The 57,944-nt window shown below is 38.9% G+C and overlaps 6 protein-coding genes across 6 annotated transcripts; all 6 read left to right on the forward strand.

The window, feature by feature from the left end:
- Positions 1-9,656: 9,656 nt before the first annotated feature.
- On the forward strand, positions 9,657-10,220 carry LOC105717107 (keratin-associated protein 1-4-like). The gene has a single exon (XM_012452085.2). The coding sequence runs from the start codon at positions 9,657-9,659 to the stop codon at positions 10,218-10,220; it is 564 nt and encodes a 187-aa protein (XP_012307508.2).
- A 7,549-nt stretch (positions 10,221-17,769) lies between these two features.
- On the forward strand, positions 17,770-18,119 carry LOC105717089 (keratin-associated protein 1-4). The gene is given in 2 exon segments (XM_012452067.2): positions 17,770-17,875; positions 17,878-18,119. Coding segments are annotated over 2 exon segments (348 nt in total).
- Positions 18,120-20,365: 2,246 nt separating this feature from the next.
- LOC105720611 (keratin-associated protein 1-3-like) lies at positions 20,366-22,958 on the forward strand. Its single transcript, XM_064369431.1, is given in 2 exon segments — positions 20,366-20,920; positions 22,677-22,958. Coding segments are annotated over 2 exon segments (837 nt in total).
- A 13,123-nt stretch (positions 22,959-36,081) lies between these two features.
- Positions 36,082-36,686, forward strand: LOC105717106 (keratin-associated protein 3-1). Its single transcript, XM_012452084.2, has one exon. It carries the CDS (start codon positions 36,135-36,137, stop codon positions 36,429-36,431), a length of 297 nt encoding a protein of 98 aa, XP_012307507.1. The 5' UTR covers positions 36,082-36,134; the 3' UTR covers positions 36,432-36,686.
- Positions 36,687-46,181: 9,495 nt separating this feature from the next.
- On the forward strand, positions 46,182-46,908 carry LOC105717105 (keratin-associated protein 3-3). The gene has a single exon (XM_012452083.3). It carries the CDS (start codon positions 46,239-46,241, stop codon positions 46,536-46,538), a length of 300 nt encoding a protein of 99 aa, XP_012307506.1. The 5' UTR covers positions 46,182-46,238; the 3' UTR covers positions 46,539-46,908.
- A 4,188-nt stretch (positions 46,909-51,096) lies between these two features.
- On the forward strand, positions 51,097-51,833 carry LOC105717088 (keratin-associated protein 3-3). Its single transcript, XM_012452066.3, has one exon. The coding sequence runs from the start codon at positions 51,164-51,166 to the stop codon at positions 51,461-51,463; it is 300 nt and encodes a 99-aa protein (XP_012307489.2). The 5' UTR covers positions 51,097-51,163; the 3' UTR covers positions 51,464-51,833.
- The last annotated feature ends 6,111 nt before the right edge of the window (positions 51,834-57,944 follow it).

Below are 57,944 nucleotides of genomic sequence, written 5' to 3' on the forward strand. Positions count from 1 at the left end.
AAATGTGCTGCTTGCCTACCATATGTAAGTCACAGGCTACATGGTATAAAATAGAAATTAAAATTGAATTAAAAATGTTCCCCTCCCCAAAAAACTTCTAGAGACATAAGTCAAATTCACCTACAACTCATCTAAAAAGTAGAATATGAAAAAATAAAAGTACAATGTACTATGTGGTGTCAACACAGAAATCACTAATGGTTGGAGAAAATAAGAAAGATTTTAAAAAGAAGTTAACATTTTATAGGGGTTAGCATTGTGGTGCCCAGATCAGAGGGATGGCATTCTCAGTAATAGAAATAGTATGAGCAAACGTACGGAGGGAGGGGACCACAGGGTTGTTCAGAGTACAGTTTGGCTGGGGGCACTGGATATATAGAGAGTGACCATGAAAGAAAGATTTGGAAAATTTGTATGCTTTGAATACCAGCCAAGCGAGTATACCATTAATGCAATAAGCACTAAGGAGCTGTTGAAAGTTTTGGGGAAGGAGAATGGCATAACAAGTGCTAGGCATTGGGACAATTCTCATGACAGCTCCTTATAAAGACAGAGGTCAAAGGCCAGAGAAATAAGTCCCACAGAACTATGCAGAAACTAATCAGGAAGACATTGCCTTGATCCAAGTGATGTACAATAAGAGCTCAACTAAGACGTTACCAATGGAATAACGAAGACACAAAGAGTATGGCAGACATAGAAACCCAGAAAGTATATTAACTTAGTTGAAAGTGGGAAACAAAAAACAATTAGGAAGCAAATGTGACTTATTGCAATTATAAGTCTCTAGTCCAGACACTTAAAAGAACTTTAACATATTTATACTTATTTATTGTGTATTTAAAAATCACTATTCCATAGTGTAATCTGTTTACCACATAATATTTCTATTCTTGAGCTTTTAGAAAAAAAGACAAAGACAAAGAGCTTTACTAACATTAATTGATTCTGGAAAGCAGCATGGTATAAAATAAAAAGAACTGGTTTAGGAATGAGTGATAGGAGTTTTATACCCAGCTCTTCTGATTGTGTGCCATGTGAAAGGAACAAGTCACTTAACCTCTTCAAATTGTAGCCATCCCCAGACTCAAGAGTATTCTAACATCAACCAATGTTAAGTGAGAACGAAAAGTGCTCCATACCACACAAGCAATGTTTCCGTTTAGAACTTTGAGAGGAAATGGTTCTATACAAAACTCTTTTCCTTAATTAATCCCTCCTGTTGCTACTACATTGATTTTTACACTAGAGCAAGATATGAGACAAACAGATGGGGCCTTGCTTTCTGTATAAGCCTTTAGTGCTCTGGGCATAGTAGAAGTTAATAAATATGTGCTATTTATAATAAGAATGATGTCAGTTTCTACACCTATAAAATTAAGTGGTGGAACAAGATAGCTTACTGTGCTTTTGATCTCCAATATTCAGTGATTACATATAACCATTTTCAACTTCACACCTACAGTCACAGTTACCACATGACATGAACATCTTTACTGAAGCTGGCATGAATCACATTTTAATATAACCCCATTCCTGTACATACGAATACCACCACCTCATAAAAAGCTAACTATGTGTTTCTGTTCATGATTGGAAGGGAGAAATAAACCTACCCCAAGTAGAAATAATATGTTTTTTGACCAGCCTTTTTTCATTTACCTCATGTAACCCTAAACTCCCAGTGGAAAATCACATTGTTTCTTCTGCCAATGACCAAGAATTGTTTTAACTTTTATTTTGCTGAAATTTATCTTAATTTCTTTGCATGTATTATACTACACCTCTTGAAGTATATTCGGTCACCCATTTTCTAACCTGCCTTATAAAGCAGATAAAAGTATTTTCTAACTCTTGCTTTTTCTTTGATTGATTCCCCTTCTTAAATTCAGTTGTCATGCTCTTTGGTCTAATACCTTTTCACAGGACACATGGTTTAGTAACATAAAATGACATAAATTAAAAGTAAATTCTGCCTTTGAGAAATTATATGCCAGATAATTCATATACTAGTGATTTTTGTCTTTCATAGAGAAGTGTAAATTTTATTAAAATATTTTGCAACTTTTTTCCAATTATTGAATATGAATTTTAGCCTCTCTTTTAAGAGACACTGGAATGAAACAGGTTTTGTTTTATATATCCTCCTGAGTGATCAATGTTTCCTCAAATACGAATGTGAAGTTTAGGAGATATCACAGAAATTGGAAAGATTCCATTTCAAAAGAAATCTATGAATTTCTATGAATGTAGAGTTTATCAGAGTTTCTATCTACATAATAAGATTATATAGGCAGAGTATAATCTTATTAGTCTAAAAAATATAAAGACAGTCTTACATGAAGGACTATCATGATTAACAATTCTTTTCTGGAGACTTGAGGTTTGGTGAATATGAGCCCCGAAATCACATCATCTTATGGGTGAGAGTCACCTTGTCAGGTGATACACCCACAAGTGCAAAACTGAAGCTGAAGCTCAAGTGGAAATTATACCATTGTTTGGAAACAAAATGTTAACATTTTTACCAAGGACAAACACATTTGGTGAGCATTAGCTGAGCAATAAGGAAAAATCAATTTAGATATATTTAAAACAATTCAGCATTTGAACAATCAGAGGGCCCTAGAAAGGCTGGTTTAAAGAGTAACAAGATAAAAATGCTGCTCGCCACAAACAGAGGAATTGGCCAAGGCTTATAAAAAGCCCAAGGTGAAATAGGCAGCCATAACTCAGAAACTCCTCCAAGCAACCCAACCTTCAGACCAACTCCCAACACCATGGCCTGCTGTCAGAACACCTGCTGCGGATTTCCCAGCTCCTCCACCGGTGCGATCTGCGACTCCAGCTGCTGCCAGCCAAGCTGCTGCCAGACCAGCTCCTGCGGAACCGGCTGTGGCATTGGTGGTAGCATTGGCTGTGGCCAGGAGGGCGGCTGTGGAGCTGTGAGCACCCGTATCAGGTGGTGCCGCCCAGACTGCCGTGCGGAGGGCACCTGCCTGCCTGCCTGCTGTGTGGCGAGCTGCACGCCCCCATCCTGCTGCCAGCTGCACCATGCCCAGGCCTCCTGCTGCCGCCCATCCTACTGTGGGCAGTCCTGCTGCCGCCCAGTATGCTGCTGTTGCTCTGAGCCCACTTGTTGAAAACCTCCTTCTGATGGGAATCCTGTTAAGATGGCACTTTAAAACTAACCAAATTAGAATCCTAACAAACTCCTGAACTCCAGTCCTATAACTGGGTTTGCAACCTCTCATCACACAGCCATGTAAATTCCCTAGGATGTAAATGCATTTACAAGGGAAGACTGAAAGTCTTTCCTAAACCTGGATGTCAGTCAAAGTCCTACAATGTGAAAAGAGTTGCATAACATTTTACTATAAATATCATCGGAAATATTTCAATGGTTGTTCTGACTTAGATTTAATAAAATTTTTTATCTGTTCAATGCTGAAGTCGTTGTTAGAACTTTCTTGGCTTTGGAATTTGTTAAAGATATTGGGGCACTGGGATTTTTCAAAAATATCAACATGGCATGGCACTACGGTTTTTTGGTATTTTTGCTCTTTTAATGATGATCTTTAAAAGTAATTTTCCTTTGTTTTACCATCAAATGGTCCAATATTTTTGCAACCAAGGCATATGATTAAAGGAACATGACAACACTTAGGAACTGTTTCCTAAGGTCCTCACATGTGCAAGGTGGTGGGCTGGGTATTCCAACTGATTTTATAGAAAGGAATTTCATGTCATTCAGCTTCATGAGGTTTTGTCAAATCTACTCATCCATTCATTCATACAGGAGGCCGTGTACAATTATTTCTATCAACTAAGATATACAAAAGCATAACAAAAATTGCGAAAGATCACAAACAAAATTATAGAGTAATAGCACATAACAAATACATACATTTTCATTCAAGGTCCTGGGTTCATAACTCCCATAGCCTTTGTTATGATGTTAGGGCACTTTAGACTTCAGAAGCAGGCGTCAGAAAACAGACTCTGTGTCGCTGTCTCTGTCTCTCTCTCTCACACACACTTTCTCCTCCCCTCTTTTTACCTGCTCCTTTTACTCTTCAAGGCAAGAGTCTTCTTTCACTGTTTTTGGCACTGTCCATCAAGATATTCTCCTACCTACCTTGTCTGATCGTAGGTCATAAAATTCCCCATTTCAGAAGACGTTCTGCCCCATGTCCTGGAGGAAGGAAAGCTGCACAGAGAGACCAAGAAGGATCTGAACAGACAAGCTTTACTGGGTTTCACCACTCACTCTACTAGCATTAGATCATACCCTTTCTGTCCAATCACGTTTCTAATGGTTGTCTGTCATGCCTATCCACTGAAGTCTCCATAAAATGTCAAAAAAAAAAAAAAAAAAAAAACCCGCAAAGTTTGAGGAGCTTCCAGATAGCTGAATATGTGTGGAGGGTCTTGGAAGATGCTGCGCCCAGAAAGGGTATGAAAGCTCCTCACCCCTTCCCCCATACCTCACCCTATGCATCATTTCCTCTGTACCTTTTGTAATTTCTTTATTATAAACCAATAAGCTAAGTGTTTCCCTGAGTTCTGGGAGCTGCTCTAGCACATTAATCAAACTTAAGGAGGGTGTCATGGAATTCCCAATTTACGACTGGTCGGTCAGAAGCACAGGCAAAACAACCTGGAGCCTGTGCTTGGCACTGGAAGTAGGGGGCAGTCTTACGGGACTGAGCCCTCACCCTGTGAAACCTGACGCTATTGCCATGTAGATAGCGTTAGAATAGATCTGGAGTGGGGAACACGCAGCTGGTATCTGCTGCAGAATTTATTTCCTTGCATATTGATGGGGAGAAATACCCACACATTTGGCGACAGAAGTTTTCTGTGTTGATTGTTGTTGAGTGAGAGAATAGAAAAAACATTTGACTGTGGTTTTTTCCTACCCAATAGCATAAGATGTAAAAGTTATTTTTACATGAAGCATAATAGCCTAAGATGTAAAAGCTATTTTTTATATTTTATGCTATTGGGTAGCAAAACAAAAAGCTAAAGACTCCTGAGTTCTAGTCCCAGTGTTGTAACTAACTATCCATGAATCCTTGAAGAAGTCCCTTCACTTGCCTGGATACCTATTTCTAACTTGGAAAATGAGAGAACTGAGTCATTACTGACAATATCCTTCCAGGCATAAGAGAGTAGATAATTTCCTAAACAGGTGACACATTGACTAGTAATTGCTTTAGATGCTCAAAGAGGAAAAAATATAGAGTGATCAAATATTGTCATATGGATTATCACCATCTTGCAAGTTTATAAAGCCACATTGGAATATTAAAGGAATTGAGATGCCTTGCAATAAAGAAAGCTCTATTACCAGTGGCTGGGCTTAGTGGCTCACAGCTATCATCCCAGCACTTTCGGAGGCTGAAGCGGGTGGATCACCTGAGGTCATGAGTTTGAGACCAGCATGGCAAACAGGGCAACTCCATCTCTACTAAAAATACAAAAATTAGCCAGGTGTCATGGCAGGCACCTGGGGTCTTAGCTACTCGGGAGGCTGAGGCAGGAGAATCGCCTGAATCCAGGAGGTGGAGGTTTCAGTGAAACAAGATCGCACCACTGCATTATACCTTGGGCGACAGAGTGAGAGTCTGTCTCAAAAAGAAAAAAAAAGAAAGAAAGAAAAAAACTCTATAACCATCACTCCCAAACTAACTTAGCTGGAAAACTCTCTATTTTTATATTAACTGTTAACATCCTGTAACACCAATACTCAAAATATACTTTGAAAAATGATGAAAGGGATATCAACTGATAATTTTATAATACCTGTGCAATCTTCTTGTGTATTGTGAAGCAGAAAGTAAATTTTCACTGCAAGGATGAATTTAAATGAGTGTGGCTATATATTATCACCATTCTTATTCTAATTTTCAGAGAGAGCTCTAGAATGAAGCAAGCATTAAATAAAAGACATATAGTGAGGCTTTCATTCCAAGGTATAAAATCTTTGGTCATCAAATCAAAGTGGTGAGCCAGTGACTGGGGATAGAGAGGTATGGGAAGTGATTGCCTAAAGGTTATGTGGGGTTCTTCTGGAACGGAAAAGTTCATTATTATTATGATTATTACTGTATAATTACACTTCAGGTTCTGGGGCACATGTGCAGAACGTGCAGGTTTGTTACATAGCTATACACGTGCCATGGTGGTTTACTGCATCCCATCAACTCATCGTCTATGTTAGGATTTCTCCTAATGTTATCCCTCCCCTAGCCCCCATCCTCCGACAGGCCCCAGTGTGTGATGTTTCCCTCCCTATGTCCATGTGTTCTCATTGTTCAACTCCCACTTATGAGTGAGAAAGTGCAGTGTTTGGTTTTCTGTTCTTCTGTCAGCTTGCTGAGAATGATGGTTTCTGGCTTTATCCATGTCCCTGCAAAGGACATTCTTTTTTATGGCTGCATAGTATTCCATGGTGTATATGTGCCACATTTTCTTTATCCAGTCTATCTTTGATGGCCACTTGGGTTGGTTCCAAGTCTTTGCTATTGTGAACAGTGCCACAATAAACCTACATGTGCATGTGTCTTTATAGTAGAATGATTTATAATCCTTTGGGTATATACCCAGTAATGGGATTGCTGGGTCAAATGGCATTTCTGGTTCTAGATCCTTGAGGAACCACCACACTGTCTTCCACAATGGTTGAACTAATTTACACTCCAAAAGTAGAGAGAGACGATGTGGCACAGCATTACGAATACACTAAATGTCACTCCATTTTTAAAATGGTTAATTACAGATTATGTGAATTTCACCTCAATTTTAAAAAATTAAAGAACAGAACCTCTACTAGCACAACTTTACAAGAATTAGGAAAAGGCATCACTTTGGGGTAGATACAAACAGAGGAGTGCACAGCTTGTTGAGCCTCCAGCTTGATAGAAAAAATAATGTTCTCCTTCCTCTGAGTAGACAAAGCCGCAGAGCCCCACATCAGGGCACAACCTGTACATCTATACTCGATGGCCCTACAATGTGTTCGACATTTTATTCCCCTCATTTAGAGCTCTGTCATCTCCCATCAGGATGAGAGGGTTTAGATTTGATGTACCTTTTAATTAAAAGGACTTTGGCTGAGCAGCACCCCCAGAAAAGCCTGGCTGGCATTCAGGAAGGAAGAGATAAATCATGTGATTTGGCTTAAGATAAACATTGGAGGTAAGAGGAAGTCCTTGAAGTTTATGTGTTGTCCATTCTAGATCACTAGGATGGAAGCCCAGAGCAGAAGCACAGAAGCCCTACATAGGAATGCTGTATTCATTTGACTGGTACATCAATATATTTTATTTCTCAAGAATCTAAGTAAGGCAGTCACAGCTGAATTAGAGAACTAGTAAAATGGAGTTGAAGATATTGGGAGAACCCCCAGAACTTGTAACTAGGAAATCAGAACCATGATATCTTAAAGAAAAATAATTTCAAACATTAGTATCTGTGTTAAACAAAAGTCCAATGTTTAAGAATAACAGACAAACATATTCTTTCTTCATATGGTACTGGAATGTTCTGGAGCCCATAACTTAAATGAAGTAATAACAGCCAGAGGGAATAACCATAGTAATAAGAAATGTGGTATGTACACACAACGGAATACTATTCACTCTACAAAAAGAAGAAAATTCTGTCACACATTACAACATGCCTAAGCTTGGAGGACATTAGGTAAAGTGAAATAAAATAAATTTCATTTTCTTGATTTACTTAGAGGAGGTAAGGGAATGTCGGATTAGTCTTCATTCTGTGGCATAGGAGTCAAATTCTCAAGTAAGTGTCATATCTTAAATTTTGCACTGAGGAAGATGTTGAAAACAGTGCCACAGTAAAAAAGCCCAGAAAGGGAGAACTGACATGCAACGCCACTGTCTCCAGCGCCCTTGTCAATAATGTATTTCAAGTTCTCAGATAGCTAAGCCTTTTGCAAAGGCAGGCACATCTTTTTAGTGTCAAGGATTCTTCTAAATTTAGATCTGAATTAAATAGCTCCTGAGATTGTTATCATGACACATCCACATATTTCAAGCATCCAACAGAAAACAAATTAGCTAATCAAAGAATCTGTGATGTAGCTTTGCTTAAGAAGAAGCAAGGAATTCACAAAGAATCGTCTTTTAAACCAAATTTGATGTGGGATTTGAAAATATGTCATAGTTTTGACTCAGAAAGAGTTATAATGTAAACTCAAAGCTGTCATTTCTAGAGGAGCAGAACCACTTGGTGCTCTGGTTCAAAACCCAAGAGTAGCATTGTAGCTTGTATTTCTCTGAACAGAGCCCATACTCCATGGAAGCCTGGCCACCTTTTATTGTATCTGAACAAAACCTTTATCTTCACCATCATCAGCTGTCTCATTCAAATTATATAAACTTTCCAGTTAACTGGATTAGTCTCTTACATCTACAATAAACTGCATACAGCAGATTGAACACACAGTAGTAAATCACATACTCCAGTATTGATAAGTTAAAAGTATAAATTTATGCAGTTAAAAAACATCTAAATCTATAGAACATTCTAAGATAAAAGATGAGACAAAGCTACAAGTCAAGTAGGTTAACTTTTTTAGCACTTGATATTTTCTTGAAGTGTCCTTATTATGCTGTCGAAAAAATAGTATCTCCAGGAATGTCTCTAGTAAACAGTGTTATTGCTTACCCTAAGCTCTGCCTTCCTTCCTTTTACTCTCAAAAAAGTCTGTAAGTAAGGAAGCCAAGTTTTACATCTTGCTTTCACCCTTGGAATTTCCTTAGAATGACTGCTTACATTTAAAAAAAGAAGAAAGAAGGAAAGAACAAAAGAAAGAAAGGAAGGAAGGAAAAAAAGAATTGACTATAGTTTTTAAAGAGTTTAGTCTGGAATCATACGGTGTGGATTCGAACTTCAGATTCACTAGATATTAATGTGAACTTGGGTAAGTTACTTGTGGCTCAGTTTTCTCACATGGATGATGGGAGTGGCAATGATACCTAGTCCATAGATTGCTGTGAAAATTCAGCAAACTGATACATGCAAAGTACTTAGAACCATTTAGGCACACAGTCAGTGATGGAAAAATGTTATCAATAACAATTAATGCAAATCTCCCAGACCCAAGAAAGCATCCCTTTCTGGCCAGCTGAATATAACCTTGCTTTACAGTCGAAGTGAAGATAAGGAAGGTAGAGAAGGAGCCGCAGTTAAAATTGGAGGGAATTAAACTGTCATGTGAGACCGAATAACCCAGTTGTAAGGGTCAACAATATTGAGTAATATTGACAATCCTTAAACGTGAGGCATCCTTCAGTTATTCCTTGACAAAGAGAAAATTTTAACAAACATGGGGAGTTAGGGATTATATTCCTAATTAATGCCAGTGACTACTTGACCATAGTAAAGAAGCCTAATTGCATACCAAATAAAATCAATTTTAAAGGCTTTCAGAAGGTTCAACAAATAACTCAGGGAAAGGTCAATTATCATTCAGAGACAAATTATCAAACACAAACAAGGAAGAGACTTCAGGAATTATGTAAACAGTAGCTGGCCAAGGTTTATAAAAGGCCCAGTGTGGCAGCCATCATCAAAACTCAAAAACCCTTCCAAGCAACCCAACCTTCAGACCAACTCCCGACAACATGGCCTGCTGTCAGAACACCTGCTGCGAATTTCCCAGCTGCTCCACCGGTGCAACCTGCGGCTCCAGCTGCTGCCAGCCAAGCTGCTGCCAGACCAGCTTCTGCGGATTTCCCAGCTGCTCCACCGGTGGGACCTGCGGCTCCAGCTGCTGCCAGCCAAGCTGCTGCCAGACCAGCTTCTGCGGATTTCCCAGCTGCTCCACCGGTGGGACCTGTGGCTCCAGCTGCTGCCAGCCAAGCTGCTGTCAGACCAGCTGCTGCCAGCCAAGCTGCTGCCAGACCTCCTGCGGAACCGGCTGTGGCATTGGTGGTAGCATCGGCTGTGGCCAGGAGGGCGGCTGTGGAGCTGTGAGCACCCGTATCAGGTGGTGCCGCCCAGACTGCCGCGTGGAGGGCACCTGCCTACCCCCCTGCTGTGTGGTGAGCTGCACGCCCCCATCCTGCTGCCAGCTGCACCATGCCCAGGCCTCCTGCTGCCGCCCATCCTACTGTGGACAGTCCTGCTGCCGCCCAGTCTGCTGCTGCTCCTGCTGTGAGCCCACCTGCTGTGAGCCCACCTGCTGAAAGCCAGGTTGCTGATTTTCAACTTGAAATTTCCACTTCCAGTTGAATTCATGAATTAATTATTTCTTCAAGCACTTGTGGACCACTAACAAATTCTTGAACTTTAATTTGGCTTTTGTTATGGGGGTTAACAAATATTTAGGCCTCAGAATTATCTGATTCCTTTGTGGTCTGGAAAAGACTTTGATCTTCTCTCTGAGGACACCAAAATACAAATTTGACGCAAGAAATGAAAAAGCCAGTTTACAAGCACCGAAGCCCATGCTCTGAGGCTCAGCATCACCAAGACCATAGAAGAGCTGTCTGTCCTTCTCAGGATGCTCACTTCCTCTATTCCACCACCCTGAATTGCACTCCGTATGAAAGAGAAATAATATAACAAGGTCTAATAAATTATAACTATTGGTGCAACAAACGTATCTCTTTTTTATTGAATGTACTCAGGATGTATAGTTCATAGAATGTCTTATGAAAAATTTTTAATCTGCTTTTGATATCCCTTCTCTTCTGAAACCACATTAGGAAATTTGGTACCCAGAGGTCCATTGGAGGTTAACACCTGTAAAAAGATACAGTAAAGGTAGTTACTTAGGGCCTCGGAAATGGCAAAGGCTCTGTTGCCACAACCTAACCTTACACAGTGCTTTCACACAGCCAGGAAGTTATAGAAATCAAAATCTCTGGCTGGGTGTGGTGGCTCACACCTGTAATCCCAGCACTTTGGGAGGCCGAGGTGGGCAGATCACAAAGTCAGGAGTTCGAGACCAGCTTGGCCAACATGGTGAAACCCCATCTCTACTAAAATACAAAAAAATAGCTGAGCACGGTGACACACGCATGTAATCCCAGCTACTCGGAAGGCTGAGGCAGGAGAACCAATTGAACCCAGGAGGAGGAGGTTGCAGTGAGCTGAGATCACCCCATTGCATTCCAGACTGGGCAACAGAGCAAGACTTCATCTTGAAAAAAGTAAAAAATAAAAAATATCTGAATCTAGAGCCAGAATATTACTTATTTTTCCTGTCTGTTTAGAGAAATGTTCTTTCAGGCATTTGTCAAATGATGGTAATGTATGCTAGTAAATCACACTCTTCCATTCACATGCAACCTTGTGAAGGAGCAGAAGAGAAATATAAGGTGGAAAAGCCTCTCTGAGGAAATATGCTCTCAATTAGATGGAAATTTTTACTCTAAATTTTCTCCCAGTTTCTAAACAGAAGTGAAGATAACAATAATTTTACTCTATTTTTAGAATAAGCATATATACTTTGGTTTAAAATGCTCACTTCAAAATAAACATATACTTACATATAAATATGTTTTTATATATAATGCACATACAGAATAAATTTATATACATTTAAACACAAGTATCAGAGAATGCTTTATGAATTTGAATAGTTTTAGAAAAAGGATTGGACTTAATTCGTGGTTCCTTGGATGTAGAACTAAGAGTATCAAAGGTACTTTTTAAAATTTAGGTTAAAATTACAATGCTTTATTCAATGGTTAGTGAGAATCAGAAAATTAGAAAGCATGAACAAAGAATAACATTTGCAAAGCAAAGAATCGATTTTCCCAACATATTATCTAGAGACCTAATCTAATCCAGAAAACTCCCTTGAACAACAGAACAGAAATGAAGACTTGTTCTGTTCTCTTGCCCTTTGATCCTAACTACAAATATCACTACCTAAGAAGCTCCTGCTAAAAGAAAAAATAAATAAAAAATGACAAGTAACTTAGGTAAAATGTAAATTTGGCTTTTCAAAATTACTGCACACTGCTAGTCATTCATTCCCTCTGTTATTAACAAGCATTTACTGAGCATCTATGTGCAAAATGGTGCATAAGGCACCACAAGGGATACCCAGATGAACTAGACATAGGCAGTTTATGCCTTTAAGGAATGGACAATCTAGTAGAGCCCTGAAAGGTGTCTGAGAGGTCATCTCATTTTACAGATAATTAAACCAATATTCAGATGAATTACATGACCTTTTTAAGGTCATACAGTCACTTAGTGGTAGAACCAGTTTGAGAAGCCCATTTAATTTAATTAATTTAATTCTCAGTTAAGAATTTGGTCCCATACATCAGGTAACCATTTAGATGATTAGCTAAAGCTGGACCCAGTTAAGCTTAAAATTCAATGATTGGTTTTAAATTAAAAAGCACAAAATAAAAATAATTGAGGTTTTATCAGTGAGGGATGGTTTAATAAATTGTGGTATGGTCATACTCTGGAATATTATAGAGCTATTAAAAATGAGTAATATGTATAGAATACACCTACAAATTGCATAATCTAGATGAAAGATGAAGATACTATATGAAAATAAAACTACAGACCTAAATCCCTGATGAATATTCATGTAAAATCCTTAAAAATACAAGCAAATAGAATTAAACAATACATTAAAAGGACCAAATGCTATAATCAAATGAAATTTTATGCTGGAATGCAAGGATGGTTCAACATACAAAAATCAATCATCAGTAGAATAAAGAGGAAAAAGCACATGCTCATCTCTATAGATACAGAAGAAGCATTTGACAAAATTCAAAACTCATGATTTTTTTAAAAAAGCCTAACAAACTAGGGATAGAAGCAAATGACCTCAACATAATTAAAGCCATATATGAAAAGCCCAGAGATAACATCATAATAACAGGTTTTTTTCTAAGATTAGGAACAAGGCAGACATGCCCACTTTTGCCCATTCTATGTATCATAGTATTAGGAATCCTAGCCAGAGCAACGAGGCAAGAAAAAGAAATAAAAGATATCCAAATTGGAAAAGAAATTATCTCCATTCACAGATAACTTGACTATGTATATACAAAATCTAAAGATTTTACACACACACATACACACACAGAGTTATAACTAATAAACAAATTCAGTAAAGTTACAGATACAAAACCAATGCACAAAAATCAGTTGCATTTCTATACACTAACCATGAAAAATCTATTAAAAAATTTTAAAAACAATTCCATTGACAATAACATCAAAAGAATGAAATACTTATAGCCAGGTGCAGTGGCTTATACCTGTAATTCTGGCACTTTGATAGGCTGAAGCAGGTGGATCACCTGAGGTTAGGAGTTTGAGATCAGCCTGGCCAACATAGTGAAACCCTGTCACTACTAAAAAGACAAAAATTAGCCAGGCATGGTGGTGGACACCTATAGTCCCAGTTACTGGCGAGGCTGAGGCACGAGAATTACTTGAACCCAGGAGGTGGAGGTTGCAGTGAGCTGAGATCACGTCACTGCACTCCAGCCTGGGTGACAGACTGAGATCCCATCTCAGGAAAAAAATAAAAGAATAAAATACTTAGGAACAAACTTAACCTTAGAGGCGAAAGACTTGTACACCAGAAACTAAAAAATGTTACTGAAATAAATTAAAGAAGATACAAATAAATGAAAAGGCATCCTGGGATCATGGATTGCAGGATTTAATATTGTTAAGATGTCAATACTATCCAGAGAATCTACAGATTTAATGTAATTTCTATAAAAATCCCAATGATGTTTTTCAGAAATAAAAAAAGTCCATCCTAAAATACATATGAAATCAGAAGGGGTCCTATATAGCCAAAACAATCTTAAAAATGAACAAAGTTGGTCCACATTTCCCTATTTCAAAATTTTCTGCAAAGTTACAGTAATCATAACAATGTGATAATGACATAAAGACAGACATGTAGAGCAATGGAAAAGAATAGAGAGCCCAGAAATAAACCCTCACATACATATACGGTTAAATGAGTTTGTTTATTTATCATTTATGTCTTTATTTGAATTGACAAAAATTATATGTATTTATTTTGTACAACACGTTGTTTTGAAACATGTCTATCTTATACAATGGCTAAATCAAGCTAATTAACATACGCATTACCTCACATAATGTTTTTTGTTGTGAAACACAAAATCTACTCTCTTAGCAATTTTCAGGAATATAATATATTGTTATTAACTATAGTCACTGTGTTGTACAATAGATTTCTTGAATTTATTCCTTTTATCTAACTGAAATTTTGTAATCCTTTGACCGATATCTCCTGAAAACACTCCACCACCACCCTAGTCCCTGGTAACTACCATTCTACTTTTTACTTATATGAGTTCAACTTTTTTATATTCTACATATAAGTGAGAAAATGCATTATTAGTCTTTTTCTTTGTCTGACTTATTTCACTTAGTATAATATTCTCAAGTTTCAACTGTGTTGCCCCAAATAGCAGAATTTCCTTATTTTATGACTAATGATATTCCAGTGTGTGAGTGTGTGTGAGTGTATCACATTTTCTTTATCCATTCATCCAATGATGGACATGGACACTTAGGTTGCTTCCATATCTTGGCTATTGGGAATAATGCTGCAATGAACATGGGAATGCAGATGTCTCCTCAAAATACTGATTTAGTTTCCTTTGGGTATATACACAGAAGTGGGATTGCTTGATTATATGATAGTTCTATTTTTAATTTTTTGAGGAATCTTCATATTGTTTTCCATAATGGCTGTACTAATTTACATTTCCACCTACAGTGTACCAGAGTTCTCTTCTCTCCACTTCCTCTCCAACACTTGTTATCTTTTTGCCTTTTTGATAATAACCATTATAACAGATGTGAGACAATATCTCATTGTGGTTTCAATTTGCATTATCTGATGATTTGTGATTTTGAGAACTTTTTCATATATCTGTTAGCCATTTGTAGATCTTCTTTTGAGAATGCCTATTCAGATTATTTGCCCATTTTTAAATTAGACTGTTTGTTTTCTTAGTACAGGAATTGAGTTGTTTGAGTTTCTTCTATATTTTGGATATCAACCCCTCATCAGATATGTGGTTTGTTAATATTTTCTCCCATTCTGTGGGTTGTCTCCTCACTCAGTATAGTATTTTATTGGCTATGGAGAAGCTTTTTTGTTTGATGTAATCCCATTTGTCTATTTTTGCTGATGCTTTCGGTTCATGTTCACAATATCATTGGCCAGACAAAAGTCATGGAGCTTTTCCTCTGTTTACTTCTAATAGTTTTATCATTTTGAGTCTTTCTTACATTTCAGTCTTTAATCCATTCTGAGTTGGTTTTTGTATATGATGTGAGATAATGGTCTAATTTCATTCTTCTGCATGTGAATGTGGTCAAATGATTTTCAACAAGGATGACAAGGCTATTTGCAAATGGTTAAGATGGTTAACGTAAATTGCTAACATAAATTTTATGGTATGTATATTTTACCACAATTAAAAGTTTGTAAGTACAAACATGTGTAAGAGACCCAAACTCTACTGAAATAGAAGATATATATGTATATATGCTGGTTTATATTTGCAGAAGCAGAGATAAAGGTGTTAAAGAATAGGCACCAAATTCTTAATGTTGATTACCTCCAGAGCATTAGTTTTGGAAGAGGTGTGTTCATCTTCAGGGAAGGGAAGGGATGTTAATTTTTCTTTATATGCCTCTGTCCTCTTTGACTTGTTACAATGTGTATCCATTACTAGCACATATGTTTAAGTTAATAAAGTCAGAAAACAATCTATAAGCAAAAGTCATTAAAGGTTTTAGTTAGCCATGGGTATATTGACTACTACTGAAGGCAAGAATGTTAGCTAGAGCTCTGAGGATTCTGTAACTTGCACAAATTGATCATAGAAAGGTATACTTTGTTTGAAAGTTGATACATCAGGTTATAGTTCATGTTTTGATGACACTACTATTAGTCTTTCCACGTCTAAACAAATTGTTTATAAAACCATGATCATGGTTAAGTGACCACTTAGGGAAAATGGTAAGTTAAGATAAATATTGCCTAAAGGTTATCAAAGGACAAGTATGACAAAGCATGCCAGGGCAACACTTGGTTCAAGGCTAGTCTCTCATGTGACTTGCGTAGACAGACACTTTTGTGATTGGCTTCCATGATGAGCCTTCACTTAGTCTAGAGGGCAAAGAAGAAACATAATGAGACTTAATTGAACAATGGACAAAGCAGGCAATTGAAATGTTGAAATGCTATTTACAACTTTCTTTCGTCTTTTTTTTTTGGAAAGAATGAAGTAAAACTCTCTTTATTTGCCTATGACATGATTCTATATGTAGAAAATTCTAAGGATCCAAATACAAATAACAAATCTATTTGAATGGGATATTTAGAAACTCTGTACTATCTTTACAATAATTCTACAAATCAAAAACCATTTTAAAACTAAAAGTTTATTTTAAAAAGAAAAAAGTAATTGAACTAATAAAGGGATTTACTATCCAAATAATAAAAGAGTTCAGCAAAATCACAGATGAACTTACAAAACTTACAAGATCAACTTACAAAAATCATCTTGTTTTTATATATACTTTAGGTTCTGAGATACATGTGCAGAACGTGCAGGTTTGTTACATAGCTATACACGTGCCATGGTGGTTTGCTGCACCCATCAACCCCTCATCTACATTAGGTATTTCTCCTAATGCTATCCCTCCCCTAGCTCCCTACTCCCCAACAGGCCCCAGTATGTGATGTTCTCCTCCCTGTGTCCATGTGTTCTCATTGTTCAACTCTTACTTGTGAGTGAGAACATGCAGTGTTTGGTTTTCTGTTCCTGTGTTAGTTTGCTGAGAATGATTGTTTCCAGCTTCATTCATGTTCCTGCAAAGGACATGAACTCATTCTCTTTTATGGCTGCATAGTATTCCATGGTGTATATGTGCCACATTTTCTTTAACCGGTCTATCATTGATGGGCATTTGGTTTTGCTCCAAGTCTTTGCTATTGTGAATAGTGCAGCAATAAACATATTGTGCATGTGTCTTTATAGTAGAATGATTTATAATCCTCTGGGTATATACCCAGTAATGGGATTGCTGGGTCAAATGGCATTTCTGGTTCTAGATCCCTGAGGAATCGCCACACTGTCTTCCACAATGGTTGAACTAATTTACACTCCCACCAACAGTGTAAAAGCATTCCTATTTCTCCACATCCTCTCCAGCATCTGTTGTTTCCTGACTGTTTAATAATTGCCATTCTACTGGTGTGAGGTGGGATCTCATTGTGGTTTTGGATTTGCATTTCTCTAATGAACAGTGATGATGAGTTTTTTTCATATGTTTGTTGACTGCATGAATGTCTTCTTTTGAGAAGTGTCTGTTCATATTCTTTGCCTACTTTTTGATGGGATCGTTTGTTTTTTTTCTTGTAAATTTGTTTAAGTTCCTTGTAGATTCTGGATGTTAGAACTTTGTTAGATGGATAGATGGAAAAAATTTTCTCCCGTTCTGTAGGTTGCCTGTTCACTCTGATGACAGTTTATTTTGCTGTGCAGAAGCTCTTTAGTTTAATTTATTACTTTCTAAACACTTCAGGTATTAGCCAGAGACTCACATTGAAATTGACATCAAGGAAAGATGTTAGGTAAATATGCAGCTCTAGGGAACATATGAAAGGACAGATATAGAAGGTGCAGCCCAAACTCAGAAACTTCTCTTCACAACACAGCTCTCAACCCAGTTCCTGACACCATGACCAGGTGTTCCACCAGTGAGACCTGTGGCTCCAGCTGCTACCAGCCAAATTGCTGTGAGACCAGCTGCTGCCAGGCCAGCTTCTGCCAGCCAAGTTGCTGCCAGACTGTGGCACTGGCTGTGGCCAGGAGGGTGGCTGTGGAGCTGTGAGCTCCCACACCAGGTGATGCCGCCCAGACTGTTGCATGGAGGTCACCTGTCTGCTCCCCTGCTGCCTGGAGAGCTACATGCCCCCATCCTGCTGCCAGTTGCACCACACCCAGGCCTCCCACTGCAGTCCATCCTACTGTGGACAGTCCTGCTGCCATCCAGCCTGCTGCTGCCACTGCCATGAGCCCACCTGCTAAAAGCCAGGTTGCTGATCGCTTAAGGATGAAATGGGAAGCACAGCAAAATTGTGCTGATTTCTGAAGAATTGTTCAATTTTACTTGGATGCTAAGTATCATGATGTTGCTAAGCTGTTCAGAGATCATGAAACTCCTAGCTAGCACACTGTAGATGTGCTGAATTTGCTCACTGAAACATGTATCAATTAGTGTTCTGGATAGCTTGCCTTGCTTGAGCAGAGGACCAGGATGGAATAGTTCATCATTTCAGTGACGTCTCTGCTCTTCCAACTCTCTCTTGATACCCATACATCTTCAGACCTGGTTTTTCCTTGAATATCACCGATTAATTCAAGTTATATATCTTAACGTGCAAAGCAAACTGAGTTATGTCCTTCTACCTTTAAGCGTGTCTTTCTATAGTTGGAATTCAAGAGTGGATTTGCATTTTATTAATAATACCAAGGCATACCCATAAAGTCTAAACCAGAAAGATTAAGTACAAAGTAAATTATGCTTGAATCCATCAGCTTAAAAATTCTCCATGAATTAAATAAATTTTTATAGTTATTCAAATACTTACATGCGTTAATCGATTGTGATTAGGTCTAGACCAATAAAGGCTGACCTGTAGCTAAAAGTTCAAGGTTGATCAAAGCTATTGATTTCTACCTAAATGTACTTCTACCATCTTTTGTCTCCTTCCATTTAATATACTAGATGTTCTCCTTCATTTATGCCCAACATCTAAAGAAATTGTACTGCCTTCTAAATACATTTTAAAATATCTACTAGATATTACGTATTTTACAAGAGTATTTCGGTTTAATTTCTATACCTTAGACTTTCACATTCTTCTCATTGATCCCTGAATTGCTCTCTAAGCTTCAACTCCCACTATTCACCTTCATTTGATGTAGGTATGCATAAGGTAGATCTCCAGTCTAAATGACAGTAGAACAAACAGCTATAAAACACCCACTGAGTTCTACCATTGCCATTTGTCAGACAGATGCATTAGAAATCTGAAACAGCTCTGTTATATTTTGTACTTTGCAACCCAACTTAAAAGATGTGCTCTTAAGAAGGTGACACAACCTAGAACAAAACAAAATAGCTTTTACCATTTAATTTTTAAATTCTTCATTAGGCATTAGAGTGCAATATACAAAATACAATAGGATGCAAATTCAGAACATACTAAGAAATACATTTTCCATATTATTTACAAGCTCCCAGAACTTACCTCTATCATTTAATTGGTAGCTATGATGGATTATACACAAGATTATGCAATTTCTGAGAGGAATAAAGTAGATGGCAGTACATTCTTCAAAGTATCATAACTCCCAGATGTTTTTTCCTTAGCCCAGTTCAACTACTTAAATTAAAAAAGAAAACACACATTTCTTAGTCTTTTTACAGCAAATAACAAGACTCTTTCATGAGAGGTACTACAGCTTGAAAGTTCTCTTTAATCATGTATGAGTGGTATTGACATCTGTGAATCATGCCTTTTACTCCACCTATTCAATAAACATTTATTGAATCAGATTCAATAAACATTTAAGGTTCTACCACAAGCTAGGCATTCTGCTGGATACCTTCCTATATACTGTGTCAATTTGGTTGCCAAGAAAAGATTTCTGCCCTGGAACAGGAATAATATTTACACATTCCAAATTGGTTGAAATTAAAGGAACTATAATCAGTAATTCAATATGATGTTGGAATAAAACAAGGTGAAATCTATGAATTATGCATGACCAAAGATACTCTTTCAGTTCAGTAGATATCCAGATATCCAAAATTCAATAGGATTTAGCCTATATATCCAGGAAGAAAAAAGAATAGTTAAATAAAACAGCACAATTGTTACTCTTAGCCTTAGAGGTCTGGATAGATTGTCACGTGGAATAACTAATACATAAAATGAGAGCATGTATTTGGACTAAGATGGAAGGACTCTTTGAACATGGGAAACCACAAACATACTCCAAAGAGCAAAGGACTGATATGAGGAGTCCCGAAGAAACTATAAAACAGAGTAATTTCTAAACTGTTACTCACAATGTGTCATAAGTATTTCAATGTAAGCCAATCAGAGATCCACTGAGAAACAAATTTAAACGAAAACAAAGAAAATATGTTAAGAATTTTGTAAACAGCAGCTGGCTCAGATATATAAAAGGGCCAGTGTGGAAGTTGCCACCAAAACTCAGAAACTCCTCTAAGCAACCTAACTCTCAACCCAAAGCCCGACACCATGGCCTGTTGTCAGACCAGCTGCTGCCAGCCAAGCTGCTGCCAGACCAGCTTCTGCGGATTTCCCAGCTGCTCCACCGGTGGGACCTGCGGCTCCAGCTGCTGCCAGCCACGCTGCTGTCAGACCAGCTGCTGCCAGCCAAGCTGCTGCCAGACCAGCTTCTGCGGATTTCCCAGCTGCTCCACCGGTGGGACCTGTGGCTCCAGCTGCTGCCAGCCAAGTTGCTGTCAGACCAGCTGCTGCCAGCCAAGCTGCTGCCAGACCAGCTCCTGCGGAATCGGCTGTGGCATTGGTGGTGGCATCGGCTGTGGCCAGGAGGGTGGCTGTGGAGCTGTGAGCACCCGTATCAGGTGGTGCCGCCCAGACTGCCGTGTGGAAGGCACCTGCCTACCCCCCTGCTGTGTGGTGAGCTGCACGCCCCCATCCTGCTGCCAGCTGCACCATGCCCAGGCCTCCTGCTGCCGCCCATCCTACTGTGGACAGTCCTGCTGCCGCCCAGTCTGCTGCTGCTCCTGCTGTGAGCCCACCTGCTGTGAGCCCGCTTGTTGAAAGCCGGTTTGCTTATTTTCAGTTGCATAGGCCACAATATCTCTGAACTGTTCATCTCTTGACCACTCCTGGACCACTAGCAAGTTCTCAGACTTTTATTGCTTTTCCTGTGATGGAGACTACTAAGTATATGAGCTCACAATTCTACCTGATTCCATTCTACAATGAATACACTGACCCTTCACTGGGGACACAGAAAGGCTACAAAGCCACCTGCTGATCATCAATTTTGCTTGGGATATACTGTTTCTCATATTTCTGCAGGATTAAAAATTACTGACATGTTGTGGAATTTATCCATGAGAACTATCCACAAGTCTAATGTTTCCATGCTTTATAATCTATTTTTATCTTCTGTTTACCTAAATTTTTTTGCAACATCAAAGACACCAAATTATACCCAAGTGACATTCCTTGGGTGTCACCAGAGAAAATGGAAGCTCATCCCCCAACATTCAGCTTCTAAGAAGTAGGCTGGACTTTCTACATTTTAACATCTGATCCATTCCTCGGTTTTTGGATCATAATGATCTTGCCTGCTGGACTATTTCAGTTATATCTGTGATACAATATCTTCTGTCATTTCTTAATAAACATTATGTACTAGGCAAAGAAACCATGGTCTTTGTTTTCACTTGTACATCATCTGGTTTAACTGCTTATAATTTAAGAGTGTCTACTTGAGGCCAGGAGCAGTGGCTCACACCTATAATCCTAGCAATTTGGGAGGCTGAGGCGGGTGGATTACTTGAGCTCATGAGTTCGAGACCAGCCTGGGAAACATGGTGAAACCCTGTCTCTACTAAAAATACAAAAAGAAAAAAAAAAATTAGCTGGGTGTGGTAGTGCACACCTGTAGTTCCAGCTACTCAGAAGGCTGAGGCAGGAGAATCACTCGAACCTGGGAAGTTTCAAGAGGTTTCAGTGAGCAAAGATTATGCTACTGCACTTCATTACACTATGCAATAAACTGCAGTAAGCACTCAAAATGGCAATTTCCTATATATGACACCAAAGAAAACATAAGGTGCACTAAACAGTTAAGTAATGGCAAAAAGACACACATTTCCAAGTCCAGAGCAAAAGTGGGAACCTTCCTTTTATTGAAGATCATTGGCTATGTAAGCGTAGGTAGACAATGAAAGGGATGAAGGAAGATGAATTAAGGTATTAAAGGATGGAGAAAAGAATGAAAAGGGGAAGAAAAGAACAAAATAGAGGCGAAAAGACAGAAAGAAGACACCGTGAAAAAGGCTAAGTACAGAGGCTGAAAGAAAAGGAGGAAGAGTGATGGAGAAGACACACCTGAAGGGGAAGGAGGTGAACCAGCATAGCCTTGTTAGTACCATATGCTGTGCACCTGCCAAGTACACATCATGCGAACTTTGGTTCACATAACATTTGTGTCAATCCTGTGAAACAGATATGGTGATCCTGGCTTGTAGATAAGTAAGTCTGAAAGAAGGTAAATAGCTTGCTTACAGTCACATAATTCATAAGTTTAGAAAGAAAACTGAAATCTGAATGCAACTCTGTCTGACTCCAAAATTTATAGAGAGAATGAAATTAATGAAATAGATATAAAGGAAAGTGTGGGAAAGTTTATAAGATTTAAAGATGGCTATTTCAGAGACTGTGGGCTTCAGAATAAGTTACTCTGTGCTGCTGGTTAAGTTGTGGTCTCAGAACTCCACACCCTCCCTTCTATACTCAGCTTTCGATGTTAGTATAAAATCTGCAAGCCACATTGTTGCTTTTTCAGCTCTCCATGTTAGGCCTTGCTCCAGCCAGCCAGCACCCTATCCTCAGAGGTCTGAGTCAGATCCGCTGGGACTATCCTCCGAGTTCAGAGACATCAGAACATGTCAAGAAAAAGTACGACTTTCAGTTCTGCAGGACCCATCCTCTAAACTTATACATTTTAATGACTCCTAACTCTTCCTTTGTTCCTTCAACCCTAGAGTCAGTAGCTGCTTCCTGTAGCTGCTACTTCCATGTTCAAATAATTGGCATGGTTTTTGTCTCCTCCCTAGATGCTGACTGATAGAAAAGTTGTCTTTAAGGGCGCATATAATTACATTGGGCCCACTTGGATAATTCAGGATACTCTCACTACCTTGAAGTCAACTGATTAGTAACCTTAATTACATTTGAAATGCCCCTTTTGTTATGTAGCAGAACATATTCATGGTCATAACACAAGGGCTCAGAAGCCTTGGAGGCTGACATTCTACCAATCACAGGAGCTATTAGACACTAAGTTGACACTGATTTCTAGAGACCCAAATGCCCTGGTCCTCCAATAAAAAATGATGACTTTTGGTGGCCAGATAATAGGTAGAATCTTGGTCTACATTTGAACCACAGTGGATCCAGTAGACCTGCAGACCAATTCCCCAATTTGTGAATGTATAATTGGAATAATCATGCTTGACAACTGGCAGAATCCCTACGTTGGCACACTGGCCTGAGGAATAAAGCTTATTTGGTAAAAAGGGCCAAGGTAAAGCCCCCAGAAGTTTCCCTTGATATAAGAATGGTAAATAAAAAATAAGACTGTATTGATGGGAAAATTTTGAAGATAGGTGCCATTGTCAGAGACTTGGAAAAAGCTGAGTGGTGATACCGGCCATTTCCCCATTGAGCTTACTTGTTATCCCGTGGAGAAAGCAGATAAATCTTGGAGTATAACAGGACAATTAAGTATTATTATTTTAAATGAATTCAGGTGGTGACCTCCACTGGAGATGGAGCAAATGAATGGAGCAAATGAACACAGCCCCTGGCACCTGGTATGAAGCTACTGACGTGAAAATTCATTTTTCCCTATATCAAGGCAACGAGAAGTACTTTTCTTTGACCTAGCATAGTCAACAGGAACCTTCCAAGCATTGCCTCAGGGCTATGCCAACTATCTTGCTCTCTGTCCTAATAACTCATGGCATTAATCATCTTGACTTTCCTTACAACATCATAGCAGTCTACTACATCAATGACCTCATGCTGGTTACATGTGACGAACAGGAAGTAACAAGCACCTTAGAAGACTCAGTAAAGCATTAATGAACTCCAGGGTGAGGAACAAACTCTACAAAAATTAAAAAGCTCACCGCCTCAGTGAAGTTTCTTGGAGTCCAGTTGTTGGGAATATATTGAGATATCCTTTCCGAGGTGAAAGAAAAACTGCTGTATTTTAAGTTCAGCTAAAAAAGAACAACCCTTGGTGGGCATTTTTCTATTTTGGGATCAACGTATACCATATCTGAGTGTGCTATTTCAACCCATTTAATGAATAACTCAAAATGCTTCCAGGTTTTAGGGGGGACAAGAGCAAGGGAAAGCTCTAAAGAAAAGTCCCAGCTACGGGTGTGGTGGCATGTGTCTGTAATCCCAGCTACTCCAGAGGCTGAGGCAGGGGAATTGCTCGAACCTGGGAGGAGGATGCAGTGAGCCTGGATCACACCACTGTACTTCAGCCTTGGCAACAGAGCAAGACTCCACCCGAAAAGAAGAAAGGAAGGAAGGAAGGAAAGAAAGAAAGAGAGAGAGAAGGAAGGAAAGAAAGAGAGAGAGAAGGAAGGAAGGAAGGAAGGAAGGAAGGAAGGAAGGAAGGAAAGAAGGAGCTAGCTACAATTCAGGCTGTTATTTCATTTGAGCCTTATAAGCCAGCACATCCAGAAATATTTGAAGTGTCTACGGAAAATACATGCTCACTGTGTGTAGACTCTGGCAAGCATCAGTAGAAGAATTACAGGTCAGACTTACAAGGTTTTGGAGAAAATCCATGCCCTCTTCTGAAAATAACTGCTGTCCTTTTAATAAACTTCTGGCTTGCTAGTGGGCAAGAACTGGAAAAAATGGAATGATCGTGCAACATGAGCTTCTCCTGCTGAGCAGGGGTTATCTACCTACCAAACCATAAGGTTGGATGTGCACAGGAGCAGTCTATTAAGGCAGAGGCCCCTAACCCCTGGGCAGTGGATTGATACCAGTCCATGGCCTGTTAGGAACCAGGCCGCACAGCAGGAGGTGAACCACCAGCCAGGAGCATTACTGCCTGAACTCAACCTCCTGTCAGATCAGCAGTGGCATTAGATTCTCAGAGGAGCACAAACACTATTGTGAACCATGCATGTGAGGGATCTAGGTTGTGGGCTCCTTATGAGACTCTAATGCCTGATGATCTGTCACTGTCTCCCATCACTCCCAGATGGGACCATCTAGTTGCAGGAAAATAAGCTCAGGGCTCCCATTGATTCCACATTATGGTGAGTTGTATAATTATGTCATTGTATATTACACTATAATAATAACAGAAATAAAGTGCACAATAAATGTAATACACTTGAATCATCCTGAAGCATCCCCATTCACCTCCCTCGTCCATGGAAAAACTGTCTTCCATGAAGCCAGTCCCTCATGCAGAAAAGTTGGGGACCACTGCCATATGCTATACCCCAAGCTAAGTAAGCTTCATATGAACCTAATTTCATTGAATACTTACATCAATCCTGTAAAATAGATACTGTTACTTTACCTTTGTAGATGAGGAAATAAAACCTAAACAGGTTCAATAATTTGTTCATAAGTAAAAAACAGAACTACAAATCCAACTCTGACCCCAAAATTCATGACGAGACCATGAATTTAAGGAATTGGAAGTAAAGACTGGTGTTGGGAGATTCAGTAGATCTAAATATATCTCTCTGGGAAGGTGTGGGCTTCAGAATAAGTTCCTCTTTGTGCCCATTTAGTTCCTCTTTCTCTGCTCTAAGACCTCCCTTCTGTACTCTGCAAAACACACTGTGGCATTGCCCGTGGCTCTGTTAGGCTTTTCCACTAGGGGGTGACAGAGGAAAACTGCAAAGCTGGAAGAGGAGGACAGGACTTGTTCCTTCCTCCTTCATTGGGGATTCCTGTGTGCTAAGCAGATCCCAGGATAATCGCCCCAAGTCACACTTCTCACTCCAGCAGGTGTAGATCCTGCCCGTGGTAGCAAATGAATTCAGTTTGCAGTTTTCTCAACACTTGTAGAACTGGTTTCATTGTCTCCTTTGCAGGGTCACCAGGACCAACCAGTCCTCTCTTAAAACAACAGTTTCAGCTCTACAGGGAATCCGCCTCTCTAAGTTTTAATTCCTTGCCTCTTCCATTTAAAGCTAGGCCTTTAAAGCTTCCCTTGAAAACTAGGGCTTTCTGCAGTTCCCACATTTGTGGTATCTTAGGGTCCTCTTTTTTTCTTTCTTTCTTTTTTTTCTTCTTCTTTTATTTTATTTTGAGATGGAGTCTCACTCTGTCACCCAGGCTGGAGTGCAGTGGCATGATCTCGGCTCACTGCAATCTCCTCCTCCCGGGTGCGAGCAATTCTCTGCCTCAGCCTCCTGAGTAGCTGGGATTACAGATGCCCACTACAATGCCCGGCTAATTTTTGTGTTTTTAGCAGAGAAGGAGTTTCACCATGTTGGCCGGGCTGGTCTTGAACTCCTGACTTAGTGATCCACCCGCCTCAGCCTCCCAAAGTCCTGGGATTACAGGTGTGAGCCACCATGCCCTGCTTAGGGTCCTCTTTTAATCCTTTCAGTTACCTAGTGAACAACTTAAAAATTCTTCATATGAATTTTAAAAGAATTTGGTTCTCATCTCCTGTGGGACCCTAATTGTTATACTCTCATTGCTTTTGAAAAATTAGATTATTTAGTGAGCCATTTGTACAGAATGTTCACTTACTCCCTTTCGTTAATCACCAGAGTGGATTATGAAAAAAAAATTATCTCTGAGCTTTGGAGATGGCAGCCAGAGAATTACAGCATTTTAGGCGTGATAGAATCCAATTAAGAAACTAGAAAGATTGCTCTTTGGCAACATTAGGCTCTGTAGTTAAGAAAGTTCCACCTTCTCTATCAAAAGCCTTCCATGAAAAGTGGGATATGCCCAGAGACCTGACTGCAGACAGCCCTTTGTTAATTACTGACTTATCCCCAAAATCATAACCCTGACTTAAGAAACCTGTTTCCATCATGATTATTCTATTAAATGCCATTAGACAGAATTAGTTTTAAATGTTCAAAGACACGAAGGGATTTTCAGAAACTTGAAGGGAGAAAATGTTGAATCATCACATCAACTAAAGCATGAAAGCCTTGGGTAAGACTGGAGATTTGAGAGTTTAGTGAAATTGTTTTGTGAGCTTGAGAGAGGCTAATGCAAAACGCCAAGTATTATTGACCTATGTTGGGCCTATTCATTTCTAAGCACGTTCTCTTTTTTCTTCTTTGTTCCTGCATTACAAATATGAGATAGAGAAACAGGGCTGATACACCACATGACACAAAAATCAAAATTCCTGGCTTTTAATGGGTTAATATTTAACACACAAAATTTCAAGACTTTTGCTTTCTCAAATTTTTAATATCTTACTTATTTTAGTTGCATAAATGAAACAAACCAAATATTTTCCCAAAAGGTTCAGAGAAATCTTGGTCCTAATGGGGCCAGAGTAAAGAACTGAAATTATGTTATCTCTGAGACAATATTAACTTGTTCCAAAGGTGACACCTGTGAACCTGGAAAGAAAGATCCTAGTGGGTTGATAACCTGGTGCTAAGAAGATGATAAAGAACTCGGGATTTTCAGAGCAACTGAAGCCAGGAAGCATGAGGAAGTCTGAAAAGAGTTAGAGATGACAGAGGTTGACAGCAACAGCCACAAAAAACATGAAAAGAGAAGAAAATTCAAGGCTCTCTAATCAGGAGGGAGTGAGGGAAACAAAATAACAGAAACCTAAGGATAGAATTCAGGAGACTCTGAGGTTAACATTTTTACACTTTACTCCAACACTCATTGGTTTAGTGATCAGAAGACACCAAACTGAAAGAGAACTGAAAAAAAGTCAGGAATAGAAGTTAGCGTGAACCAGAGCTGAGACTAGAAGTAATACTAAACACTTATTTTGTGTATTAACATGTACTAAGCAAAACAAACTTGTTGTGTTATATTTCAGGGGTCCCCCAACTCCAGGCTGCAGAGCAATATCTGTCCCTGGCCTGCTAGGAACTGGACCACACATCAGGAGGTGAGGAGCAGAGGAGCCTGAGCTCTGCCTCTTGTCAGATCAGCAGATCAGCGGCGGCATTAGATTCTCACAGGAGTGCAAAGCATTCTGTGAACTGTGAACTGCACATGCAAGGGATCCAGGTTGCACACTCCTTGTGAGAATCTGTCTGAGGTGGGACAGTTTCATCCCCAAACCATCCCATCTCAACCCCACCCACACAGTTCATGAAAAAATTGTCCTCCATGAAACTGATCCCTGGTGTCAAAAAAGTTGGGAACTGTTACTGTATTTGAGTATAGATTGACACTTTGATCACTGTAAAGATGTTTTTAACTGTAGGAAGGGACGGAGAGTGGGATGAGGAAGGAATCAGAAGACTTGAGCTCAAAATCCCAGATCTACTCACTCACTGACTGTGACCTTAGACAAATCTTCTCAGAAGCTCAGTTTTTGTCTTGTATATCAAATGGGGGTTCTAATATGTCACAGTATTGCTGTGAAAAACAAATAAGGTTTTTAATAGTAACATGCCTGGCACAGAGTAGATGCTCAAGAAATTTTATTTTCTATTCCTCTTCTCCATTCAAGTGTATGTCTTCAGGAGCAGAAAACCATTTTGGCTATGGAAAGGACAGCAATAGCCAGATACTCATGTGTGGAAAATAGCCTTAAAAATGGGAAGAGCATTGCCCAGGGTAATGTTGTATTCCATTTGAATAAAATGGATTACGTAAAAGTGATCATCTCACCGGGCACAGTGGCTCACGCCTGTAATCCCAGCACTTCGGGAGGCCTAAGGCAGGCGGATCACGAGGTCAGCAGTTTGAGACCAGCCTGATCAACATGGTGAAACCCCATCACTACTAAAATTATGAAAATTAGCCAGGTGTGGTGGTGCATGCCTGTAATCCAAGCTACTCAGGAGAATGAGGTAGGAGAATCATTTGAACCCGGGAAGCAAAGGTTGCAGTGAGCTGAGATTACGCCACTGCACTCCAGCCTGGGCAACAGAGCAAGACTCATCTCAAAAAAAAATTTTAAAATAGTGATTATCTCATTCTCATTCTCAGTCCAAGTGCTTCATAGTAAGCAAAATTTTCATCTGGATATTGAAGCCTTCCAAATCTTCACTTCCAGCTCTGAGCATGATGTACTCTCGAAAATCAAAACACTGTTAATATTTGTGGGAAACTTTTTCTCCTGTTATCTTCCTCCTTTCTGCTCTTTTCATCCCAACAGACTCAGAAGTCAAATTTCCACTGAGGAAAACTGACCAGCTATGATTACGAGCTGTTGCAGTACATCTTATTCTACAGAGGAAATTTCTAACTGTATCGAAATGTAAATTTTATCACTTCATGTAAATCACGGATACTAATGAGAAAGAAAGAATGAGGAAGAAGTCACGCTCAAGCAGATAGAGCGTTTCTTCAGTCCCCTCTGAGTAATAAATCCTGCTGGGCATTTGTGATGATTGCCTCCTTAAAAAGGCAATGTGGCAGAGGGGACAGAAGAAGCCCACACTGCTTCCCAGTGATCTCACAGGGCTCCGGCAAAGCAAGGTCGAGGATGCTGCTTCCTTTGTGGGGGTGGGGTCTCCACTGGTTATGAAAACTATAAAGAAGACTATCAACAGACAGGCTTTCCAGGCATGAGAAACTTAAAAGCTAAACTCCCAAATGTAGCCCTCCGTGCCCCATTGTTGGAAAGAAAGAATACCTGAAAATGATAGGGGAAAAAAGACTCCAGCTTCCCTCTGCTTATTTATTAACAACAACCACACCTATTAGAATCATTTATTGCACAGTGTCGGGAACAGACACTGCATTACACTTTTTAACGCTTTGTTTAATTTATTCTTTAAGCATCCCATCGACGTGATAGTAACATTAGCCATATTTACAAATGAGGGAGTTGAAGTAACTTTCCTGCCTTGGAAAAATACACACCAGTGGTTCTCCATGAGTCTACCTAATTTAAGTTCAAACTCCACATCCTGGGAGTCAAGACTCTACATCTGGCTTTTATCTCACACGATTGTTCTCTAGACACAGTGCACTAGTCATGGCTTCCTAACAACAATTTGTTGTTTTCCACTTCTATGCATTTACTGCTGCTGTTCCATACAGCTGGAATGCCTTTCCTACGCCTCTGCTTTGCATTCAAGCCCTGTGTACCCTGCAAATCCCAGTAGATTCTAAGATATTTAAGAGTACGCCATGTCCTGCTTGTCCTTGAATGCCCTTAATCTCCAAGCACAGTAGAAAGCAAATGGCAGGTGCTCAACAGACATTGGTTGAAATAAACCAAATTATATATTTTCTCTTGAAAAATGTAGTAATCAATAATAGAGAGATTATAGACTAATGTATAGTGGTTAAGAACACAGACTCTAGGGCCAGTTGCCCTTGGTTCAGATCTTAATTCCACCACTTACCAGCATTGACCTTGAGCAACTTACTTACCTGCTCTATGCCTCAGTTTCCTTTCACTATAAAAGAGAGGATAGCTTTAATACTAACCTCCTAGGGCTCTTGTAAGAATTAAATGGCATAATACATGTAATGCACTTTTTAAAAAATCTATTACATGGAAAATTCTGCATGAGAGTTTGCTCTTACCATGTAGCCAACTATATGTTTAATAAAATAAGCTAAAAACTCAAAGTATATTTTAAAACCATAGTGTCAGCTAATATTTAAACACATAACAATTAAGTCTCTTAATTTCAAAAAATTTCAAATACCACAGGAGCTTTTTGGAAAACCAGTGGTTATTTGATTCAATGCAGTAGTCAGATTTATCTACTGGATGGAGAAAAAACATCTCTGATTCAAAATAAAATTATAAAGTACAACTATTGTTAGGAAATTATTCCAAGGATGAAAATTACAAAGCTTACTATAAGACAATTGTAAGTTTAAATATCTCAATAATTTGCATAGTAGGTAGCTGAAAATTTTATTTTCCCAGTGCCTGGCATATATTAGGTACTCAAATTTTATTGAGTGTCTATTTTCCTAAACAGATTAATTGTACTTAATATACATTTTTATATATCACTTAATCATATATAATTACCTGTTACTATCTGTATACTTCACAGCCTACAATAGTACATGAGAATTAAACTGAAAGCTAGGATTCCCAGGAAAAATTGGTACCACTTCCAGCCAGCTGGCTGAGCAACCACTTACAAGAATGTTGCACGTGCCATGTGACTAACAGCTATGAGATCAGCTCTGCAGGTTACCAGATGACAACCGTAGAGACTATCAGACGTCCTCGAGTGGAAACCACCACTACTTCCATTTAAAAGAAATTCAATTTGGGCAGTGCAAGCTAAGAAGGTGGCAAGAGTTATATCAGGCTTGAGTATAACCACAAACTGTAAGAAAAAAATCTGATGCAGTTGGATAACAATCCCAAAGGCCACCATTTAACCCAAGCTCAGAATCCTTTGCAAGAATGTTCAGCAAATAGTAAAGTAGACAAAGAATAAATTGATGCCAGTGGCAGCCCTGATACCAGCCATTCTTTCTTTCAATCTATATTATAAAGGAATGCACTGGCAGTTTAGAAGATCACGCAGTTCAGGAAGTAAAGACCAAATGTTTTTACTTACTAAGCATTTTTATTAGGATGACAAATTTTAAAGGTTTGTATATCCTGCTTTTGTGAAGGGATGAAGAATTCCAACAGGCTTTAGGAAAATTGAGTGGCCCCGAATTATGAAGTTTCTAACATCCCTACTGATTCAGGAGGCGCCATGGTGGAAGGGGTTTCCCAACAGCCACCCAGAAGTTCACCGAGTTGTTGCGAGATAGATGTTGGTAAGGCACAAAGAGGCTCACGGCAAAACGTGACCAACACACACAAAAGTGACTATCTCATTTTCACTCCAGGCACATCATAGTGAGCAAAATTTTTCCTGTATGTTGGAGCCTCCCAAATCTCCACCTCCAGCTCTGCTCCCTCTCACCGCCTCAGGATGCTTTGTCTGTAGGTCCCAAACTAAACTCATCTCCAATCCTTTTCCTGTCACCCCAGACAACAGCCTTTTTGCTAAGCTATCCTCTCACCATGAGTAAATCTGACACCTAGACATGATCCTTGGCTCCGCATGTCCTCTCAATCAGCATGACCTATCACCTCCAGTTTCAAAAGGTCTTCCAAACTCTACTACCTCTTAACAGATCATCAACAACTAGCTTCAACTGTTTACCCTCTCACTTTCTAGTCGTGCCAGTTTCCACGTTGGCTCTGCTGCAGTTCGTCTGCCTTTGAACATGAATCACATCTTATCACTCCCTTCTTTAAGTCATCCGGTGGATTTCAATGCCCTTAGAATAAAATCTAAACTCTAGAAAAACCTAAAAAATCCTACATGGCCTGCCACCTGCCACCTTCTTTAACCTCACTTCCTATCACACTCCTTCTCTTCACTATAGTCCGACCGCTCTGACCACTCTAACCAAGGTAGGTACTCCCTGACACTTCTCTGGAGTTCCTATTTATTCATTTGTTAGTTTCTTACTGTCTGTTTCTCCCACTAGAATTAACACCTTGACAACAAGGATCTAATCTGAACTGTTTATTGCTGTATGCTCAGCACCTGGCATAGCCTTAGACATTTTGTTGAGGGTATTAATAAATTTAAAAACTACATGAGCACAGTCTATAATTATATAAAGTTTAATTTCACAAAAATATTGATTTTTTGCCAACTATTGCTATTAGGTGAGCCATCATTCACTAGCGGTGTGACTTTAGAATCATTACTTAATATCCTTACTCTTAGTTTCATCATCTGGGTACAGTAATAGTCTTGATCTTAAAGAGTTGTAAGATATAAGGAAGAAAATGTGCAAAAATACTTAGCACCATGCCTGGCACATGGCATACAGTCAATAAATGCTAAGTGTTAGCAGAGGATTAGTGTTCCCATTACCTAAAAAACAAAAATATTAATTTTATTGTGGAAACTAATGTACCACCCAGATGGTGGTCCCTACAAACTGAATGATGTGATAAGAAATCTCTGATAAGTCCCTCTTCTCTGTTCCCACAAAACTATATCTTCCAAGACACTCCTCACCCCCCTAGAACACCCAAATAGCTTCCTAATTATTGTCCCTGTCTTCAAATTACCTCCTTTCTACAGCATAGTCTTTTTATTAAGAAAATAGCTCTAAAATCAACTTCCCTTGTGGTCTCAAGACCTTCAAAGACCTCGCCCCATCCTTCCTACCAATCTTACACTCAAGTAATCTTTTTTATTTTTTTTGAGATGGAGTTTCACTCTTGTTGACCAGGCTGGAGTGCAATGGCACGATCTTGGCTCACTGCAACCTCCGCCTCCCAGGTTCAAGCAATCCCTTCTGCCCTAGCCTCCCAAGTAGCTGGGATTATAGGCACACACCACCACACCTGGCTAATTTTGTGTTTTTAGAAGAGACAGATTTTCTCCATGTTGGTCAGGCTGGTCTTGAACTCCCAACCTCAGGTGATCTGCCCGCCTCAGCCTCCCAAAGTGCTGGGATTACAGGTGTGAGCCACCATGCTCAGCCCCACTCAACTAATCTTGAGGGTCTTCTGCACTGTAATCAGACAATACCCCTAAAGCAAGAGGGAATCTGGCACAGTGATTAAGACCATGAAGTCTGAAGCCACACTGCTTGGCTTCAAATGCCAGCTATTCACTCACCAGGTATTTAGCCTCTCTATGCCTCAGGTTCCTCGTCTGTCAAATGGCAAGGATAATATCATTGCATACATCATCATAAGACTGTTTTAAGAACTGCATGAAATAATGCATGGAAAGCACTCAGCACATTACCTAATACTTAGTAAGTGACAATGATGATCATGATGAGCCTCCCCTCAAAAACTACAGTATCTTTCCAAAATCTAGTCATGTCACATACCTGTTCAGCAACCTTTAGATAATGCCCAGTGCCTATAAGATAAAGTTCAAAATCCTAAGTGTAGGATTCTAAGCACAGTACAACTTCTTCATACTGTTGCACTAGCCCACCTTTCCAGCTTCATTCCAACAGATCCAGAACCTATATTTCAACCAGGCAACAGTTTTTATCATCTCATCAGTGCACCATGGCATTTTGTTTCACTTGCCAAAATCTCCTTCCTATTTATTTCTACCTGCTAAGCTCCTTTTCACCCTTCAAGACCCAAACAAATATTCCCTTTTTGTGAAGGGCTTCCTAAGTTTTCCAGGTGAAGTCTATGGCTTCTACCTCTACACTCTCATGTCATAACCTGGAAAACCCAAATGTACAATCCTTTGTACTGTTTGCTGGTTTACTTCTCTCTGTCTCTCTTCTTTTCTATGACTCCTGTAAAGGCAGGAGCCTATTGCGACTTTTTGCATGATGCCCAACGTACAACAGGTGTTCAAGCAATGAGCGCTTGATATGCAAATTCTAATTTTGATATGTAAATATCTAAGAGATATGTAAATTATAGCATAGGAAGCCAAAACTGCAAAATCATTCCAATAAGAAAATGGCTAAAATGAAAGCAGTTTCATGCTAAGCATTTTTTTTTGATCCATCATCTTGTTGATTTGCATCTCATTTGGCTTCTGATTCCTCTGCATGGTGCAATTTTCTACTTATCTTTAGAACTTGAGCCATCTTATCTAAAAATTGGTTCAAGAAAATATATACACGTTTTTAAGCCTAAGTAAGTTATTGTTAAAGGTTTAACCAGTTCAATATTTTTCCTAAAGTAATTCTAAATCATCATACTAAATTTTCTACCTTTATCTACTTTTAAAACTTTATTTTTAGAGTTTTAGTGGTTTAGATGTAACTTGGAAATATCTCTATTCTCCTGGACCACAGAGCCTGTGAAACAGGGGTGTCCAATCTTTTGGCTTCCCTGGACCACATTGAAAGAAGAATTCTCTTGGGCCACACATAAAATACACTGACACTAATGATAGCTGATAAGCAAAAACAAAACGAAACAAACCTCATAATGTTTTAAGAAAGTTCATGCATTTGTGTTGTGCTGCATACATTCAATGCCATTCTGGGCCACATGTGGCCCGTGAGCCGCAGGTTGGACAAGCTTGCTGTAAGATGTTGCTAAATCTCCCCAAGTATGTTCCATAAAGCACTGGCCTGTAAAGCTAATCTACAAAAATAAAAATAATGCAGCCCATGGTCAAGTAAGTTTGGAGAAAAATATATGCTATAGCTATATATTGAAAAGTCACAGAGCACTTTAGCACATCAAAGGCTCTGAGAGGCCCAACAATGAAGAACTCAGTATTTCCCAAACTTATTTGCCAGAGAACCCTTTCAAGTCCCTCCAGTCATGGACCTCAATCTGGGAAATACTGCACCATTGAGCTTCGGAATGGCCCAATACAACTAGCTTTTTGGTCATAAACAATCTTCATTTGTAACACAGTTGGATGGAGCTGAAAGGACACCCATCTTTGTCACTCATGCAGGTCTTGACTCCCATCCACGTGTTCTTACCAAGTTATCATTTTGAGCATATTTGAAGAGAATGGAGAACAAACGGCTTGTTACAGCTCTGTTAGAAAGTGCCTCTTTACACAAAATCTATTTCTCTGTAGATTCCATCCATTCATCTTCATTCAGTTTCTTGGAGCCACAAATAATAAATCTAAAATGTTGTCACTTTTTCAGCCAGAGGGCCTAAAGGAACACATAGAACCTTTGGTCACTGGTAGAACAGCAAACAAAAAGCTTATTTGTCCTCTTCATCTGAAAAGTAAACAACACAAGTGGGAAACGTTTGCAGATGCCTGGCATACCAAGCCATTGTTGGTGAGGGTGTAATGATTAGAAGATAATGGCCCGGTGCCTTTGAAGACTGGAATGAAGCTTTCTGTGCAGTGACACACAGGCAATGTGAAGAGTCCTAATTTGACAACAAAACAACCTAAATCTCTTTTATGAGGTGAGCCGTGTATCTTAGGTAATAAACACTTAAGTAATTAGACGGTTTTTATGGAGATAGTTATAAACTGAAACATGGGGAAAAATCCCTCAGTAATAGGCTGACGCCCAGGAAGACAGGTATATAAGAGCCAGGGCAGAAGAGAGGAGCATTAAGACACCAACAGACTTCTCCTCTCAACTCAACAAAAACCCACCTCCCATTGCCATGGATTGCTGTGCTCTCCGCTCCTGCAGCGTCCCCACCGGCCCTGCCACCACCTTCTGCTCCTTTGATAAAAGCTGCCGCTGCGGAGTCTGCCTGCCCAGCACCTGCCCACATGAGATCAGCCTCCTTCAGCCCATCTGCTGCGACACCTGCCCCCCACCCTGCTGCACACCTGATACCTATGTGCCAACTTGCTGGCTGCTCAACAACTGTCACCCAACTCCCGGACTAAGTGGGATCAACCTGACAACCTACATTCAGCCCGGCTGTGAGAGTCCCTGTGAGCCCCGCTGTTAACCAGCCGAGTCTGCACAGGTTCTGTGAGGCGTCTGTGCAATGTCCTCCGCATCATCTGAGCTTCAACAGTCACTACTGCCTACATCAAGGCTGAGGCCCTCCCAATTCCCAGGGCCAAGTCTTGATGAATCTTCTTCATTCTTTGCTTCTTTGGGTACAGTTGGAGACCTCCTTTCTGTCTTTTAGGCTATTTCATCCCTCTTTGAGAAATAACCAATTTGAGTATTTGTTAATAAACTTTATTCTGGCTTAGCAGATATGGCCTTGTGATGATTTATTTTCTATTTTAGGATTAGTTATTTAAAAATCAATGTAAAATGTGCTCTTCCCTGTCTTTTCCTCCACAAAATAGATATGACCTCTATTATCAGAAAGCAAAGAAATTTAGACCTGAGACACTTTCAAAGTTTGAACAGAGTTGATGGCACAGATGATATCAGAATGAAATTTGGAGTGTAGCAGTAGTATAGTCAACTTCCAATTATTTTTTCCTATTTTTTTATTATACTTTAAGTTCTGGGATACATAGGCAGATTGTGCAGGACTGTTACATGGGTATACACATGCCATGGTGGTTTGCTGCATCCATCCCCCTGTCATCTACATTAGATATTTCTCCTAATGTTATCCCTCCCCAACCCCCCCCAACCCCTGCTCTCCCTCCCCTAGCTCCCCCACCCCACAACAGGCCTCAGCGTGTGATGTTCCTCTCCCTGTGTCCATATGTTCTCATTGTTCAACATCCACTTTTGAGTGAGAACATATGATGTTTGGTTTTTCTGTTCTTGTGTCAGTTTGCTGAGAATGATGGTTTCCAGCTTCATCCATGTCCCTGCAAAGGACATGAACTCATCCTTTTCTATGGCTGCACAGTGTTCCATGGTATATATTATTTATTTTCATATTTCCCATTGGGGAAAGTGGAATGCCTACCTACACCTGAACAGCAGGTTATCACACTATCTAAGATTTACCCCAACAGAATAAAAGCTCTCACACCGGAATTTATTGAAAAAATAGATACGGTTATTTGTGATAGGTTAAAAAGTAAAAGATGTGGTAGCTCATTTTATAGGATCATTTTATTTAACAAATATTTATTTAATAGATATTTCTGGAAGATATCCACCATGCCAAGCACTCTGCTAGAGTCTAGAGATTAACAGAATGTTTTAAAAATCCTTGATTTTAGTTTCCATTGATTCTGACATTGATTTTTCTTTCTTCCTTAGTTGACTACATGAATTTATCACTGTGCTGGTGCATATAAATAATTTATTATCTTAGTCACAGTCATCTCAAATTCTGAGCTCAAAATGCAAAGCAATTTTGAAAAGTATATATATCCATTTCTTCATATGCTGTCTTCCAAAAAAAATCCATTTTGACTTAGTATTAGCATTTATTGAGTATTCATTGTGCCCTCAAATGGGGTTTACATTGGTTTACATTAGTCATGACTGTGATTAGACGTTTGCTAGTCTAAGTGACATTTAATATCATAACATTGAAATATGCTTAAAATATCAGACTACAGTGTAGTATTTTCTATACACCAGAAACAGTCACACAATTCTGAGAGCAAAAAGACAGTTTCCTCTTAGTACAAAACTTTTATGATAACCGCTAATTCATGTCCTTATTTGTCTTGGAAAAATCTAAGTGCAATTAGATCTTTGTAGAAAATAAAGATATCATTGTATTTTTTTCTTTTTTTGGACTTGCCTTTGGGCCAATTTCTTCCCTCTCAGTCTCAATCTCCCTTTTAGTAAAGTGGTTTCCTACCTATAAGTTGGTTTCCTACAGGCTTAGTTTTCTTGTTATACTCTCTGCCTTGCTTTTGTCTCAGGATTCTTGTGAGGACCAGATGCCCCGAAGTGTAGAAAACACTGTGTCCACAGCATCAACCTGTGACACATGAGAGACTCTCACCATTACTGCCATATGGCAGTTCCCAACTTTCTCACCAAAGGCATCTTTTAAAAATATGTATGTATGTATGTATTCAGGTATTTCAGTAGCTTTTGGATGATAAGTGGTTTTTGGTTACATGGATGAATTATATAGTGGTGGTGAATTCTGAGGTTTTAGTGCACCTGTCACCCAAGGAGTATACGTGGTACCTAGTGTGCAGGGTTTTATCCCTGGCCTCCCTCCCATCCTCCACCTTTTGAACCTCTAAAGTCCATTATATCACTCTGTATGCCTCTGCATACTTAGTTTAGCTCCCACTTATAAGTGAAAACATACAGTTTTTGGTTTTTCATTCCTGTGGTTTCCCACTCCATTTCACTCAGAATAATGGCTTCCAGCTCCATCCAAGTTGCTGCAAAAGACATTGTTTATTCCTTTTAATGGCTCAGTAGTATTCCATGGTATATAAATACCGCAGTTTCTCTATCCACTCATTAGATGACAGATACTTAGGTTGGGTATCTTTTTATTTCTTGAAATATGTAATTTTTCCAAATGGCTTTCTTAAAAAAGTTTATTAATCCCTTCATTTTTGTTCAGAAATACACTTAATATCAATGAAATGTTTAGGATTATTATAGGATAACCTTTGTTACCATGCCAACTTACCTTTTTTCTAGTCAAAAACAAAGAAGTTTCATGTTTTCATACATGTTAGTAAGGGATAAAAATTGAGAGTTTATTTTTAATGCTGAAAGTAACTTGAAGCTCCTATTACTACTACTATGGGCCTTTAGCATTCAAGGGCCCTTGTCTAGTTATAAATCCCCAACTGGAAACCAGAAGATGTGTTGTTTTAGCCCTGGCTTTGCCTTGAGCTGCCTCTGTGGCCCTGAGCAAGTCATTTAATTTCTCGGGGTCTCAGGTGTTAAATTAGTAAAATGGGTTGTTTGATCAGACCATCTCTAAGGTTGCTTTTCATTTTATCATTCTGTGATTCTAGATCATCCAGAAGCAATCTAAGTAACAAGTACCCCATGCAACTAACCAACCTCATTCTACCTCATTACTTTTACTGCTTTCGTTGGGAAAAGCTCACATCGAGTGAGTATCTACTGGGCATGCTAATGAGATAGAAGGTGGGACTCTACTCCAGAGGTGGGCTCAGATACTCGAGCAAATTGAGGACTAGCTAAAACAGCGTGAGGACAGAAACAGCTTTCCAGTCAGACATGCATGCTGTGTCAATTTACTGTTGCCATGGCAACACCTGAGTTGCAACCCCTTTCCATGGCAATGACCCAATGACCTGAAAGTTGCTACTCCTTCCCTAGAAATTTCTGGACAAACCACTCTTTAATCTTCATGTAATTAAAAGTAGGTATAAAGATGCAAAAGTTCTCGGAGCTGCTACTCTCTGCCTACAGAGGTAGCCCTGTTCTACAGGAGAAGTCATGGAATTGTAACACTGCTGCTTCAATAAAGCTGTTTTCTACCTCTGGCTTGCCCTTGAATTCTTCTCTGAGCAAAGCCAAGAACCCTTGCAGGCTAAGCCCCACTTTGGTGCTTCCCTGCCCTGCATCACTAACAGGTGCAGAAACTCAGGCTGAGAATGATTAAATTACTTGCAAAGTACAAGTTACATAAGTCATAAGTGAGAGAGAAAGAATTAAACCCCAAATTAGGTCCAAAATCCCTTCTCTTTCCACTACACCAAAGCACTCACCTTCTCTACAGATAGCAGTATGTCAAAGAGAAATGTGATTATTGGTGGCTCTATTTATTCAGGAGAAAGTATATGACACTTGATAATACATTCTCCCTGTCAATTGTACCTTTCGTTGTACACAGCAACTCTGCTTTCTCTGTGGTGATTATAGTGTAAAATAAACAGTGTATACAATGAGTATAAAAAAGGTATCTGTGTTTCTAAGGTAAGAACAAATCTTTTTTAAAAAGTCAGACTTTACTGATTAGCAGTTTCAGCAGAGAAGAAATATTGACTGGATCATTAACTTTGAATTGAAATGCAAAATGTTTGACAACTCAAACGAATTTTCAGTTTTCTGATGAGCATCAATAATCAAGGTAAAACAACTGCCTTTAAAGTTAGTAATTGTTCATCCTTGATAATAGAATTAAAAAACAACGTATTTCATTTTTCCTTCAAATTGTTCCTGAGGCTGGGCACAGTGGCTCATGCCTGTCACTTTGGGAGGCCGAGGCGGGTCTACTGTGAATCCATTAAATCTCTTTCCTTTATAAATCAACCAGTCTTGGGTATGTCCTTATAGCAGCGTGAGAACGGACTAATACAATATGGATGTGTCTACATGTGATGAAGTGGAGAACTACACCGACACCATTTTGAAACTACAACAGGAAGCAAGTTTGAATGTAGCAACACAACCAGATAGAACTGAAGGAGAGCTGATCCCGCGTCTGATACATCAGAAGTTAGTGAGTTATTTTTACAGGATGATGTAAACAGCAGCAAGGATGTTTTGTCCAACATTCTGACGGACAGAAGCCACGTTCCCTGAGATAGGTGGATATAAAAGACCCACAGAGGACAGCTCTGCGGAAGAAAGCCTTCCTTTGCAAACAAAACATTTTCCTGGTCCACTGGCACCATGTCTTGCTGTGATGCCTGTCTCCAAGGATGCTGCAGCATCTCCACTGGCCCAGCCACCACCATCTGCTCCTCTGACATAAGCTGTCAATGTGAAGTCTGCCTGTCCTGCACCTGGCCGCATGAGATGAGCTTCCTTCAGCCCACCTGCTTTGAAACCTGCCCACCGCCCTGCTGCATCCCTGACTCCTATGTGCCCACCTGTTGACTGCTCAACAACTGCCACCCAGCTCCAACCCTGTCCGGGCTCTCTGTCACCACCTGCGTCCAGCCTTGGGAGTGTGTACCACCTTGCCGCTAGTCAGAGTTTGCCCACATTGCCCTAAGAACCTTCAACAGTCATTAAGGGCTGCTCAGCAAATGGCCTTTAATTAGGTGCTCGGGAAGAAAATATTATAGCACTGTGCCTTCGGTTCTACAAAAGTTTTCTCTTCCTGTTGTGAACAATGATTTCAAATGAGAAATGGAAGAAAAATGCTTTCATGGATCTTCTTACTTCAAAACTAAATAAACACCACTACTCCCAACCACATACTGTCTCAACATTTAATGCTATAATTGCCCAATGACTCTTGACACATGCATCATAAACTTATAAATATATCCAGCAGAATTACACTTTCTGATGACATCAACATAAATTTCATAACCAAAAAGAGGGCTCTCGGTGATATGTAGATACCTAAGTAAACTGTGAGGATCGTGAAATGCATGAGGCTCTAAGTTCAGAACTGTTTTAAATGCCAAGCTCAGCACCTACCTTTGATTTTTATTTTTTTCCCTTCCTCTAAATAAACTCACATGTGCAAAGAGGCAGGGAAGCTGGCAATTTGAGATCGATATGCTCACAGAAAGGACCTCAAAGATTGAGCTAAGCCCTATTTTTTCAACATTTCATTTAGGTAAATCTTTGAATTTAAAAATGTTTTGACAACTGTAAAGCAATTCACACAAAAAATGAATCACTCTCCTTATATATAGGGTTACTATTACAGAAGGTCATTATAAAAACAAAAGATACCTTATATATATGTGTGTGTGTATATATATATATAACTGTGTTTTAGGTTTTGGGGTACATGTGAAGAACATGCAAGATTGTTGCATAGGTACATACATGGCAATGTGGTTTGCTGCCTTCCTCCCCATTACCTATATCTGGCATTTCTCCCCATGTTATCCCTCCCCAACTCCCCACCCCCCGCTGTCGCTCCCCTAGTTCCCCTCGACAGACCTCAGTGTGTGATGCTCCTCTCCTTGTGTCCATGTGTTCTCATTGTTAAACACCTGCCTATGAGTGAGAACATGTGGTGTTTGATTTTCTGTTCTTGTGTCAGTTTGCTGAGAACGATGGTTTCCAGGTTCATCCATGTCCCTACGACGGACACAAACTCATCATTTTTTATGGCTGCATAGTATTCCGTGGTGTATATGTGCCACATTTTCCCTGTCCAGTCTATCATTGATGGGCATTTGGGTTGGTTCCAAGTCTTTGCTATTGTAAACAGTACTGCAATTGTAATTCTAATCTGTAATTTAATCCAATTCAACAAATATGTATGAAATGCCTACCATGTTTCAGGCATCATCCCAGGTGCTTGAGAGAGACAAACAAGACTAAGACATGATGACCACTTCCAAGGGCCTTGCACTGGAGTGAGGAAAACAAATTTAAGTGACAAACTATAAAATATAGCAGAAAGAAACGAGGTTGAAAGGGAAGAATAGGCAGCACATTTTATGGGAGCAGAGAAAAGGATGAAAACATTTAGAAGAATCACCTAAAGTTTCTTTATGAAGGGGATGCTTGGCTGAATCTTGAGGAATCAACAGGATTTGGAAAGGACACTTTAAGCTAAAGAAACAGCATGAACAAGGTCACAGAGGGTAAAGTACCTAGGAGACTCCAACCTTCACTTATGTGATGTGCTGGGTGATTAACACACACACGACCTCACATAGTCATCATTTTTGTGATGAGAACACTTAATCCATTCTCTCAGCATTTTTCAAAAATGTAGTATATCACTATTCACTATAGTCACCATGTTGTACCGTGGATCTCCCGAATCTGTATAATATTTCCAGATAAGTTTTAAAAGAGAAGTCAGAGAGAACACAGAGAATGGGAGAGGGTCTACTTCATATATCCTACTTGCCAAGCCACTGACTTATTATAGATGAGAGAGACTGGTAAGTCGAGAGTAAGTAAACACTAAACATTTCCTTGATGATTTCAATACCAGTTCATTAACTTTGACTTTTACACTATACTGAGAAGGCCACTTGAATTTGTTTCTCTGTTCTTCAGTGGTAAAGTGTAGGTAGGCATTGAGGCAGGAGACTAGCAAAGGGAATTAAAACTTGGATAAAGGGCAGAGTGAATAAAAGCAGAGCGCAGAAGCAAGGTGAAGGGGCAGATAAGCAAGAAGCAAGATAAGAAGGAGAAGTTAGGCCAGGTGCGTAGGCTCAGTCTTAATCCTGGCACTTTGGGAGGCCAAGGCAGATGGATCACTTGAGGTCAGGAGTTCGAGACCAGCCTGGCCAACAAGGTGAAACCGCCCTCTCAACAAAAATTAGCCGGGCGTAGTGAAAGGCACTTGTAATCCCACCTACTCAGGAGTCTGAGGCAGGAGAATCAGTTGAACCCAGGAGGTGGAGGCTGCAGTGAGCCGAGATCAAGCCATTGCACTCCAGATTGGGTGACAGAGTTAGAACCTGTAAAAAAAAAAAAAAAAAGTGGCAGAAGTGAAACAGCCAAAACAAAAAGTAAGATAGAGAAGCAAGTAAGGCCCCCATGACCAGCAGGATAAGGGACCAAACCAGTAAGGGGCAACTCTTCGGGAATAGGCATGATGACCCTGTATGAAATTCAGCTCATTAAAGCTTATGCATATGGACTGCATTAGCATATCATGCATGTACTGAAATTATGGGCTGGAGATGGCACGCAAGCACACAGGGGCCAAAGTAACTAAACAACAAGCCTGTCAATCGAAGAGGCAGATACTGGCTAGAGATTAGGCAGCCTTGGGAAGAGAAACACACACACACACAGACCCAAACTGCACCAAGCTGGTGCTGATCTCGTCTCATAGTGGTCAGTCCGCTCTCCCCCTCTGAGAGTGTAATACCGTTCTAAATATGCTTTTGCTGCTTTGTTTTGCTCTGTGTGTCTCCTCCAATTCTTTGTCTGGGACACCAAAATCCTGGAACTGCATGGCACCATCTGGTAACAGTATGATGCTCAACACCCTTGGTATTTGTTGTAAATTCCTGCTAATAGATACGATTTGAAGGTTGTTTTCTGTTTTTTTGTTTTTAACTTTTAAGTTCAGGGGTACACGTGCAGGTTTGTTACATAGGTAAACTTGTGTCATGGGGTTTGTTGTACAGATATTTCATCACCCAGGTATTATGCCTAGTACCTAATAGTTATTTTTCCTGATCCTCTCCCTCCTTCCACTCTCCACCCTCTCATAGGTTCCAGCATCTGTTAGTCCCCTCTACGTGTCCACGTATTCTCATCACTTAGCTACCACTTGTAAGTGAGAACGTGAGATATTTGGTTTTCTGTTTCTGCATGAGTTTGCTAAGGATAATAGCCTTCAGCTTCATCCATGTTTCTTCAAAGGACAGGATCTCCTTCCTTTTTATGGCTGCATAGTATTCCATGGCATATATGTACCACATTTTTTTGTTGTTGTTAAAAAAAGATAAACTGGTTGTTTTAACATATAATATATAAGGTTTACACCAATAACATTTGATATTTTCCACTAATTTTAGTGAACTTACTTCTCTTCTAAACAGATCATACTGGCTTTTGGTAATGTCCCCTCAGAAACAACCCACCAAGAATCTTTGCTTTCTGTTTATTCAACAAGCAAATTGCCATGCAACAAGTATGTAATTTAAATTATCTAATGCAATCTGAATGGATTTGTGCTGATCATGGAGAGGTATGGGAAGATGTTGGAATCATAGAACAGTACACATTTCAGATGATCTAGTTCAATTTCTGACTGACTGAAGTAAAGAATGTTGCTTAATCCCACCTGCTCGGGAGGCTGAGGCAAGAGAATTGCTTGAACCCGGGAGGCGGAGGTTGCAGTGAGCCGAGGTCGCGCCACTGCACTCCGGCCTGGCGCCTGGTGACGGAGTGAGACTCTGTCTCAAAAAAAAAAAAAAAAAAGTTGTTTAAGGCATACCCCAAAGGAATTTCAATCTAGTTCAAGACCCAAGATACGAAAACAAATAAACGTGTAGGGAATAAGTCAGTGAAAAAGTGATTTTTATGAATGTCATAGTTCTAAATTGCATTGGGTCAGGTCTCCTGCCAAAATCCACTGTTGTCCTGTGACTCTTATGATTTCTCCTTTTAATTACTATTTCATCTTATTTTAAAGTATGTACACCATTCATGTGAAAATGAATCAAGGCTGAGATGGTTTTTTTTAAATGGTACATTCAATGAAGAATAACCACTGTGTGGATCCTTCCTTCCAGTGAATTTATACTTTGTTTCACCACAAGATAGGCATAACTTTGAGAATAGAGACTCTTTGAGAGAAAACAATCCATAGAATAATATAAGCTTGAGAAATTCACTACGAATTTATTAAAAATAATAAAAAGGGGCTACGTCCTGTACCATTCTGTCACTTTGCTTGCTCAGAAGAACCTGAATTATAATATTAACAAATAATGTAAACGTTTCTGAGATGCCTATAGTCATAGGAAACATTTATCAGTAAACAGTCATATTCTTGTTGACTTTATTGAGTTGAAAATAGTCCCATTAATCATTTGCGTTGCTCATTCTGAAATTAGTAATTAGAAATCACATTATGTTATCCATAGTATTTTAAATTAAGAGGGAAAAACAAGAAGAGTTTAGCCTCCAAAATTATAGCTGAATTATCACTTGGATTGATAACCTTAAAAGTCATGTAAGGTTCGGCATGCCAGAAACCTGTAGACAAAAAATGTGATGATCTCGTGACAAAAATGACAAGCCAATGAGTCAAAAATATGATTAACTTAATAAGAGCGGGAACTCTTAATGGACATACATGTAAATGCCAAACTGATTAGAGAATCTTAGTGGAAAAGGGTGTCATAAACAAAAGAGGAAGCTTTCCGGTTGGACCAACGCCCAGTGGGGAGGGTATATAAGAGCCCTAACAAGAGAGGAGTCATTTGTACCTCAGAAACCTCATCTGTCTAAGAAGCTGAAAGCCAACCAGACGCCAATCACCATGGATTGTTGTGTCCCCTATGGCTGCAGTGTCCCCACCGGGCCGGCCACCACTATCTGCTCCTCCGACAAATCCTGCCGCTGTGGAGTCTGCCTGCCCAGCACCTGCCCACACACAGTTTGGTTACTGGAGCCCACCTGCTGTGACAACTGTCCCCCACCCTGCCACATTCCTCAGCCCTGCGTGCCCAGCTGCTTCCTGCTCAACTCCTGCCAGCCAACTCCAAACCTGGAGACCCTCAACCTCACCACCTTCACTCAGCCCTGCTGTGAGCCCTGCCTCCCCAAAAGCTGCTGCTGATGGATGGCTACTTTGCTCAGTGCCCGACAATGAAGAACCAGAAGCTGTCTCTTCCGTATTCACTTGCCTCAGTAGTTTACCAGATGTTTAAGTAGACCAGATGGCCCAGATATGAAGAACTTACCTTTGGTTTTAATGGAGGGAAAAAAAAAACCGCAAGAATTTTTATGTTATTTAGCTGAATAACCATTTGGTTCATGTAAGCAGGTGAATGTGTTTTATTAGCGAAATACTGTTTCAATCTTTAAGACCTCAGAATACATGTTCTTGGTCACATTGCTTCCTGGCTCTTATTTCTTGTATTGGGTATTTTCATAGAAGCAAAAGAATTTCTCGGAGGGTTTTTGAATAAACTTTATTTCTCTGGCAAGATGTGTCCTTTGTTTACGTTAGTTTTGGGTATATTTCTTCCATAACTACTCCTCACCTCTGACACTGAGTCACCAAATCTAGGTATTAGTTATTCTTCCTGTATGCTAGCCTGACATGCTGCCCACCTCCCAGTCACTGCAGAATCACTCAGCATTAGAAGGGAACAGTTGTTCCATACAGAACAGCATCTTCATAAATCATGGAGGCAGCTGAGAGGTTGGTGTTTTTAAGCCACAGGAGGTAGTTGGGAATGACTGAATGAACAATGCATTGAAGAGGGTGAGGCAGAGAAGACAGAAATACTAAGACCTGGACACAAGGGATTCCCCAAAGCAAAGGGGTTTGGACTGAAACTTTGAAGCAATGGAAGATTTCAAGCAAGAGACCGATATAATCATGTTGTGCTTCGAACTGTTTCTTTCCATTATTAATCTTTGACTTGTGTCTTCACCGTCCCAGATCTCTCTATTGACTATAGAAAGATATAATTAAAACTGGACAACTTATTGGGGGTGTGTGTGTGTCTGTGTCTGTGTCTGTGTCTGTGTGTGTGTAGATTTTTAGCACTCCAAATATCTACTATCTCATCAAGGATCACCATGTTTTTCCTACATTAGCTTAACAAAAAAAAATCCTTTGTTTTTAAAAATAAAATACTTAGTATTCCTGACACATAGTTTAAACTTCCATTTTTAACCACATAAAAGGTAGCTCAATCCCAATAGGTCCTCTATTTAGTTTTTAACACATCAGCGCCCAAACCATCTAAGGCAAATCATCTCACCTCTCTATGACTCAGTATCATCCTTTATAAACAAAGGAGAGTAATTCCCAGGTCTCTTAGACCACAGCAGAGAAAATACATTTTAATAAAGTACTGAAAGTCTCATCAATAAAAGAGATGAGCTTATTATAATAAACTTGTTACATTACAACTGTTTCTAATTCATAACCTTGTCTTATTTATGATTAGAGAAACATAATGTGCTGTGTAAACAGTAAAAATTTCTCTAAGCTTTTATGGCGAACTCAAAGTGTTGTTGTATCCCAGGTTAGAAGCTGGTAGCTTTCTGCCATGAATTCTAATCCTTAGGGTCTGCAAGCCATGTTTCCTTTGTAATGTTTCCCTCAAAATAATTTTTTTCTTTTCTTTTTTGTCTTTTGCCCTTAGAACCCAGTCTTTGTCCTTCCTATTTTAATGTATAACAGCAGCAATTTATAATAATTATGTGTATGAAAAACTCTTCCACCAGACTATAAACTTCATGAGGTCAAGGATGATGTCTATTTTGTTTATTGCTATATATCCAACACTTATCACAGTGACTGGCACATAGTAACTGCTCAGAAAATGTCTGTTGAAATACTTTTAAAATAATAAGTGAAATACTAATCAGTCCGAAGTAAAAGGGTGCACGCTTTGGCAGGTATTCAGACAAAGATAAATCTGGGGAAAGTCCATGAGCCAGTAGATATCATGAATTCTCTCTTTCAAGCAGAGCCATAGAAACCTTTTCAAATTTTTAAGTTAGTTTATATGCCAACCACTTTCTCTAATGGATGTGATTATTGATTTGTACGAACTTTTAATATAAATGTTTGCTCTTTCCTTTAAGGTTGCTCCCTTACCTTCATCTCTTTCTCTTTTCTTCTTTTGACTCTGTTTCTTTTATCTTTACCTTGCCTTGAATTGGATCTGTAATTTACTTCAATAATGATAATAATTTATTTTTGCATAGCGCTACAGGTTTGTTCATGAACTTTCACCCTTTTCGTTACATGTGAACCTCACAATAATCTTCTGAGTAGAGGAATATACATGTTATTAACCTGATTTTGCAGAGAAAATAGATGAGGCTCCTAAAAATGAATTACTTACCATAACAAGGAAGATAACCAGCAGCACTGTGAACAGCCAATAGCTGTTCTGACTCCTCACGTGGTCCTCTTGACTACACATCCTCATTCCCAAAACATACTGAAATACCCTAGGTTGGCTGTGATAAATACATTTTGAACAATCCTGCCAATTCCATTTTGCCCACCCTGAGCTATGTAAGGCATTCTGTTCCGAGAGCTTGTGGTCTGAGACACCTGGCATCTTTGTAACCAATTTTCTGAGAAACAGGGCCCACCGGCCCATACATCCTGTACCTGAAACTGTGTAAGTCCCTACCCAACATCCTGAGTAAAAAACAACTTTAAATAGAATTTTGTTGTTAGGCATCTCACCCCTTCCCCTAACCTGCTCCTTCTGCTTCTGTAATAATCTGCTTGCCATCCCCTGACCCTAAACTGATATAAAATGTTGACTGCCTTTTGTACTGGGCCAAGAGGTTTGAGCTCTAGCTGACTCTCAGATGCTGACCATTAAAAGTGGACTCTCAACAAACTCAGAGCGTGGCACTTTTGTTTAAACTCGCTCAGGTATAACAATACAAACATGCACACTGCCGTGCCCAGGTCTACAGGTGTGCCTAAGGGAGGAGGTGGGAAGAACGTGAGAGGAACCACGGCTTGCAGGACACATGAGACCAAGCTGAGGGGAAATGATTTGAGGTGTATAAATGATATTGGCCACAAGCCCACCTTGTGCTCCCTCTTAAACACTGAACTATGCCTGAAGTCTAAATAGCGTACTGGTACTAGAATCCAGGTCTTTCCTCCTATAGCTACATTTGATTTCAGGAAAAATGGTGACACCTTGTAAAAAAAAAAAGAGAGAAAGAGAGAGAGAACATGAAATCAAATGTCAACAGATTAATCTAGCTCAGGCTCATAAGTTTCCTTTGGTAACAATTTTAATTGAATTTTAGTTTTGTATTCTTAAGTTATTATTTTATTTAGTCTATACAGACAGAAGCTAAACATTCAACTTGCCCACAATTAACAGTGAAGGAAACAAAGCAAGCCAGCTCTCAATAGAAGATAAATGGCCAATATGCATACAAAAGAATGTTTCAATCTAACTGAGTATAAAAGAAATACAAACACAACCACCACAAAATTTTGTTTTTCACCTATGAAATTGGAAAACACCTTTAAAAAAAATCTATCAAAAATATAAGAAATGGAATTCTTTATATATATACATATATATTTTATTGTATTTTAGGTTTTGGGATACATGTGAAGAACATGCAAGATTGTTGCATAGGTACATACATGGCAATGTGGTTTGCTGCCTTTCTCCCTATGCAAATTCTTAATCAAACACACCTGGTGGAAATAGATAACTTGAAAAAAATAGGTAAATAGAACCATTCTGAAGAGTAGTATGGCAATCATATAAAAGGCCTTAAAAATACTGGAAATTAACATTTGTCCCCATAATTCTACCAAATAATTAATTCTGTTTCTGAAATAATCAAAAATACACACAAATATTTATATGCAGAGGTGCTCTCTATTGCCAAAATTATTGTAGAGAAGAAAATAAACTCAATGAATAATAATACAAAATTTTAAAGTAACTTAGAAGTGCAATTAAAAAATAAATACTAGAAAATATTAAAAGTAACATTATCAAATATCCTTTAAAATATAAAATAATTATTATATATATATATACATATACATATACACAAAGGCAAGTTTCAGAACCTATGCACAATATGATTCCAGTAATATAATATAATAATAAATGTATACAAAATATTTTATAGTAAAAAACTAGAATAAGTATTTTTTAAAGTTTTTCCATATTTCTCAATAGCATGTTTCTCCGCGTTAATGTAATTTTGATCTTCAAAGGCCTCAAAGATAAAAGAAAGTAAAATTAAGCTCAACTTTTTAAAACAAAAATACTTTATCAGACAAATTGGAATAGATAAAGTGAACGATTAAAAGTCCAGCAGCACTGGAGAGCAGACCCACATATCACAGACCTCTGTCACACAGTATTCCCCAGCAGGGCTGGTGTTGAAAATATAATAACAGGAGGCTTTGGTAATACCTCATAAAGCTTGTGTTCCAGTGACAAACAGCAAGAGTAATCAGTTCAGATTTAGCAATGAACTCAAATAAAAGTTAATTAGGAAAATGGGGACTCTTTACGGAGTCTAAATGTCAAACAAATTAAAGAATAATGAGTACACTAACATAAACAAGGACCAGGAAAGAAGCCTCTTGACTGGACCAACTCCCCGTGGAGAGGGTATATAAGAGTCCCAGAGAAAGGAGAGACATTCACACCTCAGAAGCCTCTTCTTTCTTTTCAACCAAACCCATAAATACCGCAGACGCCCATCGCCATGGATTGTTGTGTCCCCTACGGCTGCAGTGTCCCCACCGGGCCGGCCACCACTATCTGCTCCTCCGACAAATCCTGCCGCTGCGGAGTCTGCTTGCCCAGCACCTGCCCACACACAGTTTGGTTACTGGAGCCCACCTGCTGTGACAACTGTCCCCCACCCTGCCACATTCCTCAGCCCTGCGTGCCCAGCTGCTTCCTGCTCAACTCCTGCCAGCCAACTCCAAACCTGGAGACCCTCAACCTCACCACCTTCACTCAGCCCTGCTGTGAGCCCTGCCTCCCAAGAAGCTGCTGCTGATGGAAGGCTACTTTGCTCAGTGCCTGAGATTGAAAAAGTCAACGTAGAAGCTTTAGAGTTCACCTAGCTCAGTACCTGCAACTAATTTACTCTGCTTAAGGGATTGGGACAAGGATGGTACTATCACAATCACCCCCTGCAAAAAAAAAGAGACCAAGAAACTTCAGTGACCTTTTAGCTATAACCAACTGCAGTTGGAATCGGTGGATGCCCACAGCTTCCTGGGGCTGTTCGATTCCTTCATATTAAAGTGTCTCTTTCTGTGGGTGCTTTGAGAATTCTGTTTCCAGTCATAGGTCATATCTTTCTGAAAATTAAGGAAGTTCTTCATGATTATCCTAATAAATGTTACATTTCTGGCATAGCACAAATGTCTACAATTACTTCTGTTTATTTCTGTTCTTTCATTAAATATGTTTTTTAACTTTGATCATTGGCATTTTAAGAAAAACTGGAAACATTAGTGAAACTGAAAATGGTGGCGGTATGGACAAAAATTTCTTAATTTTGCGGTTCTTGCTGTTTTGAGAAAATTAAATGTCCTTGCATATAAGATGGCCTAGTGCATCGGCATATTTGAAAGTAGACTTTTCCTGACTTGCCCTCCCAAAAAAATGGTTTCAGACAGGTTGAGAAATACTGAACATTATCCAAACGCCAACTATGACAAAATATATAAACAAATCCAGATGACATGATCTATTTATAAAGAAATTATATAATAATGTAATTATTTATTCAACTAAGATTTATTAAATGTCTATTGTATGTCTTATGTTTTATTGTCTGCCAAAAATAAGCTAACCATCTGGCAAGTGAGGCAAATACAAACACAGCATCCATTTGTTTCTTCCCACAGTTAATAATTATTTATCCAGTGCCTATTACTATGTTATAATGAAAAATATGATGTGTTCTACCAGCAGTATTAGTAAAGTTCTGTGACATCATAAAATTGAGAACACTGAAGACGGTTGTCATGGGGGTAAAGTGGGAAAGACATTGTCAAGGAGGAATTGACTGCAGCTAGTCATCAAAGGGCTGTGGAGGAAAAGAAGATGTCAAAGAAAGACTAGACAGTGGAGTTATGTCACCAATCAAGCCTACGAGCAGAGAAGGAGGAGAGAATTCGAGACGGAAATACTCGGTTCTGCTTGCTCTAGACATGTCAAGTTTGAGACACGAGTAGCTGTATCTAAGTGAGGAGTTTGGAAAGCTATTCTGGAGAAGAAGATATCTGTAGGCACGTGCAGAAGACAGTGTAAAAGTTCTCAAGTACTTGCAGAAGGCGCAGTTGCATATATGCTGGCTGAAATTCCATCAGGCATAGTAAAGAGTGGATGCTGGGTGATTAGAAGTGGAATGGAGATACCAGAGGTCATTCACTATTAACAGACATTGAGGTTCCTGCCTAGCCAGGGTAGAAAAAAATAATTGGAAAAAAAAAAAATTAAAGAACCTAAGAAGCCTGTGGGAAAGTATTAAGTGGTGAAACAAACATGAAATTGGAGTCTCAGAATGAGAGGAGCTAAAAAAAACATAGGAAATAAACATTTGGGAGGAAATAAAAGGCAAAAATGTTCCAAATTTGATGACATATTTTACTAACCCATTCAAGAATCTCAACAAACTCTTAGCAGGATAATTGCTACTAATTACACACACGCACACACACACACACACACACACACCCCACCTAGACATATCATAGTCAAACTGATTAATAACAAAGATCAGTAGGATATCTTTTAAAAATTTAAGAAAAACAAACAAATCAAATAGAAGGCAGCAAAGAAAAAGGGAATGTCTGACTTCTCTTCAAATAAAATGGATGTCAGAGGAAAATCAAACCTCATTTATAAAGTCCTGAAGGAAAAAAAATGTGAACACTACAGTCTGCAAAAACAATCTTCAAAATTAAAGAAAAATAAAAATACTTCTAGATGAATAAAGCTGACTTTTTTTTTAAGTGCATGAAGATCTACGCTATAAGAAACACTAAGGAAGTCCTTTTGGTTTAAGAGTAATTTTACCTCAACAACAAAAAAACAAATAAACCAGTTCAAAAATAGAGAACGTGAATAGATATTTCTTCAAAAAAAAGATATACAAATAGCCAATAACCACAGGCAAAGGTACTCAGCATCGAGTCACTAATCATTAGCAAAGTGCAAATCGAAACTACAATGAGATACCACCTCCCACCCATTAGGATGCCCACCATAAAATAAATAAATAAATATAAAAAACAAAAACAGCCAGGTGTGGTGGTTCCTGCCCATAATCCCAGCACATTGGGAGGCCAAGCGGCAGGTCACTTGAGGTCAGGAGTTCCAGACCAGCTTGGCCAACATGGTGAAACCTGTCTATACTAAAAATACAAAAATTAGCTGGGCATGATGGTAGCCAGTAATCCCAGCTACACAAGCGGCTGAAGCAGGAGAATCACTTGAACCCACGAGGCAGAGGTTGCACTGGACTGAGATCCCACCACTGCACTCCAGCCTGGGTGACAGAGCGAGACTCTAAATAAATAAATAAATAAATGAAATTTATTAGCAGGATAATTGCAACACACACATACACACACACACACACACACACACACACACACACCCCACCTAGACATATCATAGTCAAACTGATTAATAACAAAGATCAGTAGGATATCTTTTAAAAATTTAAGAAAAACAAACAAATCAAGTAGAAGGCAGCAAAGAAAAAGGGAATGTCTGACTTCCTCAAGTATTGCTGGCAGAAAGGCAAAATTATACAGTGACTGTGACAAACAATATAGCAGTTCCTCAAATAATTAAATGTAGAATTACCTTATGATCTTGCACTTCCACTTTTGGGTATATACCCAAAAGAATTGAAAGCAGGGTCTCTAAAAGACATTTGTATACTTGTGTTCATAGCAGCAATTATCTCAATAGCAAAAATATTAAAAAAGCCCAAGTGTTCATTGACAGATGGATGGATAATCAAAATGTGGTACCTCCATACAATGGAATATTATTCAGCCCTAAAAAGGAAGGACATTCTGGCACATGCCACAACATGAATTAAATTTGAGGACTTTGTGCTAAGTGAAGTAAGCCAGTCACAAAAAGATTTTATTCACTTACACGCTTTCACTTACATGAGGTAGTTAAAAGTAGTACAAAAAAAAATCATAGTGATGAAAAGTAGAAAAGTGGAACAGCAGTTGCCAGGACATGAGGGTGGGGTTAATGGGCAGTTGTTTAAAGGGCACAGAGTTTCAGTTTTAAAAGATGAAAAAAGTTATGGAGAAGGGTGGTGGTGGTGGCCACACAACATTTAAATATGCTTAATACAACTGAATTGTACACTTAAAAATAGTTAAAATAGTAAATTTTATGTTACTTGCATTTTGCCATAATAAAAAACAAATTTGAAGAGTAATTATATAGAATGAAGTTTCGAACCTTCAGGAAGGAAAAAAACACTGAAAATGGTAAATACCTGGGTAAAATATGAGACTTCCTCTTTTTCCTTTTCTCAATATTCTAAAAGACAATTATTTAAAGCAAAAACAATGGCATTGTGGGGTTTCTATATACAGAGGTAAGCAATTTGGCAATAATAGCACGAAGAATAGAAAGGGGCAAAAAGAACTCTACAGTGGTAAAGTTCTCACACTTTACATAAAGTTCTACAATATTAATTCCAAGTCGACTGTAATAATATAAAGATGCATATCATAACCCTGGGAGAACTCCCCCACCCTTTAGAAAAACCATTAAAAGATACAGACTTATAAAGCTAGTTTCGACTACCCCAAAAGAAGATGAGAGATAAAAGAGAAAGGAACCAAAAACACATGGAAATAGAAAACAAATAGCAAGATGGTAGACTTTAAACCAACATTATCAGTAATTACATTAAATATAAAGTAAGTACTCCAATAAAAAGTCAGAGGATGTCAGATTGGATTTAAAAAGAAGACCTAACTCTATGCTGTTTAAAAGAGATTCACTTTAAATATAAAAGAGAAGAAAACTGAATGCTATAGTTTGAAAAAAAGATATACCATGCAAATAGTAATGATAAGACAGAAGTCTGGTCATTTAAATAGTAGATGATTTTTAAGGCGATATTTCATAATGAAAAAAGGGGAAATTCATTAGGGAGTCCTATAATTAATAAGAATATAACCCAGTAACAGAGTTTCAAGATAAATAAAGCAAAAAAGCACAGAAATCAAGAGAGAAGTAGATAAATCCAAAATGACATTTGGTGATTTTAATAGCCCGTGTCAGGAGCTGAGAGAACAAATAGGTAAGAAAATTACCAGGAATAAACAAGATTTGAATAACAGTATCAAACGATTTTCCCAGTTGCATTCATAGAACGTTACCCCTTATAATTGCAGAATATACATTCTTTTCAAAGACACAAGGAACTCTCACCAAAATAGATTATATTCGTGGCCATTAAATTAGTCTCCATAAATTCCAAAATCTAACAAAATATGTTGATCACAATGGAATTAAATGAGAAATCAATAAGATACTAAGAAAAATCACCAAATATTTGAAAATTAAGCAAACACAATTCTAATAACCTATGGATCAAATAATATATATCAATAAAACTTAAGAAATATTATGAGCTAAATGTTAATGGAAACATAAGATCTAAAAAATGTATGGGATACATATGGCATTGGATTAGTAGAAAACATACAGCAAATGATTATATTAGAAAATAAGATTTTCATCTTTATCACCTTCGTTTACATCTTCATCAATCATTTAAGTTTTCATTTTAACTAGATAGAAAAAGAACAATTAAAATTCAAAGTAAGTAGTAAGAAATCAGTAATAAACATAATATCAGGAATCAATGAAATAGAAAACAATTGAGGAAATTAATGAAGCTAAAATTTGATTCTTGGAAAGGATTCATAAAGAACTTCTATTTAGTTATTTTTTATTTAGCAAATAATAATTGTGTATATGTGTATTTGTGGGGTACAATGTAATGTTTTGATTTATGTATACATTGTGGAAAGAGTAAATCAAGCTAATTAACATATCCATCAGCTAACCACCTTACCATTGTTTTATGGTGAGAACATCAAAAATCTACTCTTTTAGCAACTTTGAAATATGCAACACATTAGTATTAATCTGATGAACATCTAGCCAGATTGATGGGGGAAGGATGAGATAAAACACAAATTACCCATATCTGGAATTAAATAGTGTCTTATGTAGACACTACAGAGAGTAAAAACCATGATAAGGATTATTATGAACAACTTTATTTCAGTATTTTTGCAACTTAGGTGAAGTGAACTAACTCCTTGGAAAAATGCAACTTTCACACAAAATGAAATAGAACAACTGAATAGCATTGTGGAGTTTCCTATATGTAGAGGTAAGCAATTTGATTTGTTTTAAATATTTGATGTAGAGGTAAACAATTATATATACACATGCATATATATATATATATATATATATTTTTTTTTTTTTCAATGGAGTCTGTCTCTCACCCAAGCTGGAGTGCAATGGTATGATCTCAGCTCACTGCAACCTCTGCCTCCCAGGTTCCAGCAATTCTCATGCCTCAGCCTCCAGAATATCTAGGACTACAGGTGTTTGCCACTATGACCAGCTAATTTTTGTATTTTTAGTAGAGACAGGGTTTCACCATATTAGCCAGGCTGGTCTCAACCTCCTGCCCTTAAGTGATCTGCCTGCCTGGGCCTCCCAAAGTGCTGGGATTACTGGTTTGAGCCACCACGCCCAGACATTTTTTTTTCTAGTTAAAAAAAAAAACACAACTTTTTCACATGGGTGACTCCTGGAAGAGATGGCTTCACTGAACTCCATCAAACATTTAAGGAAGAAATAACACTAATCTTATAGAATCTCTCTCATGAAATAAAGAGGAAACATTTTCCAATTGAATTTATGAACTGTATTGCTCCATTCTCACAGTTATAAAGAAATACCTGAGACTGGATAATTTATAAAGGAAGGAGGTGTCATTGAGTCACAGTTCAACGTGGCTTGGGAGGCCTCAGGAAACTTACAATAATGGTGGAAGGGGAAGCAGGCATGTCTTACATGGGGGCAGGTGAGAGAGAGCATTTGAAGGAGGAACTGTCAAACACTTGCAAAACCATTTGATCTCCTGATAACTTACTCACTATCACAAGAACAGCATAGGGGAAACTGCCCCCAGGATCCAATCACCTCCCACCAGGTCCCCACCCCAACACATAGGGATTTGGGGATTACAGTTCGAGGTGAGATTTGGGTGAGGACGCAGAGCCAAAGCATGTCATGAACTCAGTGTATAACCTTGATACCAAAACCTAACACGGCCATTACAAGAACAGAAAACTACAGGCAATATTTCTCATGAACATAGATGGGAGGAGAAAATCAGTTTGCTAATTCTATCAACTAATCGAATAAAGCAACTTATATAAATGATAACGTAG

Source organism: Aotus nancymaae, unplaced genomic scaffold (assembly GCF_030222135.1).
Source record: "Aotus nancymaae isolate 86718 unplaced genomic scaffold, 86718_ANA_hifiasm-v0.15.2.pri h1tg000089l, whole genome shotgun sequence".
Lineage (NCBI taxonomy): Eukaryota > Metazoa > Chordata > Mammalia > Primates > Aotidae > Aotus > Aotus nancymaae.

Excerpts from the sequence above, each read along its gene's own strand:
- LOC105717088 (XM_012452066.3), top strand. The coding sequence starts at position 51,164 with ATGGATTGTTGTGTCCCCTACGGCTGCAGTGTCCCCACCGGGCCGGCC.
- LOC105717107 (XM_012452085.2), top strand. The coding sequence starts at position 9,657 with ATGGCCTGCTGTCAGAACACCTGCTGCGAATTTCCCAGCTGCTCCACC.
- LOC105717106 (XM_012452084.2), top strand. The coding sequence starts at position 36,135 with ATGGATTGCTGTGCTCTCCGCTCCTGCAGCGTCCCCACCGGCCCTGCC.
- LOC105717105 (XM_012452083.3), top strand. The coding sequence starts at position 46,239 with ATGGATTGTTGTGTCCCCTATGGCTGCAGTGTCCCCACCGGGCCGGCC.